Source organism: Phascolarctos cinereus, unplaced genomic scaffold, assembly GCF_003287225.1.
Source record: "Phascolarctos cinereus isolate Bilbo 61053 unplaced genomic scaffold, phaCin_HiC Scaffold_7;HRSCAF=346, whole genome shotgun sequence".
Classification (NCBI taxonomy): domain Eukaryota; kingdom Metazoa; phylum Chordata; class Mammalia; order Diprotodontia; family Phascolarctidae; genus Phascolarctos; species Phascolarctos cinereus.
In genome coordinates this window covers 19134200-19200405 of record NW_027556180.1, presented here as the reverse complement: position 1 = coordinate 19200405, position 66206 = coordinate 19134200, and the positions used below count along the sequence as shown (strand labels likewise).

General features: G+C 43.9%; 1 protein-coding gene across 7 annotated transcripts; it reads right to left on the bottom strand.

Annotated features, from left to right (window-relative positions):
• Positions 1 to 5480: 5480 nt before the first annotated feature.
• Positions 5481 to 55434, bottom strand: MLF1 (myeloid leukemia factor 1). 7 transcript variants are annotated; one of them, XM_020988873.2, is made up of 8 exons: positions 55240 to 55432; positions 25702 to 25840; positions 19416 to 19496; positions 15934 to 16017; positions 14562 to 14690; positions 11510 to 11669; positions 7162 to 7300; positions 5481 to 5602 (listed from the first exon to the last, which is right to left on the bottom strand). In XM_020988873.2, the coding sequence occupies exons 1-8, from the start codon at positions 55284 to 55286 to the stop codon at positions 5497 to 5499; spliced, it is 885 nt and encodes a 294-aa protein (XP_020844532.1). In that variant the 5' UTR covers positions 55287 to 55432; the 3' UTR covers positions 5481 to 5496. The 7 variants fall into 7 exon arrangements, with proteins under 7 accessions (XP_020844532.1, XP_078003322.1, XP_020844536.1 ...); XM_078147196.1 differs by lacking the exon at positions 55240 to 55432 and adding an exon at positions 54095 to 54113; XM_078147197.1 differs by lacking the exon at positions 5481 to 5602 and adding an exon at positions 6317 to 6401.
• Between the last annotated feature and the right edge of the window lie 10772 nt (positions 55435 to 66206).

Here is a 66206-nt window from a genome sequence, read left to right as displayed (position 1 = left end):
AACACGAAATCCACAGTACTGTAAATACTTTCTTCCTTTTTGTGGCCACACCAAATAGTCAGTCGGTTAATATCAAACTTGCAGCCCACAGTGGATGCAGACATTACAGCAGGAAGTTTTTCTAACACCTTTGTTTTCTCACCAAGAGCCATCACTGACTTTGCACACTTGGACTTAGAGCCCCAAGGACTTGTACGATGCTACAACACCAAAACTTGAGTTTTAAAGGCAAACAATGAAAATATGCAACAAATGCACGAGGAACTCTTTACGACAGCAAGATAAACAATAGGTTACCAGCAGCTCCACAAACCTGTCCACATCACGCCTCTCCTCTACTGGGCATAGCTGCAGATGTGCATGGGTGCTAACACAAAAGTGAAAATGAGGCTACTAACCAAATCATAGGAATGCTTCAGAAACTTCAACTGGGGAATGTTGAGCATTGACTGTCCTCAGTTTTCCTGGGTAAGCTATTCTTGGCTTAAGTCTCTATCTTTTGCCTTTCTCCGCTTTCCAAGGCGGAAGCTGCTAAATTGTGTGTGATCTGCAGCTGCCTGTGATTCCTTGTACTTGAATCCTTTCTTACTGTCGCTTGCAGCATTTTTCTCGACCTGGAATCTCTAGGTTTTGGCTAAGGTGTTACTGGGAGTTTTCTTTTTGGGATTTCTTTTAAGAGATGACCAGTATATTCTTTCTAGTTTTAATTTGCCCTCTGGTTCTAAGACACTGGGGCAATTTTCTTTCTGCTGCCCTGCCCGGTTTCAATTCCATCAAATGGGATGCCCCCTTGCTGGGTCCCCCTCTAATGTCCTGTAACCCCCTCCAGCTTTCCTGCCTCCTTTTATGTGTCACATTGAAGGCGGGGACTGGTCTTTTTATTAATTGTATCCCCAGCACTTAACACAGTGTTTGGAACTTTGCAGGTGCTTAACGAATGTTTATTGGATTGGCTTGGATTTAGAACCCCCTTTTTCTTCCGGTTTTGTGTCTTGGCCATTCCCGTCACCATAATAGAGCTTTGTGGTAGGATTATTGTTTTTTATTCATTTTTTTCAATTAACTTCCTAAATTTGTTATTTGTGATAGGGCCAGGCTCTGAGCACTTATGGAAAGAATGTCTGGGATGTGCTCAGTCGTTTGTTCTTTTGGGTCACCCGGGCGGTTTCTCCTTGTGCTGAGTACTGAATTCAAGGATCTCAGGGGACAGATCAGGTTAGGAATCCACAAGCTTTCATGGTGCCAGGGCCAAGTGTCCTCACTGCCTTCCTGGTCTGAGCTCCCACGAGGGTTTGTATCAGACAACACAACTGTGAGCTCACCGCAGTGGAGTTCCAGTAGATGGCTACCGGCTAGCTAGGAGACTCTGTAGGCTCCCTGCCCTTTTATTCAGACGGCAGGGCTTGGGGTTGGATCTGAGACCCTGCCTCTGCTCTTGGGGGCAGAGCCACACAGAGGACTTCTCACTCCCACTCCTGGGGCAGTACTCAGCCTCAGCCGCTCTCTGAACCCTCCTTGCCCTGACCCACCATCCCTAGGGGACGTCCCTTCCTCAGGCCACGCTGAATCTGAGACCCAGCTGATTTCCCAGTCCCCCTAGCTGCTAATGCCTTCCACCTTGAGAGTCCCATCAACTTTAAATATACCATTTGTCCCACTGATTGACTAGACTGTGAGCTCCTTGAGGGTGGACTTCTTGTCTTTGTTTAGCTAGTGCTTAGCACGGTACCCAGCACTTTGCTTGTAGACTGACTAATCTAGTAGCCAGACCTGAACACAGCACACCACGTACAGATTGCTCAGGGCAGAATACAATCCTGGAGCTGTCACAGCCCTCTCTATGGGCACTATACTTCCACTAATGTCATTAAATACTATGTAGCGCAGCGTTTTGCATTCAGGAGGAGCTTAATAAGTGCTTGTTGAGTTGAACTGAATGTCACCTTGTTGACCCACATTGGGTATTTTTCCTACTAAAACCTGTGGAGCTTTGGTTGCCACAGAACTCATTATTCCCACACGCTTTTCCACCCAGCCCTGCACACGAGCGCAAGTGGGGGACCTAATTTTACATTCCTCTACATTACACGCTGCCCTGTCAGACTCGACCCATCATTCTAGCACACAGGTTCAGCGGGAGGTACACATCTCTAAATGCTGTCTTGGGTGATTACTCCTGCCATCAGGGGAAATCCGGTGGGTGGAAGAGTGGAACAGTTACCAAGATCTCTCTCATTCCTCCCACAAGAAATCTCCCGTTTGTGGCTGTGATGTTGCCCGTCTTGAACGAGGGGGCTGCTCATGGCAGGAACCAAGGCCAAAGAACTTCTTTTATGGGACCTTAATCCATTTCCCCTCCCCAGCCTGGCTCCCCAAAAACCTGACGCATATTACCCGGTGGACTTAGCAAGGCTGATAGTCCTGGGAGATTTCTCTGTTGTATCCCTCCAAGTAATGGGACTTTTAACACTGCTGGCAGTGCCTTTGTATACCCAGGATGTCCTACATAACCCTTCCTCATTTCCACCCCTTGGAATCATGAGCTTTAACTGAGGCTCAGCTGGAAGGCTATGAAATAAGGTCTTCCATGACCCTCCCCCCTCCCCCCAATTGGATTTCCTTTATGAATTTACAGTACAACTTTAGTAACAGAAATCACTAAAATATTAATAAAATAGTGAATCTAGAGTTTTAGAACGATTAAAGTCCTACAGGACATGGTTGATGCCCTAATGGTAAAATCAGTAATATTTCTTTTAGCTAGAAATGTTAAGGGTAAGGTCAAAGCTAGCCCTCTGAACAAACTCTATGTAAATAACCATTTTAGCACATATTGGGGCTACTTGAAGGAAGCTATGACTGTGTGTCACTGTGACTAGTCCTCGTACTTGTTCATTGAGCTCATTCAAGTCCACACACACACACACACACACACACACACACACACCCTTGCCCCCTCCCCTCGAGTCTGGTTATGGGTAAACATTGCCTGCACAAATGATGTTTGACTGAGGGACACTGGTGCTGGCTAGGCAGGTTTTGTTCAGAGTATAGAGATGACATTTGATACCTTTAAAAACTCCTGAGTAACTAGTGACAAGGGAGGAGGGGAAAGAAAGCAATTCTGGTTCCTAAGGAGGACAGAGCTGGTCTTCATGTAAAGGAAAAATGTGAATCATGAAACCAAACCGCTTCCTTCTGGAATGACCACAAAGCTTTGTCTCTTAACCCGTACTTCTGAATCCACCTGGCTCTACCTGGGGAAAGGGCAATGCCATCTGAATCCCACTGTGGGACTTCTGCGTGTCAAGGTCAAGAATCACAGAGCTAAAGGAGTGCAGGACCAAGAGGACAACCAACGTTTGTAGCCACGGTTATACCAGGGTATCTCCTTTTATAACAGGAAGAGGAAAATCTTCAAGGTAGCAGGCAACCTCAGCCTGCAAGGGTGTCCGAGTTCAAGCTGTCTGGGAAAAAAAGGGCACAATCCTGCACTCATCAATACCCCTTGGGTTCGGCCAGGAAGCAGCCACCACACACTCGGTACTTGTGGCATAGAAGCTCCTTGAGGGGCTCAAATAGAATGGTGCGAAGTAAATGAAGGGAAGCATCAAACTGGCTGGCTGAAAGCTACAGACAACCTCTTCTCCGGATCCTTTATCCTAAGGCCAACACGAAGCTGCTCAGTTTTTCAAGAGGTCTAGGACTCCAGGACCACTAGTGAAGGTGTTTACATTCCAAGCACAGAATGCCACCAAAGTTTCTTTCCGTGTGTGTGTGTGTGTGTGTGTGTGTGTGTGTGTGTGTGTGTGTGTGTGTACCATCTGAGTAAGAAAAGTATCCCCTAATCCAAATTTGGGTTGCAAATTGAACAAATTATCAGGAAAATGTTTGCTATCTACACATACAGAATTAATTGCTGAGTCTCACAGCTATGGGAAATGGAGGAGTATCCTTCCCTGACTTACAATTGTGTGGCACATGGAGAAAAATCATTTTTGCCCTATGAAACAAAGAGTACACCCTAACGGAATGGGCTAAATTCACCTTTGGACGTGTACAACAACTTAGGTTACCGAGACAGTATACCAAATCGGGAGAAACATAGCAGGAGGAAGACTTTCTAACGATTTTCGTTAACAAATGGCAAAATGCTTTCAGGAGTAAAATGAAGTAACATGTAAAACATTAAACTTGATATTTGTATGGGATTTGTAGCTTGATGATTTCAAAATGTGGAAATGCCCACCAGACTGCCGACCACATAAGACAGCTAAAAACAGATGACTGCAGCATACGGAGGGCAGGTCTCACCCCCTACTCCCCCATCCCTGTCATTGTCACTATGAGAAGCATAGCGGTTATTTACCTTGAGGACCCCTGTTTCTAACCCTAATACCAAGACAGTAAATGAGGCTGAATGCTGCTTCTGCCCCTCCACAGAAAAGCATTCCCAGTGTTTCTGAAGAAATAACAAACATGTGTTGGGAGGGGGAGGGGGGGGTTAAGGAAATCCTTGAGTTTTATAAGAAAAAAAGAGATCTGTATCTGTAATCTCTAGTGTAGAACTTATGTTTCATGTGGTATAAATTAAAGAGGGCACAGAAGTATAATAATCCAGCACCTCTATGCATCTTATAGCTGATGATTTTCAGACAATTTATTAGTCAAGTTTTTAGAATGTCAACCATGTTTACTTTCTATATGTTACAAAATGGCGGTGGTGGTGGTGGGGTCTATCTAGTGAGAAATATGTACTCACGGGTTACAATCTGAAAGAGGAAAACTCCTGCTCTGTGGGACAATCTAACATAACAGCTTAAGGAGAACAAGAAAAAGGTCTATGTGGAATTGATGACACAAACAAATGAGGCCTTATAATATGTCAACCCATGCCCACTCACAATCAGAGACATATACTACTTCTCTTGAAGAATCAACTACTTGACTATGATCACATCAAGACCGAGAACTATCAAGAAAGTGACTACAATGAAAGCGAACAATGGTCCTCAGGTCAGGGGCAGGCTACCGACGTCATGCCACTAGTCTGCGTTCAACCAAAGCGCTATCAAACAACTCCAGGACTGACAGCCACTGAAAAAAACACTGTATTTCAAAAGACCTTATTTTCATATAAATTTTATTTGTAGATCATAAAACCAGACACATTAGCCAAACCTGCTTAACACGGCCATAGGAAAGTTAGAAAAGCAAAACTAGCATTTTCTATCTTTAATGTTTTTTAGAGGATGCATGCTTTTGCGCAAACAAACTTAAAAGTGCTTTTCGTGTCAACAATTTCCCTTCATTGGTGAAAACTGGGCACTTATCTTATGTAGCTACCGCGGAGCAAGAGCCCCCAAACCCTGGTCGGGGGTAATAAAGCCAGGCAGATAATGAGGAGGAACAAGACTGGTCTTGTACTAGACAGCACCATCCCCTTTGTTCAGTCAAAATGAACAAAATGAAAACTCAGATCAAATGCACAGAAATTTATTTTTTGCTGGATTTGACAGATGATCCCTTTATATGGAGATTTTCCTCAAAAGCCCTTGGTCTTCTCTGGCTTTCAATGGATGATCTTTGGCGAGGTCTCTCCCTGGGTAATACAGACACACACAGAGAAGCAGATGTGTTACTACAGCCCTGAAATGGTGCCATCCTTAGTAAGTCAACCCAAGTGTCACAGAATCCACCATGACATCATTCTTTATCTTTTAACAGCCTTAATTTAGCTTTGGACATTCTGACCCGAGTTTGTGTCACTCCACATTAAATCAGAAGAAGCAGTCGCTGTTTTAAAAGAGTGCACTGACACCTTACCACTCTATAATTGCCCTGAGCACCTTTCAGTCCCTGCTCTTTGTTTTTGTCTTGCAAAGGGCCACTATTAGGATTTCAGCTTCACACTTCATCCAAAAAGTCAGCACCTTCTGCTGGTGTTCCAGAATCTCCCATGAAAGGTCTACATTGCTACGTCTTAGTCACTGAGATTTTCAAAGCAGGCCAGGGACACTGCCGTCCTACTTAGCAATAGGGTGTATGTGTTCAAGTGTTTCCACTGAAAACATCCCTATTTTAAAACACTGGTGACCTCACCGTGCAGAGCTTTCTCCACCAACCTCATCTCCACCCACCCCCATTAAGGAGAATCTTCACAAATTGCTATGACCAAAAAAGAGGGCTCTCCGTCACCTGGGGGCCAGCCTTCTGGTGACAGTCTGCCTTCAGCTGCTAGGAAGGGAAACTAAGCCCTTAAATAGCTGCTTAAAAAGGTGCTAGCATAGGAGACCCGCGGCCAGTGAAGGCTGTTCTTTACTTTGTGGCCTTCTGCTGGATCCAGCGATGGTTCTGTGAAGCCTTCCACCTTCTGCAGCATTCCTCCCAACTCCTACAGCCTAAAACAGATTTCTGTGTAAGGCCTGGTGCGGCTTCCCAGAGTCGGAGCGTAAATTCACAAGGACTAGGCGTTCTCTTTCCGTTCTTTTTGTTTTTAAAACCAAGTCGAAGTGTAAGGTCTAGTCCTTGGTAAAAATAGGTTTAAAAATTAAAGAAAGAAAAAAGATACCCAAAATGTGGCATAAAATGGGACATCACACCTATGTCTCCTTTTCGTTTTGTCCTCAAAGTGATTCCAAATAATTTAAAAAAATTTAGAATCCAATATTGAAAGCTTTCCCTCTTCCTTCTCCCCATCCCTTCTCCACACGGGACTCTTTTCCCCTCTGTCCTACACCGTGAGAGAAGAGCATGCAGATGCAAATCCAAACAGATTCAGGAGTTCAGCAACTACATGAGTGCAGCATTTTTCATCAGCAACTTTGTCTTATTTCCACACCCTGAAGCACAAAATAGCATATACTCTTTACTTCTTTGAGACATTCAGTCAGTCAGTCAGTAAACATTTATTAAGTACCTATTAGTGCCACACACTGCTAAGCACACTGACAGCCAGTATCATCTAATTCTAAGCCACAAATTGTTATTCAAAGCATGCGCTCTTGCACGTGCGTGCGCACACACACACAGACATCCACCAACACAGGCCTAGCATGGGTACTGCAGCCTGTCACAACAGCCTCACATCTCTGCCACAGCATAAGCACTGTCTATGTTAAAGAGACATGTGATGCAGTCAGATTGGACATTGTTTGTTACCTTCTAGAAATGTCTTCATAGTTTACTGAACTGTCAGAGTGACCATTTCTCAATCTGGAGCTTTCCAAGTTTCTCTTTCCTGACTCAATGAGCTTGAGAATCTGGTTCTGCCATTCATCGTTGAAGTCACGGGCATCAGCTTTAGGAGACACAGGACAGACATGGTCAGGCCTCCAGGGGAGGGACACCTGCCACTGATCCTAGGCTGGCTCTGACCTCTCCTTCCTGCTGCACTCCCTAGGAGGGGCCTTAGCATTTAGGTGTGGTCCTTCTTTCCACTGCGCCCTCATTAAGATGTTATCCCTCTTCCTTAAATGTCCTTTTTATGTCTTAAATGTGTAGGGGAAAGGTGCCTATTTACACGTCACATCAGTTGATACCAGATGCTGAAAGGAATGTCCTACCACGTTGTGGCTTCCATCTGAGGGAAGCAACTGGGCACAGTCATTCAACTACTAAAATCATTATACTCTATTACTTCTCCTTACCAGAAATTTCATTTTCTAGAATCCCAATATTTATCTCTACTTTGACTTAAGATTTGGTTTCTGATTCAAAGTCTACCCAGAGAGAGCACGGACGACTGACTGTCTTGAAACTGAACCGTTAATAATGAATATCTATGTGACAAATCTAAAAACAGAAAATACCAATTTTGCACAGTATCCTGAAACGCCCCCCAAAATTACACTTCCACTCTCATTAAGAACTAATGATGGAGTAGATTCCGGGAAGCCGGCACAGGAGGTCTGAAGACTTCAGGCTGTCCAAATTTCCTCCACAAAAAAAGCTGGAACATCACTTCAGAGTGATTGTAGAGCAGCAGAAATGAACAAGGTGGGGGGTAAAGCAGATTTCCTCCTAAGACAACCTAAGCCACCTCCCAGGGTAGAGGTCTGGCCTGAGGGAAGTGCAAACATCTCCAGCCCCAGTCTGTGGAACCAACAAACAGCCTCAGCCTCTGGAACTTTCACCTCCAGGACAGGGTGGGGGTCGGAGGGCCGAGCAGGAGAAGGCCCGACTAGATGCATCCCAGGCTGAGGCCGCATACAGCACATGCCCAGTGAGGGCTAGCAGAGAGGCGGGTACCCTGTTGACTGCGGGCACTTTCAGCAAAGCAGTGTCCCTGGTTTCAGTTTCAGGGCAGAAAGGACAGTTGAAGTTCGAGGCCCCCAGAGGGACCAGAAGAAGCAAAAGCATCTGTGGGACAGCGTGGCGGCCCTGGCTGTGGCCTCGGGGTAGAGAGGAGAGTCCAAGGTTGGACACCCCCCCCCTCGCCCCCCAACAAAGCTCAGAAAATAACAGTACGAAGGACCTGAGGCTTGGGGCATCACTCCCCACACCTTGGTACTGGAACTTGATTATAATAATAGCTGCTAAAAATAAAAATAAAAATGAGCAAGCAAAGGAGAAAGAACCCAACCATAGACAGCTACTATGGGGATAGAGAAGATGTGGGTTCATATTCAGAGGAAGATAGCAGAGCTAAAAAAGCAATCCTTTTTTCAATGAGAAACATCAGAAGGGCCATAAGTTCAAAAGGAGTTCTTGGAAGAACTTAAAAAGAACTTTAAAAATGAATTAAGAGAGGTTGAGGAAAAATTAGGGAAAAAATAAAAGCAATCCAAGAAAATTATGAAGAGAAAGTCAACCAACTGGAAAAAGAGAATCAAAAACTTGAAGAGGAAAATCATTCTTTGAAAACTAGAATTAGGCAAGGGGAAGCGAATGATGTCATAAGACACCAAGAAATAACAAAACAAAATCTAAAGAATGAAAAAATAGAAGAGAATGTGAAACATCTCATCAGAAAAGCTGATCTGGAGAACAGACAGAGGAGAGACAACGTTAAGAACAGCTGGACTACCTGAAAGTTACGATAAAAAAAAAGAATCTGGATACAGTACTACAAGAAATCAACAAGGAAAACTGCCCTGAAATTCTAGAACAAGAAGGTGAAGCAGAAATGGAAGGAAAAAATCCACCAATCACCACCTCAAAGAGATTCCAGGAGGAAAACTTACAGGAATATCACAGCCAAGCTTCAAAGCTCCCAGGTCAAAGAGAAAATATTGCAAACAACAAGAAAAAGATGACGTGAACATCAAGGAGCTATACACTCAGGATTACACAAGATCCAGCAGTTTTTATGTTGAAGGACTGTAGGTCTTGGAACACGATATTTTACAGAGCAAAAGAGCAGGGTTTATGACCAAAGCTAATTTACCCAGCAAAGGTAAGTATATAATCCTGAATGAAAAAAATGGACATTTAAAACAAATTGAAAGACTTTCAGGTATCTGTGACAAAAAGAGCAGAACTTAATGGAAAATGTGACATACAAGATCCAGGAGAAATATAAGGTAAACATTAAAGACCAGTCATAAGGGACTCAATAAAGTAAAATTATTTACTTCTTTTTTTTTGGGGGGGGGGCTAGGCAATGGGGTTAAGTGACTTGCCCAGGGTCACACAGCTAGAAAGTGTTTGTGTCTGAGGCCAGATTTGAACTCAGGTCCTCCTGACTCCAGGGCCAGTGTTCTATCCACTGTGCCACCTAGCGGCCCCCTATTTACTTCTTATAAATAAAAAGGCTAACAGTACTCTTTTGACTGTCATCATTATTTGGGTAGTTTGAAACAAAGGCTTGGGTTGAGATGTATAAGATGGAGTGATTCTAAAAAATCAAACTGCGTAGGGAGAGATAAAAAGGAGTAATTATCTCATACAAATGAGGCATGAAAGAAAGAACTGACACAGAAGGAGCAGGTGGAGGTGGAGACCTGGTAGTGCCGGAACCATACATGCTTTCATCAGAAATGGGTCAAAGAGAGAACAACATTTACAGCTAGAAGGGTAGAAAAGCCTTCTAAACTTAGAAAGAAATAAGAAAGAGGACAGGATAAGGGAGGGACTTTTAGAAGGGTGTGTGGACTAAGAATTAGGAGGGAGAGGGGATAAGGCAGAAACTCTTAGAAAGACGGGTAGATTAAGATAGAGGGTTAGGGGAGAGGTGTAGAGATTGAGAAACAGAAGGGAAAGGTAGAAGGCAGAAGTAAATTAGATGAGTGAGGTGGGATAGGGTAAATAGAGTGAGAAGAACAGTGAGGAAAAACAGGATGGAGGGAAATACACAACAAGTAATCATAGCTTAGAATGTGAATGGGGTGAATTTACCCATAAAATGGAAACAGATAACAGAATGGATTAAAAATCTGAATTCAACAATGTCACTTTCAGGAAACAATAAAAATGAGAGTTACATAGAGAGGTAAAATAAAGGCTGTAGTAGAATTTATTATGTAAAAAATGCAGAGGTAGTAATCATGATCTCAAAATTAAAGCTAATTAAAAGGGAAAAACAGAGAAATCATACTATGTGTATATACTGATATCTATCATTCTAGTTAATACTAACATGCTCATATTATTCAATACTGCTTAGTTCTCATTTCTCAAATGATAAATGGCCAAGGTATATGAATGGGCAGTTTTTCGATGAAGAAATCAAAATTACACTCATATGAATAAATGCTCTAAGTCATTATTGATTAGAGAAATACAAATTAGAACAACTTTGAGATACCATCTTATACCTATGAGATTGGCTAACATGACAGAGGCCCTTGCTGTGTGTACATGATTGTGATGGAATACTACTGTGATATAAGAAATGAGGAGATGGTTGATTTAGAAAAACAGGGAAAGATTTAGACCTATGAAAGAAAATGCTATCTACCTCCAGAGAAAGAAATGACAAATAGAAATACGCATTGCATGGTCTTACATCTATGTATATGTGTGTCTATGTTTATAGATATGTATGTACATGCATATAGATTTGCATTTGATTGTAGCCTTCTGGGTGGGTGGGTGGGTGGAATAAAGTAAAAAGTACATGGCAGAGAATAATAAGGAATCTAGAAGGAAGCACAGAAAAGCTGGGTGGGTAGCTTTGAAAACAACGTCTAGTAATCCTTTATACTGAATCTTCTCTTGTGTTCTGCTGAGTACGTGGAAAGGTTTTTTTTTTCCTTTTCTCATTTTGTATTCAGTTTAAAATAAATAAAATTTTTAAAAAATTAATGATAATTTCTCCCCCCTCTTTCTAGTGTTGTTGTATGGAAACGCTTTATGAAATTTAAAGTGTCACGTAAACGTTCAACCCCTTATTGAGGATGTGAAGGATTCCATCTCCTGAGTGTAAAAGAAGTCACGTATGTTGAAGTGCACAGCACGTATTCTGACAGACAGTATGTCTGCTGGGATTGTCTGTCTGACAAGGGGCAGGTCTAGAAATGGCTGATACGCAAGGTATAGGCGCCTCCTGCAGGCCAGCTCCACTTACATTCACGCATGTTGATGAACTCTTGGTTCAACTCCTGGTCGCCAGTTTTGTTGTTTTTTAGCCCTTTTATGACATGAGCGCGGTCATAAATGTGATGACCCACAGCCATCTTCTCGATTCCACTGTCAGAATCTTTCAATGATTTCCTGGTTTCCTTAATCTAAATAATTAGAGAAAATAACAAATTAAAGCCCAATTTACTGATGACTGTTACGTTCTCTTTGACAGCAGACTCTTTGACAGCAGACTGACTAGGGGAGAAGCTCCCATTCCCAAGATCATAGCTTCAGACCCTGACGTCCTTTCTGGCTTACTGAGTCCATACCCGTTTTATTTTAGGGATAGTCAGGGGAGGCCCAGGGTTTAAGTGACTTGCCTAAGAGTTCACACAGGTCATTTAGTCCATATTTATAATGTGGACTAAAGGCTTGACATGGCAAATCTTCATAATCTGAGAAAAGTCACAAGCGTCAGAGACACCCGCCTTCAAGCTGCTGCAAGTGTGGTGTCCTGGGCAGAGACAACCCTCAAGACCGGGTGAGCTGGGTTCAAGTCCTGCTTGTGAGACCTTCACTCCAGCTGTCACTGCTCCAGGCAGTTCACTCAGACTGTGCTGTCCAGAGTGGCTAACAGACGTCAGTGGAGAGAGTTTCCTCATTCGGGAATCCTCCCCTCCCCGCCCCCGAAGTACCACAGCAAGGATCGATAAATACACTTGGAACCTGGAAACCTATGGTGTTGTTCAATTTTCAAGAAACATATGGAAGGAAAGACGGACATCCTGTGAGTGTGTCTTAGGATACAGGATCCAAGACTAGAGATAGGAAGGTATTCAGAGGCCCCGCCTGACCCAACCCTCTCATTTTACAGAGAGGGAAACTGAGACCCAGAGAGACAAAGGACTCGCCCACGAGCTAGGATTCACGCTCTGGTCCTCTGACTCCAACTCTGACACTCTCTCTGTACTCTGAGGCCAAGATCCAAACGACAGTCCCTGGGGGCACTAGTAACTAGCTGTTACTACTAGCAACAGCTACCATTTACTCTGGGCACTGAAGTTTGCAGATGACTACCATATGTAGTCTCATTTATCTCACTAGAATTTCATAGCAACTCCGCGAGGCAGGAACCACAGGAATTATTTTCCTCATGATACAGATGAGGCTCAGGAAGGTGAAGTCATTTGTTCGCGGTCACAAAACTAGCCGAAATTCAAGGGTGCTTCCATGACACCACCCTGAGACTACATCGGGATTACCAAGGGCTGCCCAAAAGTATGGTGAGGAGGAGGGCTGAGGGTAGGGGAACAGCAGTGATGTTGGCGATGCAGGAACAGAGGAGGTCAGGGCACCCCTGCCCAAGGGGCACACTAGGGTGGGATTCTTTTCAGTTATTCTGACAGTCTTAAGAAAAAATACTCTACATCATTACTGATTAGAGAAATGCAAACTGAAACAACTTTAAGATATCATCTCACACCTATCAGACTGGCTAAAATGATAGAAGGGGAAAAGGACAAACGCTGTAGGGGATGTGGAAAAACTGGGATGCCAATCCACTGTTGTTGAAACTGTGAACTGATCCAACCATTCTGCAGAGCAATGTGGAATTATACCCAAAGAAATATAAAACTGTATACCCTCTGACCCAGTAATACTACTATTAGGTCTGTTTCCCAAGGTGATCAGAGGAAAAAGAAAAAAAAAACTTGTATGTTCTAAAATGTTTATAGCAGCTGTCTTTGTGATGGCAAAGAACTAGAAATTGAGGGGATGCCCATCAATTGGGGACTGGCTGAACAAGTTGTGGTATATGACTGTGATGGAATACACTGTAAAGAAATGATGAGCTGACTGATTTTAGAAAAACATGGAAAGACCTACATGAAATAATAAAAAGTGAAGTGAGCAGAACTAGGAGAACATTGTATACAGTAACAGCAATACTATTCGAAGAATAACTGTGAACGACCAAGTTATTCCGAATACTTTAAATACTCAAATCAACGATAAAGGACCTATGAAGGAAGATGCTCTCCACCTTCAGGGAAAGAACTGATAAATAGAAATATACATTGTTTTTATGGTTTTACATATACTTACAAATCCGCATCAAAAGCTGCCCTTCCTTAGTGCGGGGTTCAGGAGGAAGGGAAGGAGACAGTTTGGAACTTAAAATGTAACAAAATTAAATTAAAAAAGATAGGAAGGCCCTATGCAAAAATAAAGTGATCTAGAAAAGTCTACTATCAATAAAGAAGGTAGAGAAGGAAGTCTAGAGATTGCTTCTGAACCAGAGGCAGCCTGCTTGGGGGGATCTTAAGGATGATTTTCCTTCTCGATGAAAGGTTGTCAATGAAAAACTAGTGAAGTCTCGGTGACTTCCTAGGTGAGGAGAAAGAAGGGCTTTGGCCAGCTACATTCCTTGACCTCATTTGCACTGAAGACTTCGGTTTAGGAATCAGAAATCTTTCTGGTTTGGTTTTCCATCTGTCAAATGAAGCCAATGCTCTGGTGTTAAGGAGGCAGAAGAGCTCTAAGACAAATGTGCACAGAGGCAGAGCAGAGAGCTATGAAAATGAATTGACAGGCAGAGACATCACAAGGTTCTTCTCCATAGTTCTGGGCCCAGACACTTCCATGGAGCAGAACATTCAATACTTGAAGGAAATGGCTGTTTTCCTGTGGCATTTTGTCACGGGACAGCTGCCTGTTTATCGGGTGGAAAGGCTCTGGGTAGGAAAGGTAGGCTGGGGGTGGTTAAGGCAATGCACTAGACAAGGTAACTTTCTAGGCCTCCTTCGTTTTTTTCTGAATTATGGCAGCAGACACACAGCCTTGATTAAAACAAACAAACACTTTGGGATACAGGACGGTTCTCTGAGAGGGAGACCAAGGCAGAGAGGGTATTGGAGAAATAATAATTATGGGGAAAAAGCCATACAAATTTATTTTTAAAAAGAATTAATTTTTAAATAAGAAAACATTTTTTAAAAGCCATCAAAACAGCAGTAAGCTGTTCCTGCTTTTATAACTTGTTTCCAAATACTCACCCCCCCAGGAGCTCTTCGGGTCTGAGAAGAAGCTTGGAAAACCTTTGGAGGCTCATTACCTATTTTGGAGAAGGTCATAATGGAAGAAGAACAAAAGGAGTGTCCTTCTGGGTCGACTGACATATCACTCTACAGAGAGAAACACAAAAAAGACGAGGTTCAGAGATGCACCCTTAACATCTCTGAATCGCTGTAACGTGACAGAGAATCAAATAAATGACAAGAAGTTAATCAGAAAATCGGTTAAGGATGTTCTACAACCCCCATGGTGTAACAATGGCACTTACTAACAAACTAGCCTCTTCTCCACCCTTGCTGAAGCATTCACTAACCCCATTAGAAATCTGCAGAAGCAACACTAAGCCAGACTAGTGTAAATGCCAGTTAGCACGGCCAAACTAGCAGAGCCTCTGATTTGAGCCCACAGGTCCTCCCAAGCTATGCCAGGACCCAGCCGAGTCCCTCTCCAAGTTCTCTTCTATTCAGGAGAAGTCTGCAGGGGGGTTGCTTTTGCCCAGGATGCCTAGGAGCCTCTGGAACAGAAGAGAATCCCTCTGAGAAACATTTAAGAGGGACTTGGCCCCCAGGCCCCCTGGCTCTTCAAAGTCAGCCTGGAACACGATCCCTGGGGAAGCAATGGGCCTCTGTGGTTTCCCTCAGAATGTGAGTGAGAAATTGGGGTGCCCCAGGGCATGCTGCTGCTGCCCCATTCTGGCCCCTGGATGCCTCTCCATCATGCAGGCTCCCCTCACCAGGAGTGAATCAGACACAGGACACATTGGACACATCTTCCCATTGCCCTAAGTACTGCCCTGCAGGAGCAGTCATTTGGTATTTACCTTTACAAGCTGGCCTAATGGAACAAAACGTGCCCAAACTAAACCAACTGGATGACCATGAAATCCCTGAGGTGGAGCCCTCTTTTAGGCTAGAACAGACTTTTGTCTTTGGTTTTAAGTCTGTGACTGTTAACTTTAGGTAACCGTCTGTTTTCCTTCATAGAATTCCTGTTATATCTAGTAAGGCTTCAGCATTCTTTTTAGGTCAGTCACAATTTGGCATTAGAGTGAAAGTTATGAGGGCAGAAACCATTTCCTTGGTGAAGTGACTACATTTTTATGGTGTCCTTTACAGGGTTCTACGAAGTATTATTTGAAGACGTTTTAGAACCTTTTTAAAAATTACTATTCTTTCTATACCCCCTTCATTTCCAAATATACTTGTCACCTACAAGGCCTATAACAAACGAGAAGAAAGAAGCCACTCAGTCGCCCATGGAGTCTGACAGTGGATGCCATGTTCTGCACCATAGCTCCCACCACTTTGACGACATTATCGTAACATAAAGTATCAATTAATTTTTAATACTTACAAAACGTCTTTGTAAATCTTGCATATTGTGTCGCATGTGTGACATCATTCTGTCCATTGCCTGAAAAGGGCTGACATCTGTATTCTACAGGATATTAGGAAGTGAGTTATTAACTAGGAGAATAATACAGGAGAAACAAGCCAACATTCCCAAAACACAAGTCAAAGAAAGTCATCAGGTTTATGCAAATCAAGTCACATGCACATGGGCCAAGCAGGCAAATTTGGAATTACACAATCAGAATAAAATTGTCTCCAAAAACAGGGGCAAACTCAATACCCAATAAGGGGAGAAGTGATTCTCAATCCATATTTTTTTAAAAAAAGAAACAACTGCTGGGTGCGTGACACAGCCAGGCCTCTCTCCAGCGGTAGGGTGGATCAGGCAGGGCTTTTCAGCCACTTCACCCTCCCAATCCTCAGTATCTCACTAACAACCCCCTTCAATCTGACTAGAGACACCTACTCCAGCTGCCAACAGCACTGCTTAGACCTCCCCTACAATCGGGTACCTCTGTGACGGCCTCTTCCAATTCTCCACCATTTTACCAGGTTGTCCTCTCTCCCTCCAGCCCGAGGACACGTTCTGGGGCTGCATAGGTGCTGCAAGGCCTGACGTGCTCAATCACTGCTTTCCAAACTTCCTCATCCCAGGTGCCTCAGTCACTCCCTCATCTCAGACCAGGCTAGTCAAGGGCCCGCCCTGCCTGGCACAGCTGAAGCATCTCTCAGGGACCCGCACCTTTCCTTGGCCAGCCCAGGTTCCTTTAAGAAACAGCTGTCCCTGAAGCCTTCATAAGCATGATGACTCACTCTTGCCACCCCACTGGTGATCATGACCTCTTCTTTTAGCCTGCCCTGTCTGCCTTTTGTCCACAGCTGAGGGCACTGGTCTGAACAAATTTCCCTAACCTGCCAGATTCTTCAAAGATTCAATGATAACTCTAGTTAGTGATGCCTTCTTGTTCTTCAATGTTTGAAAGTTATTTCCAAAAGGCATAGTGATGTGATGTCCTATGTCTGAATATTCGGAAACAAGAGAGGGAGGAGAAATGGGAATGCGTGAGGGAAGTGGGAGGGAAGCAGGCAATCCCATGGGGCAAGGGGCAAGGTAGGGGCTGGCCCCCCACGCTCTCTTGTCTCCTTGCTGGGCCTGAGGCTGTACCTTGATCTTCCTCCATTCCTCCCTCTCCACAGGCCCACCTCCTCCGGGGACACGCTTCTCACTCTTGTATCTACAACCTCCCTGCCGGCCCACGTCTTTACCAGGAGCAATCTTGAGGTCTTTCCCGGCCTTGATGCCACCTATCCATCCATGCCCTTTGAACCACTTGCAATATGGTGCCTACTGTTCCCACCAGCAGGCATAAGTCAAACCGTTCTCTTGAAGGCCACCAATGGTCCTATCACCAGTCCAACAGCCTCTGATCAGAGAATCGAATCACGCCAGTGTGAAAGCCCAGAATCCTCTCAGTTTTACACAGGGATTTAACTGAGAACAAGAGAGGAGAGATAACTTGTCCATGCTCACCAAGCAGTAAGCAGCAAAACCAGGATTTGAACTCAGAAGTCTTCTATCCAACAGCATTATTTTATCCTCTCCCAACTGAGTAAATCTCAGGTCCAGTGCACTGGAAGCCAGTATCAGCTATCATAATCAGGAAGAACTGAATTCAAATCCTGCCTTGCTAGTTGTGAGACCTCGTCCGTGTCATTTAACTTCTCTGTGCCTCAGTTTCCTCATCTCTAAAAGAGGCTGGACTTGATGGTTTCTGAGGTCTATGACCATCCTTTCAACTCTAAACTTTTGCCCCTGTGAACTCCTGGCAGTGCAGTGACAGGCCCTGCTGACCTTTGCCCCCCTTCGGGTGTGGTCACCCCTTCCTGATTCTATTCCTATTTCCTCCACTGGCTCCCTCTCCCCTCTCCCACATGGACTGGCTGTTCAGAGCTCTGCTCTTAGATCTCTCCTGGTCAGTCTTCTCTGTGGACAACTCCCACATCTACCTCCGGTTTCCAGCCTCTCTCCAAAATCCCAATGCCATGGTTCCAATTCCCTGCTGAACATCAAGTGAACACCTCCCTGGAACCTCAGACTCCTTCTGTCCCAAATCAGCCATCATCTTCCTAATTTCTGTTAAACACCCTCCTCACTCGTCACTCAGACTTTCACAGGCCTTCTTGCCTCCCTGCCCCCTCCACATCTCCCAATAGCCAGTGCTTCTTCTCTCGGGCTCTATCCTACACAGGGCTGGGAGATTGATTTTCCTAAAGCACAACCCTCTGACCTTGTCACTGCCCTCCTGGAACACTTCTAGCAACCTCCTCCACTCACAGGACACAGTTCAAGGTTCTTTGCAATAGGGTCCCAAACTCATTCCGAGATTCTTCTAGACATTCTCTATGCTTCAGACGGAGCTGCCCCTTCTGTCATTTACTGAACTGAGCTTTCCTCCATGTCCTTCCTCTCTCACCTGTAACTCTTCGAATCTTCCCCACACTTGGGATCTCTCCCTCCTTTGAACTCGCAATTGCTGTGGATTTTCCTCAGTCACATCATCCCAAGATATTGCCCGTTGTGGACAGCTCATTCCCTCCTCTAGACAGTTCTCTGAAGCTCTCTCTGTCCTCTGTGGTACCTACCACAATGCTGTACAATGTTTCAATAAATATTTGCTGAATTCAATCAAATTCGAGCTTGCATCTCAAACCCACAACAGATGTTCTTTAAAGAGCTTATGAGGAAAAAATACTTAGGACAAAGAACAAACTAAATGAAAAAAAAATGGTAAAGCCTCATTTCAGTGAAGTTCTTCGAGCAAAGGCAGCTTGGTGGAAACGAGAGGCTGCCTTCTCAAACAGCACCCCAATTTAAACCTCAAATAGGTATCTTCACTGCTTAATTATCAGCTCCCCAAAATGGCACGCCCCCATAAGACATTTTTCCACTAGAGACACTATCCCACAATCACACCTTAAGCCAAATGAGAACAGAATAGAGACCACAAGATTCCTTTTTAATTTGGCTACAGTAACAAATAAATCATGGCCCACAAAGTCACAGGGAGAGGAGTCAGAACCGCACTTAATACTTAATTATCCATATATGTGTATAGATACATATATCTGTATGTAGATAATCTACAGCAAGTTTAAAACATTAGGTGAGGCATTCACTTTCTTCCTCCCCAAAACTTCTTTAGCCAGATCCTAGAATTTTCTCAGGATATTCAAATTAAGTTTAATACTTACCCAATACAGACAGAATGAAGCTAAATCTGCCTAGAAATGCCCTAAAACTTTAGCTAAATATCTTATTTGGCTAAAATTTAAATACAAATTGAGATTAAATCAATGCATATATTTCCAAAAAGCAATTATGAAGTTAATGGAAACATATACCAAAAAATCAGTCTGCTTGCGTTAAAAAACAAAAATTAAAAACCAACCACCCGCAAAAGCTCTGCATTCCATAATACAAACCATTGCACCAAAGCCACCAAAAGGCACAAGGGAAGAAGGACTGCCAAAGGTGCCAAAAGGAGCCAGGGCGCAGCTCCTCGCCTGGAAGACAAACATCCAGTTACTCTCCTGAGGGCACCGAGTCATGACAAGGCAAAGCACAGTCACAAGGTGCCGAGCTGGAGCAACTGCACAGACTTTCAATTTTTAAGAACTGGGTGTTTGTTCATGTTTTGTTATCTGTTTACGGTCACAGTCAGACCAGTAGTTATAGAGCAAGAAAAATAGTTTTCTTCAAGCAAACAGGAAGACCATTTATCACTGTGAGCATGACTGAGCTAGTGGCCACTAAAGACATAGGAAAGACCGGATTAAGGGAGAGATTTTTAAAGTGAAGCTTCATATTTCATACCAAAGCTAATTAAAAACATAAGGTACAATGATTAAAATGCTATCTTCTTTCCTTTCTACCCAGGAGACCAGTTCATCTAGTCTGCTACAAATGTTGATTTAAAACAAAAGTCATTTTTCTCAAGGTGACTATATTCCAAAAGGTTAGGGTTGTACCTAATGGCTTCCTAAGTATGCGTTTTAGGTAAAATAAGAAATTAACGTAGACCAGCAATGAAATATATACTTGACTTCTAAAATATTTATAGGTCATCTGGGAGAGGTGAAATCCATTTGGCCCCACAAGTTGTTCGAAAGGTCACTGAAAGGAGATTCCAAGTCTTTAATTATATAGGGATGGGAATTGGGCCTAAGATATCAGAAATATAAGGAACTATGGAATGAAACCACTCTCTCTACCCACGTAGGCCTACACTTTTGCTGCAGCTTAGCGCTCTAGAAAGTTGCCTGCAGCACTGCCCTGAAAGGTGGGGGCGAGGGCGATGGCAAGGGTCCCACATATGAGAGGCAAGATGGACCCAGGTCTTCCCCTCTGAGGCCAAGCTCTTTAGTCATGATGTCATCTTGCCTTCTTTTTCACTACACAGAAGAATCTTTAAAAACAGATAAATATAGGGGCAGCTAAGTGGCACAGTGGATAGAGTACTAGCCCTGGAGTTAGGAGGACCTGCGTTCAAATCCAGCCTCAGACACTTGACACTTACTAGCTGTGTGACCCTGGGCGAGTCATTTAACTCCACTGCCTAGCCAAAAACAAAAACAGAGAAATACTTTGGGCATCTGCAGGATTCTAGCTTCAGAGCTGGAAGACGCCGTGAAGCTCATCCAGGGGGAGGGACTGGCCTTCCAACCCAAGGCTTCCAACACTGTTTAAACAGATACTTTTAACAACATCAAAGTCACTTCCTACAAGTTCCAAACACCAGAAACAAATGTCTACTGAAAAAGTGTACAGCCCCAGCCCACCTTCCCACTGTCTGCTGAGAGATAATGTAGGAGTCATGTATTCACTATGAAATTAAAACACAAAAATAGACAGAATTGTACAGAATCAGATGCAGTATATTAATATAAATGACACGAGGATTTTAAAAGCATGATTTCTGAGAATGTTATAATTTTTGCAATATATTAGTCTGATACATTGTTCATATAATAGCAAAATCACATTAACAACTGATAGTTACATAATACTTTGCAGTTGATAAAGCGCATGCATGCAGGCGCACACACACACGTAGAAATATATTACAGTCTCACTCGATCCTTCTTACAACTCCATGCTGTAGGTATCACTGTGCCCATTTTCCAGATGAGCAGACAGTTTCAGAGAAGTGAAATGATTCACCCTCAGTCACAAAGCTCACATTCAAAAGCAGGACCTGAACTTGTCTCACCTAGTTCCAAGTCCAGGACTTTTTTCCACTACAGATCATGCTGCTTCCAACTCAGGAACACCAAAGGTCATTAGATTTACCAGCAAATACACAGTACTAGGGACAGTGGGGTGCAGTTCAAAGCACCCCAGAAGGCATCAAGAAGGTCCTCGGTTCAAATCTGGTCCTACCACTGATGCTGGCTGGTAGTTCACCCACAGGGAGGAATGAGGACATACTGACAGAAGGAGCTGAAATGGCTGAAAAATTTGGGAGCTCTGACCATAATGTAACTCTACCAGTGCCTATGATAATTCTTATCTGATTGACCTATGACTCAGTACATTCAAAGCACCTCCCCCCCTCCCCGAGGGGTTTGTAAAAACCTCCATCTCCCTTTTCTGGCAACAGGCAAAGCGCAGAGAGGTTGGGAGAGCCTGGGGCAGCAGTGGTGGGATTCCCTTCGATCAGGCCTTCCAGTGAAGGCTGGAGGCACCACTTTTTTGGGGGGTTGGAGGCACTAGACGCAATTCTAGGACAGCCATGATTGAGATTAAACCAGAATAACATAGATTTAGAGCATGAAGGGAGACCACCTGGTCCCACATTCCCCCAGAGACTTGTGGGGAGTGCCAGGGGCTTGTTGAGAGATCACACAAGTACTATGCAGCACAAACAGTCATTCCCGTTCATGACAGCCAGAACAGGGAACACCGCTGTTCCAGAATTCACGTCTTCCTTCCTTCCCAATGGCATGCGCCAGTCTCCTGGAGCTCTATTCCTCACCCCAGGGCCAGTCTTAGCCTTTCTTTTCCTTCCACAGAAATTTTGTGTGCTTGCCTTTCCATGTTGAGCCATTATGTTTCTATGTCCATAACACATTAGTTGGAAAAGCCCTTGGGAAAACTCACGGACCTCTCCAGTATTTTTCAACACTGACCCTCTTTATAACTGTGATGCTAAAGTCATAGTATGCTATCATTTAATTCTGCCAGAAAAAATGTCATAAAAACCCCTCTGATTCATTCTTTTTCATTCTAAGAATTAGCTGCAACTACAATCTAAATTTTACTGAAGATGAAAAACTTATTTTCCGATTTTTGGTTTCCTTTTTCAGAGAAAGACCTAAAAGAACCTTTTTTCATTATTTACTAATACATGGTAGTCTCCATTTTAAGTGAATTCACTTTAAAGGAACAAGGGACTTGTTATATTTCATCATATACCTTCTGCTATGGAAGCACATTCATTAGGTATCAGTGTCAAATGTTTACCATTCAGAGTAACTTCAATGAAATCTGGGATGCAGCCGGGGACAACATAAAATACAGCTGTGGAAAAGAGAACCAGACCTCAGGAGTCAGGAGGCTTCAGTTCCAGTCCAGGCTCTCCTACTAACTAGCTCTGTGACTTTTGGCAATTTACTTCATCTCTCTTGGCCTCAGTTTCCCCATCTGTAAAATCAGGGGCCTCGAGGACTCCCTCATTTCCTGGAGCCCTTATTTCTTGGATAATTTCATGACCTTTGCTCTTTGTCTACACAGTTATGGCACTCAGCACAATCAGTACTGATCTTGGCCACTCAAGGCAACAGGAACCTTTCAGCACTACTACGTGCCAACATCTTCTTTGACATGGACAACGCTGCACCTCCCCAGACTAACTTCTCATCTAAATGAAAGGACAAAGTTCAAGTGGGATATTTTCCCCAAATGGCATCGATTCTGCCCCAGCCATGGGCATGTGCTGCAGCGGACCCTGGGTCCCAAAGGCTGCTCCAGCAGAGGGCAGGCTCAGGCAGTCTGAGGCTCGGCCTGGAGCCAGACTCAATGGTGCACCATTCCCGCCCTCCCGACACTCAGCCGTGCCGAGTCGGGGTACAGAGAGCTCGTCCCCACAAGGCAGTGTACTGTTCTCAGTCATAACACCTCCTGAAGACAGCCCACCAAGGAGTGAAGGGACTGTGAAAGCTCTACCGGGAGGAGAGGTGAGACGCAGTGCGGTGGACGCTGGACCTCCGACTCCAACTCCAACACGTGCTAGCTGGGTGGCTCCGGGGAAGTCAATGAACCTTTCTGTGCCCGTTTTCTCATCTGTAAAATAAGGCTAAGAGCACCTGCGGTACCCCTCACAGGGCTCATGTGAGGCTCAAAAGTGAGAAGGCCTGGAAAGGGCTTTATAAACCCTAAAGCATTACAGAAAGGTCAGTACAACTGGAATGAGGAGGAGTGGTGCCGCTCTCCTTAGCTAATGCTGAGTCTAAGTGTTAAGTGGTGATGCTACAGGGCAACTGCAATCATTACTGATGAACGGTAACAAATAAAATGTAAACTTTTGTCTAGGGCTAGAAAAAGGTATTTTGTAAAATTACTTGGTAATTTCACTTTTCCAGACTTTGCCACCATGCCTCAGCTGCCCAAGGGCCCCTTCTTCCATTGGTAGGCTCTTCCTGGAACCACCCTTCCTGCATCTTTTACCTGCTCCCAAGCCTAGCGCCACCTCTCCCAGCCCCCGCTCCCCTTTCAAGTGCTGTCTTCACCCATAGAATGTAAGCTCCTGGAGGGTAAGGACCTTTTTTTGTGTTTGTACGCACAGTGCTCAGCACATAGTAAGCATTTAATAAATGCCTGTTGAATCACACACACGTATGCAAATAGCATCCACCTTAATGGGAAAATAAAATGCATTCCACCTGTCTTGTGTTCTATTTCTGCCAATAGTTACAAAGAGAGTATCTAAAATCATGGACTTGTATGAGTCGCATGTGCCAGTGATACCAAGTGATAACTGACAGTACGATTTTTGAAATTTCCACCTAATGCACAGCTTTGATTTCAGTTCCAAATGGGGACCACTCTCAAGCTACAAAAAGTCGGAAATAGATTGGGGATCACATTTCAGCTGCGAAACCACAAACTTCTCTGAGAAAAACTCTCCAAGGAGTCACCCCAGTAAATCCCTGAACATGCTTGTTGACTAGAATGCACTGCTTTTAATTTAGAAAGATAAGCATACAAGGCGTTCCAAAAGTCTCTGAGTGGTTTTGAGCTTTAATAGCTTAAAGAGCTACTTAGATTAAGCTTTAACAACCTAAAACTGCCCCAAGAATTTTGGAACACCCTGTGTAAGCAACAATCCCGACTTTATCATAACAACTGAAAACCTGAGGATGGAAGCTAGTTGTAGAAACTTCTGTCACTTTGGTAATGTGGCAATCCTCAGAATGCACCCTAAGGAGGCCTTGCAGGATGCTCAGTGAACAGCTGGAGAGCAGAGGAATTGATTTCTGCTTTTATTCATGGCTGGTCTTTCTTCCACCTCCACTGGGGTTTGTGTTGACCCCAACAGGATCCTTAGAGTCTTTTTCAAGTTTCTATACTTAAAAAGTAGACAAATTGTAAAATACTTTGCTTATGTTGAGAGCGGTACTGACAGCAAATGCTTAAAGCTCTGTAGCTCCCACCAGTCCACTGGAGTGAGAGTCTGGGGCTCTAGCTTACATCAATTTTGTCATTATGAAGTTATTTTTTTCCAGCATCAATAAGCATTTTTTCAGATAAATAAAGGTAGCCTTCAGGAACAGATAGTCTGAATTTTCTCGCATTTCTACCCCTGATGTCCCCTCTAAAGCTGAGAAAGTTGCTTAGGCATACAGGACAAGTCACAGTACTACTAGCAACCATCATTTACCTGCTAAACTCTCATTCCTGCAAACTAAACAACAAAAATAGGTGACCCAGCAGCAGACGGCAACAAAGGCACTGCACTCTAGGCATGTTCCTATTTCTCCATCTTTTGGCATTTCTTTGCTATTTAGAGTAGAAGATTCTCCTGAGTGGGAATTACTGATGCTTATGAGAAACAGTGAATGGGGAGGGGAAGGTTCTACCCAGGTACCAAAAGATAACACAACCATTCAAGGTTTACTTTTCTTTCTCTGGCTGTAGGGGTCTGGAGGGGGACAAAGGAGGTAACTGAGCTCATTCCTCCACTCTCCCCAGAAGACAAGAAGGGCCAGTGGGCAGTCAACAGCCCACAGCTGCGTCTGCTCTGGCAAGGATTAAAAAAAAACAAAAACAAAAACACATTCTACTTAGTATCTTTTGTTAACAGCCCCAGACACTATTTCACAACGGGAGAGGAAGAAAATTATATGTAACAAACATGTTTCTTGATTATTTTCTTAAAATATAATGTGAGAAGATAAATGTTTACTGACTAATATGAATGATATATGAGTAAATATGATAGCAAAAGCTTTTGGCAAAGTGTATGGATAAACTATAGCTCTATAAATATGAGAATTGAGTACAAGCAAACCTTATTATATCATGATACAAAAGTTATCACATTACAGAATTTTATACATGCCTTGAGTTAAATACCATCCCAGAAAACACGGCAACTTCAACGCTAGCAGTTCTGACCCAAAAGCAATTAAATACGTTATGATATTTTATATTCTTTCCTGCAAATCCCCACCATTTTCTTATTAAGAATCTTTAAAACAAAGAACCTACAGAACAAGAAACTTTATCATCATCATCATCATCCTCACGACGGCCTCGCCCACCAGCGACGCTGAGGAGCTGTCCGAAAGGCTGAGTCAAACTTTTCATCATTTGACGCATGTTTTCATTGTGAGAAGAAAAGGAGTCTCTGTGAAAAACAGAAGGTAGAAAAAGTCATTAATGATGTATGTCAAGCACCAAGTAGATACGTAAAGACTCTATCTGAGTTGATGTATACCTAAAAAAGAAAGAGTAAACGTTAAATAAAACTGACCCATCCTACGATATAAAGAATTCTCCATAATACCTCACTTGGGTGTTCATTCAACAAATGTTTCTTAAAGCAATTATCACGTTAAAGGCATTCTAGTAGACAAAAATGAAACCATTCTTGCACCTACAGAACACACATTCTATTGAGAAGGAACAATACATATACAGATGATTACACACCAAATCATTTCCAAAAAGGAAGAGCTTTGTGGTAGCAGAGAACTGAAAACGAAACAGACGCCTATTCACCGATGGGGGAATGTCTAAACAAACTGTGGTACGTGAATGCAACAGAACGGTACTGTGCTAGAAGAAAAAATGTGCATGAGTATAGAGAAGCATGGAAGCTTACGTGACATGACGAGAACCAAGAAAATCACGCACACGAGGAATACGACAATGCAAATGGAAAGAAGCACCACCACCACCAAACAATCACAACTGCATGGAGCAAAACTCCGAACACAAGCTCAGCCCCGAGAAGAGACGTGCAGAGACCTGCCACTGCCGCTCGTTTGTAGAGATCAGGATCCTCAAGTGTGGGGTGCTGCACATGACACAGACGGGCTAGTGAACTGGGTAAATTTTTTTCTTATTTCTCTTTTTAAAAAGTTCTTTGGTATAAGAATGGCTGAGAAGGGGAAGGGCAAGGAATACAGATGGAAATACAGGCAATATAAAAACAAAAGATGCTAATAAAGGCCTCTTTCTTGTTAGAGATGACAACTAAACTGTCCTCTGAAGGCAGCTAAGACCCGACACACAGTAGGCACTTTCAATATACGCTGGAATGATTGATTAGATGAGGCAGAGGTGAGTGTGAGTGTTTTACAGCAGATGTAGGAGAAAGGTGCAAAAGCAATTCTGGTGAAAATGGCACATTGTGGATGGATATTGGCCAGCAGGCAAACTTGGAAAGACAATTGAGAAGGATGATAATATGAAAACATGTAAGAGCTCTACTTCTCTGGCTGAAGATTTTGCATTTTATCTTGAGGCAATAAATGAGGATTTCCAGAAGATTTCTGAGGAGAGTGGCTCAGTCAGATCCTTCTGTGGAATGTCAGTTTGGCAGCTGTGTGGAAGACTGATTGAGAGGGAAGTGAATGACGGCAGGAAGTCCAATTCGGAGGCTTGTGGAATTGTCCAAGTAAAAGGCGACAGGGGCCAGCAGCACACGTGTGGGGGGTGGGGTAGGGTGCCACCCAGCACCACCTCCATGACCGTGTCTCCTCAGTCCCAGATGCAGGCAACCCAGGACAGTGAGGCCAAGAACCTTGGGAATGGCCAGACTTCCAGGCCAGGGCCCTCTGCCCCTCCCGTGCAGATACTGCCAAGCCATGCAAGGCGCTGGAGACCCAGAAAGGAAAGCTTCTGCCTCTTAAGTCTTTGGCTCAGTCCGACGGCTCAACATCAGAAAATGATACGATGTCGCTGCAGTCTTGTGTCAGCTCTGTCCCTTCACTCTAAGGTCCATAGGACCTTTCCATCTGACCTGCAGCTAGCTGAGAGCTCCCCGTTACACCAAGGGCTCCTTGGGAGCTGGGGCTCTCACCTGATGTTTCTCTTCGTACCCTCAGTGCTTTGCTCCCAGTAAGCTTAATTCACTCACTCACTCACTTATTCATGTAAAGCAACAAGACTTGGCAACTGAAAGAATGCACAGAGCTGAGGAAAAGGAAAACTCCAAGATCACTCAAAGGCGGCAAGTCCACTGGTAACTTCCTCAGACACAAGCAAGTTTGGAGGGAAGTATAAATTCTGTCTCAGGCAGGCCAAGTGTAAAGTGTCTACAAGACATTCAGGCGAGGGTGTTTAGCAGCCATTTGGTAATGCAGGGTTGAATACAGGAGATAAATGAGGGCAGGATGAATGATTTTGAGAGTCACCTGCATAAAAAAAATGACAGCTGAACCACTAGAAATGTGAGAAAAAGAAAAGAGCCCAGGAAAGACTTGATGGCTGGGGACAGACAGAATGACATGCCATAATGGTATACTGAGAGGGCCCAGGCAGGCAGGAAGCACTGGATGAAGAGCTGCTTTTCTATCTGGTAGTTATCAAAATCACTTCCACAAATCACTACAATTATCCAGGCAAGCCCACTCATTTAGCAAGCTCTGAGTGGTGACCTCATATAAAATCCATGGCTGATGATGCTCTGGTATGACTCAGAAACTGACTCTGAAGGCAATTAAAGAGGAACGCTAAAAATGTTTGGGGAAACGGCACCCATCAATGAAGCATCCTATATGTCTCTGTGTATAGGTGTATATATATGTATACATATGTGTGTATGTCTACAGCTTTCCAAGTTGATTACTCCAAAATAAACAATATTAATTTAATTCTACTATTGTAAGTCACATTTGCAAAAGGTTCATTATCATGTAAAACAGCACTCATCCTTAGAGCTGGATGACCTGAGTGCTTGAACCTCGGTTCTCACAGCTCCAGAAGTGGACAAGAAAGCCCATTTCCCCCAAACCCTTCTATCATTGACCACTTGTCTTTTATCATCTTTGCCAGTTTCCCAAGTCTGACTGAAAACTCAGGTGTTTAAATTTATTGACTAGTGATTCTGAAACCTTGTATCTGATTCTTTTTATTCAACAATTACCCAATGCCAAAGCCACTGTGTGAGGCACGATAGAAGATAGAGTAACATAAAAGCTTACGAACCAAAAAGGGCCAGGCAACACGAGCTCAAATCACAGACCACAACCATGGAATGGTATTCAGAGCGTCATACAAGTAACCGAGTGATAAAGGCACTCCTAGGAGGAAAATAAAAGCAGTACTGCCTTCAGCACGTGAGGAAGACATTCAAGGAAGGCTTCCTGGAAAGGTGGTATTTGAGAGGTGGTTCTTAAGATCACAAGATCATACACTCTCTATAGCCTACAGTATTCATGACATCTTGCCCCACACAGGCTAGTCAGGATTGAAAATAATAAAATAAAGGTTTTAAAAAGTTTACAGAGTAATTTATATTTAGCCTTTCATGTGAAATGCACAACTCTGTGCAGTGGGTAATAATAATACCATTTTACAGATAAGCTGAGGGTCACAAAAGTCAAACATTATTTTACTTTGCCTTTTTTCAACTAACAAGTATGAATTCTCCCTCCCACCTACTACCACAGGAGGGAAAAAAGCAATACAAACCATTATAACAAATTGTTATTTGTTAACATTGTTAAGTAAAACAAATTCTCAAATTGATCATGCACAAAAAATTTGTGTTTCTTTCTGCATCTTGATTCTACCACTTCTCCAGAGTCTTACATCACTAATTATCTTTGGATACCTCAAATTGGTACCCATACTCACCCAATCCCAACTTCCCTCTGTCGTCAAAGTTGTCTTTACCATATTGTTATGGTATACGTTGTTCTCCTAGCTCTCTTCACTTCATTGGACATCAGTTCAATCATTCCTTTCACTATTTCTTACATTATATTCATATATATATATATAAATATACATAATTTGTTCAGTCATTCTCCAGTTGATGGGCACACCCCCTCTCCCCCCAGTTTCTAGCTTTCTGTCACCACAAAAAGAGCTGCTAGGAAACTGGGAAAAAATATTTGCAGCAAGTTTCTCTGATAAAGGTCTCATTTCTAAAATATGTAGGGAAATGAGTCACTTACAAAAATAAGATATGTGATACACAGTCAAAAGATAATAGGCAGTTTTCATAGCTATACATAGTATGAAAAATGCCCTAAAAGATTAACAACTAGAGAAATGCACATCAAAACAATTTTAAGGTACCACCTTACACTCATCAGATTTGGCTGAGATGACAGAAAAGGAAAATGACAAATGTTGGAGGGGATATGGGAAAATAGGTATACTAATGCATTGTTGGTGGAGCTGTAAACTAATCTTACCATTCTAGAAAGCCATTTGCAACTGTGCCCCTAAAGCTACTAAACTGTACATGTCCTCTGATCCAGTAATGCCACTAACAGGTTTATATTCCAAAGAGACCAAAAAAAAAAAAGGACTATAAGTACAAATATATTTGTATCAGCTCTTTTTGTGGTGACAAAGAATTGGAAACTGAGGAGACGCCTACCAATTGGGGACTGATTGAACACATTATGGCATATGAATGTGATGGAATACTACTATGTTGTAAGAAATGAAGAGGATGGTTTCAGAAAAAATCCGGTAAGATTTGTATAAACTTATTTACAGTGAAGTGAACAAAAGCAGGAAAATAATTTATATAGTAATATTAATATTATAAAGATAATCAACTATGAAAGACTTAGTAACTCTGAGTAACACAATGGCCTACCACACTTTCAAAGGACTCGATTTCAAAGGAGCTATCCACCTCCAAAGAGAAAACTGATGGACTCAGAGTATAGACTGAAGTATATTTTTATCTTTTTCTTTTCTTTTTGGGGGAAAGGGATTAGAGGGAATATGGCTGATGTAGAAATTTGTTTTGTAAGACTACACATATTTGTAATTGGTTTTATTTTTCTTGTTTTCTCAATGAGTGGGAGAGGGGAAGGAAAGGGAAAGAATTTGGAACTGAAAATAAAATAAAATTGAATTTAAAAAAAAGGCAAAGGATTCAAGGAGCCACTACAAATTAGTGCAGGGGTTGCTTTCTTGTTCTGATGATTGTTTTGACTTAAGAAAGTAATGGAAAAAATGTTAGTGATGTAGATTAAACTTTTTTTTTAAAGTTGCTATATGTAAATATTTTTGTACATATGGATCCTTTTCCACTTTCTTTGATCTCTTTGGAGTATAGTCCCAGTGGTGGTATAGCTGGTTCAAACAGTATACACAACTTAGTGACTTTTTTGAAGACAGATCCAAATTGCTTTCCAGAACGGTTGGATTATTTATTTCATAGTTCCATCAATAGTATATTAATGGGCCTATTTTCCCACAGCTCCCCCAACATTTGTCACTTTCTTTTTTTTTTGTCACTTTTGTCAATCTGATGGATATGAAGCAGAACCTTAAGAGTACTTTTTAATTTGTACTACTCAAAACAGTGATTTGGAGCACTTTTTTCTTGTGGCTATTGATAGCTTTAATTTTTTCCTCTGAAAACTGCCCATTCATCTATTTTAACCATGCATCAAATGAAGAATGGCTCTTATTCTTATAAATTTGAATTGGTTCCTTATAGAACCTACCATTGAGACTCTGATCAGAGAAACTTGCTGAAAAAATTTTTTCCAGTTATCTGCCTCACTTCTAATGTTAGTTGTTATTGGTTTTATTTTTATAAATACTTTAATTTTATGTAGTGAAAATTGTCCATCCACATTCTTTGTTTAGTCATGACTTCTTCCTGTATAGAATATAAGACATTACAGCCCTTCCATCTTGGCTGGTTCTCTCTACCACAACCTCTGTGCCAGTGGGACAGCCTTCAGGAACCCCAAACCACCTGCAGGCCACGAGTAGGCAGCTAGGTATGTTTTACACACATATTCCATATTCCTATTCACTTCTCACTAGGCTACAGTCCAGAAAACCCTTCTTCTTCATCTTGGAAGATGACTTCAGCCTTGGAATTCGGCCCTTGTGGTCCCTCTTTCAGATGGATGGCTCCTTCCAGAATCTCCATTTAAAGAGAGCTGATAGGCAAGCCTTCTTTTCATTTCTTATCTGGCTGCAATCCAGACTCTTCCCATCACGGCAAAGAAAATGCCGAGCACCAGGAGGCCCTCTTCCATTTGGACTCTGTGCAACATATAATCCACAACAGTGGTGAACACCTTTGGTAAGCACGCGTTTCTAGTTTTGTTTGGTGTGTGTGTATGTCAAAACTTTCATCATCAGAGAGGCGTTAAAGTTATCTCTGAAGTTGCATTTATCATAGAATCTCGTGAGGCCTTATTAACACATATGTTCTTGTTGGAAGAAAACATTTAAGACTATTACTGGTAAGTTTTCTCTGCACCTTTCAAATATGTGATTGTAAAGATGTGATTGGTAGTAGACATTCACTTGCAAAAGTTCTCCTTGTTCCTTTCATTTTTATTGATATACCCCCCAGTATACATATAGGTCATTTTTGGAAATACTGTATAAAAATGAGAAAGTATATAGGCTGGGGGCTGTGTGCTCTCAACTACCTTTTTTGGGTAGCAATATCACCTATGATTTTCCCCCCATTCTTTTGGTAAAAAATAAAGTTTGTAGATATCCTTTGGTGCTTTTGAGAGCTGGTGTACTTAACTTTGTCATGAATCCCTCTGGCAATTAAACCTATGGAGCATCCCTTCTCAGAATCATATTTTTAAATGACAAAAAGAAATACCCAATTTCAGTTAGAGGTTAATGAAAATAAAGCAATTCTTTTTCTATCCAAGTTCAAGGACCTCCTGTGACTTATGCACAGACTTGGGAGTCTATGAACTGCAAGTTAAAAAAACACCAAGATGGAGGCTTGTCCTGCCTGAAATGTCTGGGTATGCCTAGTCTGTTCAAACAGCAATTGCCAGATTTATCTTCTTCCAGACTCTGAGATGCAATGGAAAAGTGATAACCTGAAGATGGCCTGCACTAGATGGGCTACTCTTTCTGTTTCTAGGTATATGGGAAATGCACCCCATTCTACCCTGTTGCTGATGGGGGAGAAAGATCACTCATGAAACATTAACCAATGTTTTCCATTGTGTGTTAATTTGTTGTCTTCCTGACAGTTTCATTTACAAAGGCCCTTGGGAAGACAGCATTCGCCTGGGTCTCAAGCCAAGCTTTCTGGAGACTTCCTTTTCTCTTCCACTGATTTTTGTTGTTTTAGAAGATGATTCTCCTGGCTAACATGCCATCCTCTTCCCCTGTAGCATTCCACTCATGAGTCTGTATGCTAAAGCATTCCTGCCCTTGGTGGTTGCCTCTCTACCCTTTTGGCAAAGAGACCAAATGTTTCTCGATTAAGGGACTTTGGAGGCTTTTCTGACCTCCTTGTTCTTGTTTTTGTTTTGTTTTGTTTTGTTTTTTTGGTGAGGCAAACAGGGTTAGGTGACTCACCCAGGGTCACACAGCTAATGGCAAGTGTCTGAGGCTGGACTTGAACTCAGGTCCGCCTGACTCCAGGGCTGGTGCTCTATCCACTGCGCTACCTAGCTACCCCCTCTCCTTGTTCTAACAACTCTTTTACACCAGTTACACTATGGAAGGAAATGATAATTAAAGCTAAAACCTTTGTCTTTTCTACTTCCCACTTTTCTGGATCAATGGTTCACTGGAAGTGATCAGATTGAAGCAATGGCACTTAGTTTCATCTTCTTGGTTTTTTCCTTATTTGAATTCTGATTTTGCCTTTACTCTGTATCTGACCTTCTTACAAGAGGTAATGGATTCTTGATGCCCACTATCAGGAACCACTCATTTCTAGTCATTTTTTTTGCACTGTTGTTCAGTGTTCACTCGCCACATTCAGCCTCTTTCGACTTTTGGAACAAGGTATTCACAATCTGGAGGCAACCAGGCTTCTGGATCAATCTGTCAGCCTCTGGCCTTTCATTTCTGCAAAGTCACTTCGTATGAAAGTATTAAAGATGAAAGGTCTTTTCAAGGACTTCATTTCTCTCCATGGTGCTGAATCCCAGGGCTGGCACTTAACTTGGAGTCACAGGACCTGAGATTAAATCCCAGCTCTGTCTACCACTTCACTATCTGTGTGACCCTGGCAAGTGACTGACCTCTGAGCCTCAGCTCCCTATCAGCCAAATGAGGGGGCAGCACAGATAACCTCTATGAAACCCTGAGCACCAGAGTCAAGGCCCTATGACACCGAAAGAAATGCTGGCATAGAAACTGCAAGAATCTTCACATGCCAATCTCTTCTCTTTCCCAGTGGACCTCATATCCTAGTCCAGTCATGGGTGTCTAAGGTCAGATTAACAAAAGTGAGGCCCACTCGTCAACCCCGAGGTACCGGGAGGTGCCCAGATCTGACAACACATGTGAACATAGAGAGGATTCACCTCACGTCCTCCTTTCTTTCCTCCCAGGGGTCCTCTGCAGTTCCTGGGCAGTCTTCATAAGGGTGATGTTGCTTAAACCTGCTTCGTCATTCATTTTTATGTTTTAGGGATAGTAACTCAGTTACCTCCCCAACTCCCAAGAAAATGAGGCCTAAGACCTAAGTCACAATGTGGATCATAAAATACAGTGAGTACAAAGCACCAACTGAGTTCTTCACACATTCCAGGCCAGTAGATCCCAGGGATGTCGTATAAAGAGTCCACCCCTGTGTTTTACTTCAGAGGAGATATCGCTTTAGACAAGAAGGTGATAGATGGGTAGAATGGTAATAGATAAGCAGATACAGAACAGGTTAAATAATTATAACCTTAAGTGTGTTGAGTCATAGCTCCACGATACCCTGCCCTCAGGATGGCTCAAGTAGAGCACCCCATGGCTCTATCCTTGGGCCTATCTTGTTCAGTTTTTTACCAGTAACTCAGAAGAAGATAGAATGCTCATCATATGACAGATGGTACAATGATGCTGACAAGTAATACCATAGGTTTGACAAATGCATGCTGAATTTAAATGGAACGGCTGCCTGGGTCAAAATAAATAAATAACGGAGGTAAATGTGAAGTCTGTTGTTTGGTCCAAAAAATCAACTGCGTAAGATATTTAGGGCAAGAGCAAGGGTAATCTTCTTGGCAATGGTTAAAGTGAAAAAGTCTAGGATGGCTGCCTGGGGCAAAACAAAGCAAAAAAAATTAAAAGCAATAAATGTAAAGCCCTGTATTAAATATAGGATGTGGGGGAGATGCTTCTTTGCAGCAATTAATGTGAAAAAGTGTGCTATTAACTACTAGCATGACTTTAGTGAGAGGTAAGTTTCCTCACATGTAAAATAAGGGGCTGAAGACCAAATGGCTTTTCCAACCCCAAATCGAAGACCTGATGAGCTACGAAAGCTTTCATTTCCCTTTCCAAAGAGGGCCCGTGAGTCACCTTTCCATTTGGCTGTATCTTACTTGTATTTTCTGGTTTAGTTTAGGAGAAGATAAACATTGATGTTACTCAGCTCGGCCGAGAGCGTCTCATCAACGAGTTAGTCACTGGACAAAAATGTCACACTGAGAAAACCCAGAGTGAAGCTCATGTGTATGTACAGCAGTGCTTGTGCTTGGTCTGCTCGCTTTCACCAGCTCCCTAATGACTCTGCCAAAGTGGAAAGGGATGGCACAGTACTGGGGGCTGTTTTGTTTGCTTGTGTCAGGGGCTGCCGTGACCAAAGAACTGATCACTTCCCAGCTAATCAGCTGGCGATGAGCTATGTGGGGCCTCAGATAACTGATAAATTCATTGCTGAGAGTGTACTACTCTTCCAGCATGGTATGAAAATGCAAGGGCTCTTTCCAAACACAGGATCACCTCTGAGCTGGGATGAGTCACTGGTGTAGGGCCTGCGTGGAAAGATAAGAAGATTAATTTGGATAACCTAGAACTGGATGGGATCAGGTCCTTTTTGTTTCCCTCATTAAAAGAATGCAGAATCAAGGAAGTGATTAGAAAAAGAAACCCAAAGGAGAAAAGAAAAAGGAAATGTGCTCTTCCAATCAAAAAGATCAGGCAGGAAAGCAAGCAGAATGAAATACAATATTGTGGCACTTCTGACTGAGAGGTGCCCCTCAAGTGGCCCTGCTTGGCCTCTAGCTCATCCTGCCCCTTTAATGGTGACTTCAGCCTGCAAGTGGTGCCACAAAACACAAATGACATCATGGTTACCTATATTGAAGAACTGGTCATTTTCAGTACTGACTACAAAAGTGAAACAATTCTGCCCCCCAATCATAAAATGATGAGATTACAAGTGACTAGAGCTTTGGGAGGATACAAATTTGCATCAGAGACAAGGAGACTGAGGCCCTGAGACTTTAAGTGCCAAAAGTCACAAAAGGAATGGAATTTAAGGCTCCTGAGTCTATATCTAGAAGGAGGGAGGAGTGTGAGTGTGAGTGTGTGTGTGTGTGTGTGTGTGTGTGTGTGTGTGTGTACACACACACATATATTCCATTCATTCATTCGACAAGCATTTATTAAGTATCTAAATGCCAGGAAAAGATAAAAATGAAACAGCTCCTACCCTCAAATTCTACTCCACCCTACATTCTACTGAGGGGTAAAAGTGGATCATAAAAAAGTAAACATAAAAAAGATTCAAAGTAGATACAAAGTAATTTTAGAGGAGCAGGAAGTGGGGAGATCAGGAGGGGCTTCCTGGAAGAGGCAGTAAGTGAGGCACATTCTGAGAGAAGCTCTGATTCCAGAAGTTGGAGGAGCCAAGGAGGTATAATCAATGTATGGCAGTGCAGCCCTACAGAGGCATGAAGACAAGAGGTATTCTACCATCTCCCATATTTCTACCTACAACCTCACAATTTCACCACTCCACATCTGATGGCAACCACAGCCATAGCGTTAGGGCCTAGGGAGGCAAGGAAAAGTGGAGCAACAGAGAAGGGAGAAAATCTAGACCAGCTGTGGGAGACTGGAGCTCCTTTCTCAATGAACGGTCCTTTCACAGGAGTGCTAACAGTCAGGGTCCCACAGACTAAAAGCCTACAGGAGAAGTCAATCCAGGAAGGATGGGAGATGTTCAAGAATGAAATTCTGACAACACAAAAAGAAATCATTTTAAAATCATTTTTCTATTTTGAACTTTACAAACACCAAATAAAATGAGAACTTCCATATACACAGCAGAAGAGAAAAAACACATGAAACTATATTTCATACATCCAGTTCTCTTTCCCCTTTAAGTACATGTGAACTCAGCCCATAACTTGCAAAGCCATCCTGCTGCCTTTTAGTCCTTCCTTCTGTTGTCTTCCGTGCATTTCACAAAATACCCAATATATCTTTTTTCTTTCTTTCTTATTTTTTCAACAACCCATCTCTCCCAACTTCCCCTTAAACTGAAAAGCAAACCGAGCCAATAAATAAGCATCGTCAGGCATAAACAAACTCCCCCCTTGGCCATGTCTGAAAACACACGCCACGTCTCTCTCAGGGGGGTGGGTTCTCTGGAATCATGGTTTGGTCACTGAAATAATCTGAGTTTTTAAGTCTTTCAAAATTGTTTGTCTTAATGATGTTATTATTGTATAAAAATTGTTCTCTGGGTTCTACTCACTTGACTCTAAGGTAGGAAGACCTAGTATCCCTCTCCCCCTTCCCCTGCAAAAAAGCGGGGGAGAGCAAATGTCTTGATTTTCAAAAATGGGGAACAGACCGTCTACAAACTATAGGCCAGTGAGCTTGACTTCGTTTCTGGGGAAAGTTCTAAAACAGATTTAAGAGATAGCTTCCAAGCACGGGGGAAGCAGTGATGACAAAGAGCCAGCATGACCTCACCAAGAATAGGTTGTATAAGACTAACCTCATTTCCTTTTTTGAAAGAACCGGTAAGCTGGTAAATGAAAGGAATGCCGTAGATATAACTTACCCAGTGCCACTCTTAAGAAGATGCTGGGAGAGACAGAAGCTAGGTAACAACACAATCAGACGGGCTGCTTTACAACTAGTCGGATGGCTGGAGTCAAGAAAGTTGTCAATAGTGGTTTCGCTGTCCAGGTAACCAAGCCTGCAGAATGCTATCCCAGGGATCTGGCCCTGGTCCTTTGATGGTTACAGTTTTATCAATGTCTTGGATAAATGCAGAGATGGCATGCTTAGCAAATCTACACACAACAAGAGCTGGGAAGGGCAGCTAACACCCCGGATCACAGAGTGTCAGGATCCAAAAAAGATCTTGACAGATTAGATAGTATTATGCTAAATCTTATTACATGAAATTCAGTAAGGATCCGTGAAGGTTAAGTCTTATACTTGGTCACAAAGACTTTACTTTGCAGAAGAGAGGGGGAGCCAGGGTTAAACAACAGTTACTCTGAAAAAGACTGGGGGGCTTTAAAAGGCAAAGCTGGCCTTAGTACAGACACCTGATGGACCTTCATCCACTGCCACTCAAGACTCCCAAGCTCAGGGGATCCACCAGCCCCAACCTTCCCTGGCAGCGAGGACGATATGTGCACGCCACCATGTCCAGCTGACACTGACACCTTTCTATGGTTACCAGAGCCGTTCCCACGACTTTTCAGATATTCCTAAGAAGTGGCTCAGCAGCCACAACTAGTACCTGTGGGTATGGTTCATCCAGGCCAGGCTTGATTGAATTAAGGGAAAACTAGGCGCTGTTACTATTTCCTTGCTTCTCTTGGGTATGAACTCCATGCTAGTCATTTTTTTCTGTCCTTTCCAGTGTAAAGGTTATTCTTTCTGGCAGGTAAAACAAGCCAAATTTTCAAGGACTGATGCTAAGGGGTATTGATGAGTCAGCAATGTGGTGTGGTAGCCAAAAAAGCTAACCCAGTTGTGAACTGTATTAAAAACGGCGTCATTCCAGAAACTGGTAGATCACAGGCACGCTCACTCTGCCCTAGTCATCTGGAATGCTACATTCAGTTCTAGAGTCTGCGGTTCAAGACTGACATTGACAACCGAGAGAGAATCCACTGGAGGCTGACCAGGACAGGAATGGTTCCTGAGTCCATGTGATAGGAATCATGGTTCAAAGTAATGGAGATGTTTAGACTAAAAAAGATGACTCCAAGGGCAGATTGCCACTGTCTTCAAATATTCAAAGAGCTTTCATGTCAAGAAGGGACTGGGCTTGCTCAGTCTGGACCCAGAGAGCAGAATCAGGAGCAAAAGGTAGAAGCTGTAAAGACGCTAGTTAGGCTTAATGTCAAGAAAAAACAACCTCCCAATGAGAGCTCTCCCAGCGTAGAAGGGCTGCCTTGGGGGATGCCAGCTCCCCTTCCTTGAAAAGCTTCCAGCACAAGCTGCATGACCAAATGCTCATCAGGTAGATCACACACAGATGACACCAGAGGCCCCTTCCAACTCCCAATTCAGTGTGCCGAATAGAGCAAATTCACACTCTGAGAAGACTGAGTCAAATACTTGTATTTAAGAAGACTTGCATTCGAATTCTGCCTCTTGAAGCTTCCTAGCTACTTGAGAAGTTCCTTGGGCAACTTTAAGACTGACCTACTAAATTATCCATTAAATTTTAGTCACAGAGAGGCCCTGATGTGGACCTTTTCTTTTCCTCACAGTCCAGTTCAAGCTTTCTTGGCTCCTCTGAGTAGAGCAGCTCTCTCTGTGTGAGCAATTCTGATGCAACTTTTTCTACTATTTTCAGTTCAGGGAATCACTGATGCGCTAAATAGAGATTTAGAGTTAAGGAGAAAGTGTCTTTCTCTTATCTTCAATAGCACACTCCAAAAGTCATACTTAAGCAAAAATATATGAAAAGGCATTAAGTTATGCTGACATTTATGGAAAATTGGGAGGAAAAGGTAAAACAGTCATGTCACAGAATTACTAACCTTCAAGAGCTGGACGGGACCGTGGAGGCTAGAACAACAATCATTTTTACATTCCTAATAAATGTGCATCTCTACTTTGGTTCAAGACTTCTGATCAGGAAGACTCCATCAGCTCCTGAGGCAGCCAACACATTTGGTAGGAACCTCTCGGGATTCAATTCAATGAGCATTATTCAGTTTCTATACCATGTGGGCACTGGTGATAAAAAACAGTCCCTGCCCTCAAACTTACATCCTAATGAGGGGGAGATGCAACATCAAACACATAATTCAACACAATATATTTTGAGAGGAGATGGATCTTAATTATTCAAGGGATCTTCCAGAATTTAAGTACAGAAACACTGGTCACCAGTAGGCTGGCCACTTGGTGATGAATTCACTGGTCACGGCAACCAACTAAACAAAGAAAAATACAAAAAGGCCTTAGTCCTACCAGGCACCTTTTTGTTTCTGCATTGACGGTTGCAGTGGAAGAAAGGGACCAGGGAATAAAAGGACTAAGAATCATATAGACTGTAGACACTCTAATAAATACTAACTTAGCCCATTAGTGCTCGGTATTGTATATGAGTTCTTTGTCCAACGATCAGTTGAAGAAATAGAATTGTATCACTCTTAAAAGTTGATTGAATGCAAGAATGGCTCACAGGTTCTCCTTGAATAGGTAAATACAGGAGCTGGTGGAGTTGACTTTATCATGCAGCCAGAAGCAATAAGAAACATTTAATGGACCATTATGTTATCCCATTACTATAATGTTCATGGCAAATATTTGAAAAAAGATCACAGAGGAAAAATTGTAACTTACATGCTAACATCTGTTGCAGACAATGAAGAGGAAAAGAAATTCTATTAAGAACCTGATAAAACCTGCTTCCAATTAAATCAATATATACTTTGATATTCAGTTACTTCAATGCACAAGTAGGCCTAAGGTAAGATCTGTGAAAATTGTATGTTGAAAATAAGACTCAGGAGTAAGATATGACATTAGCCAGAGACTCGCAGACTTTCTTCAAGAAAAGAATGGGGAAGTGAGGACCAAACTGGGAGTCTCAAACAAATGCACTGATTTTATTTTAACAAACAAGAGTCATTTTCAAGCAACCTGTGCTTACTCAGGACTACGGACTTCTGTTAAAGAAAAGTTCCAAATGAATCCAAAGCTCAGAGAATACAAACGAAATAAAAGCTATGGGGTGTTACTAAAACAAATGCAATATGTGCTGTATTTAAATGAGCTGTCAATGCTCTCAAAATGAGAAATTAATAGAGGAAAGGACATTTGCAGCCATTTTAATAATTCTGTATAGAATATTTAACCGATGTAAAATGTAAATCAAATTCCACTGGGAGAAGAAACTCCAAGGAGCCTATAAAAACTGCTTCAGCCCACAAAATCTCCATTTACCTCATGCTATGTGGAATATAAGATGGCGGTCAAAGGCAACACCAGTTTAGAATTTAAACTTGTTTGAAACTTTTGCTGAAAGGCTACGAGCAGCAGTACAGGCACCTCACAAAACAGAGAAAGAGCACAAAGCACAGCTCTGAGTAACGTATGATAAGAGACCCAGCTATGCACAGTCATCTCTATGAAGTTCAAAATGCTTAATAATACACGCTCATGTTTTGGAGGCGATCAAGGTTAAGTGACTTTCCCAGGGTCACACAGCTAGTAAGTATCTGAGGTCATTTTTGAACTTCAGTCCTCCTGACTGGAGAGCTGGTGCTCTACCCACTGTGCCACCTAGCCGCCCCCAAACACACTAATTTTTAACATTTTATACCCTACATTTAAATATGGAAGTGGGAAAACAGCAATAACCATCCTTAAGTATAACAAAGGTTTATAAACACCTACTCTATTATAATGGCAAGATTAGTAAAGCTTGTCTCCTAGAGTTCTCACTGAAAAAAAGGGAAGCTCACTTCTAATAACATAAGGCTTATCTAATTTGGAACTATACCCCAAAAGTTCATAAAAGCTATGTATATCCAGTTATACTGAACTTAAAATGAACTTAAAATTCAGAGTGAGAGAGAGAGAGAGAGAGAGAGAGAGAGAGAGAAATACCTTGGGACATGACCAATGTGGAAAATTTGTTTTGGTGATCTATCCATGTACGTATTTTCAAGACTTGGTTTTTCTTTTTTTTTTTTCCCCCCCTTTAAATCTATTCAATGGGGGGGGGAGGTTTAGTGGGCAGGATGGAGTATAAAGGTAAAAATAAAAGAAATTGTTGAAATGAATTATGAGTAGCAGCGTTACCAAAGATAACACATTTTGAGAATGCACCCCAAAACAAGCCCAACCAACACATTAAATATTATGGTTATTTTCATAAATCATAAAGATTTCTATATATAATTTCATGTTTAAGATTATTTTTTATGTCAATAAAATTATAAACAAACTCTTAAAAAATTTGAGGCTTGTCTAATTGAGTTACTCACAGCACAATTTGATGAATTTTTGTATTTAGACAATCTGAGATGATTTCCCAGCTGTATTAGTAAGCTGTAATTTATGGCATTAAATTTTGACATAGTTTGAAAATTCTTTAAGACATGGCATAAAAAAATTCTCTTATTCAGTTTTCAGAAGATCACTTTGATTCAAGCACAGCTGATCCTAATTGAAAATCTCCAACCTCACCAAAGGATTCAGATTAATTTTATTAGGAACTTATAAAGGAATGCTTGAGCCAGCTAGATGGCTCAATGGATAGAGCCTGGGCCTGGAGTCAGGAAGACCAGAGTTCAAATCCAGCCTCAGACACTGACTAGCTGTGTCACCCCGCGAAAGTCACTTAACCTCTGTTTGCCTTAATCCGTTGAAGAAGAGTCAGGAAGAGTAGGACAAGACTGAACAACCAAAAACCACCACCACCAAGGGTCTCTATGGGGGGTCGTGGAGAGCCGGACACAACTGAACAAGGCCTATGTGTGCCAGCACACTCAGTCGCCCTACTTCTGGGCACCCTTCAGAAGGGGGATAACATCTCAGTCTGGCATTCTACCCAATGTATCTTTAGCACCCATCTCTCAACAAGCTCCAGGAACCCTAAATCCAAGTCACTTGTTCTGAAGGCAGTGCTGCTGCTGCTGCTGCTGAGTCTTCCACAACAGACAAAGCTCATTTCACGTCCGTCTGTCCCAGACAGAACGCCTCTTGACCCATTACTTCTCAGTCACAAGTGATAGTAAAAAAACAAAAGGTAAAAATGGAAACAGGAGAATGATCCGTTCTATACAAAAAGGTAATTGGGGGGCAGAGGTCCAGAAATAAAAGGCCATCCACAGGAGGCCTAAGTATTTTTTAAAACACTGGGTTGGGTTATTTGCTTATTTTTGTAACTTTGCAAAAGAAACCCCTCTAGCATCGAAGTCCCATTTGAGGATCTGATTTACGTTTTTGACAGAAATGAAGTTTAACCTCTAGACAAACTGATTTTCTCCTGCTTAATTCAAAGTACTGAGAAACAAACAAGAGAGGTTTACAGAAATTCAAATCAACTTTCCTTCTCATCAACCCTTACATTTCCTCTCCAGGGCATGGCTGTGTCAGTTGGCACACATCTCCTGGAGAATGGCACAGTGCTTCGGATGGCTGGTTGGCTCCCACTCCTGTAGGACAGAGGTCACAGGAGGAGCCGTCGCTCTGTAACGTCCTAGAAGAGACTTTTGCCCTTTTGCCCTCACCATCAATCACAAGGAGGCCTTAATGGTTATCCTGGAGCAAGCCAAACGGCAACCACAGGCTGTCCAGCAGACCTGAAGGGAGGGTAGCACGCTTAGCATTGCGCTTGGCACATACTATTAACTGACTGATAAGGGCTGAGTGCCCCAGAGACAGCCCAGCCAGAGCAATGGGAGAGGGGTTCAAGAGTATGTGTACCCAGCCCTGGAGGGACACTGACAAAGCAGATGCAGACACAGGCACACACACCCCAGGGAGGGGGAAGATCTGTGGGAGTTTCTGAACCCAATCTTCTAAAGGGGTGTTAAAATTTTCTCCTCAGGGGTTCAAGAATCAGACAAAGGAGAGTTCTTGGGCAGTACCTTCACTTAGAACCTAGCCTTCTCACAAGACTGTTCATATGGGCAGCGCCCACCTTGGCAGGCACTGCTGTAAGAACCCCAAGATTGCCCTTCTATATGAGGGCAAGGTTGTCAGGGCAAAGTAACTACACTGTAGAAAGAAGAGGGTTTCCTATGGGCTCCCCGGCGCGGAACGACTAGTAACGGTCTAAAGATGTGATGGGGGATCAAAGGCTACGGACTTTGTAGCTCTCCCATTTATCTGGACGATTGTGTTTGGTCTGATTAGCAAGGGGGCTGCCTCCTCAGCTAGTGTGCTTCCCACCAGGGCTGATACCTCTCTCGCAAACCCAAGTTCGTTTGCTTTCTAAGAGGTAAGTCTAAACCGTGGGGTGCTACCAGGTGTGGAGGATGTGAAGACCCAGGGGAGAGTAGAACTCGATGGAAGGGAAGACATGCGTTGCTGATTTCTTGTGCGGGAGGAGGGGAGAAGGTCCTGGGAGATCTTTTTGTGTTTTGCTAGATATCTTACGGCCTGTTCTGAGTCCTTTCATGTGTGTGTGTGTTTTGGGTTTTTTTTTTTTTGGTGGGGTAGAATAATAAATAGACATATGTATACACACATATATACATATACATACACACTGTTGCCTTGAATGCTTATGTTTGGAGGCCATTTTTGTCCATCTGTGGAGACACAGATGATCTACACTCAAAGATTTTACCACATTTAACTTGGGGAGGGGGGAGGCCAAAGAGAGTTATGATTTTCTTGGTATAGCAAAGATTTGTCCATGCAAATTCAGAGGCTTGAGTCAATGGAGACAGGAACAATTTTTTTTTTAAATACCCAGTAGAATTAAAATTCTAAACAGGATTCTGAATCCTATTTAGAATTAAATATCTAAATGTTGCATTTCAAGTGTGTTAAAAAGAAATCATAAAATTCCACGGTTATAGTACCATGTATGTGACTACAGTGCCAGCCTCATCACAGCTGGTTCTCACTCACTCCATCTGATCTAGAAATAGTTTTCTGTCATCCAAAGTAGCTCCAAATCTGTCCTGCTCAGATGAAGGCCAGCTTTAGCTCAGGTCCAAATGTGATAAACACCTCTAGAGTTGACAGCATGTTGGCAAGGGCTTATTTTCACAAGGTGAAGGGGAAAAACCCTAAGGACCCACTGAAATAGCTTTTCTGAGTATAAGGTGACCCTTAAAACTCCAGGACTCCATTCTTCCAAAGCCTCACCTCACCCCCAAAGGTTTACCTTTACAATCATATAGTCTTTCATTAGTAAACAGGCTATTATTTCACAAGGGGACGAAAATAAAATAGAGCAATGGCTGCTAAGTGAGGACTTACCATGGCCCCAGTGTATCTTTCTCACACACAACTATTCCTCTGACCAAACCTTCCCTGATCACGGTCACCCCTGGAAAAAAAAAACTTGCTTGCCCCTCGACTTTCTCAGATCACTTTCTCCTTTGAACTTTTTTCTGCCCTGTTTTTTGTAGGATCTTGCCTTCCCTAAGGCGAGGTGTGTTCAACCATCTCATCCTTGCCTCACCAGCCTCTAATACATGTATTTCACATACAGTCACAAGCCCACTTAAAACACTTGTGGAACTGAATAGCAGTCACTGATAATGCAGTTTTCTGCTACTTCAAAAAATTCCCATCACTTGTGACCGACTGATGTGGGAGGACAGATCCCCACATAACAGGGAGTTCCCAACATTCCTCCCCCCTCAGAGAACCCCTCTGAAATCTCCAGGCTGGTCCTCGCCTGCTGGCTCTCAGGGTGGACAGAGGGAACTTTGACAAGGGCTCCTTCCTACCTGGACAACATTATTGGTTCAGTGACTTTGCTTCTCTGCCCGGACAAAACATTAACAAAACAAAGACCAACATGATGCTACTATAGTGTACGGAAACAACGACAGGCCTTGGAAGTAAAGAAGGAGAGAAACAAAGGCTTCCAGACTACACTAGCTGAAAGCAGCCTTACGCTTGCACATCAGCAACGCTTTCTGCTGGACATTCGAAGTGCCAAGGCCTCACTGTAACAGGCAGAAAGCAACTTGTGACTGATGGGACAGTGGTCAGGCCAAGACCAAAATTCATACCAAGCTGGAAAATATGAATTATAAAAAGGGGTCGCGTACAATTAAAACAATTCTAACCTGATCAAGTGGCGTAGCAGAGAGAGCACCGTGCCCAGAGTCAGCAAGGCTGATCTTTCAAAGCCGGTCTCAAACACTTCCTAGCTATGTGACTCTGGCCAAGTCACTTAACCCTGTTTGCCTCAGTTTCCTCATCTGTCTAATGAGCTGGAGAAGGAAACGGAAAACCATTCTAGTATCTTTGCCAAGAAAACCCCAAATGGGGTCGCAGAGTCAGACAGGACTGAAATGACTGAACAACAACAAAAACAGGAAGTGGATGACACCAATGACAAAATTTTATACAGTAGTTTAATCAATAATATAAATTAACAATACAAATCAACAATCAGACTAAAAGGGCCTAAAAATCCCATAGTCAGCAAACTGTCGACAAGTAGAGAAGCAGGTAGATACGTCAAAGGGAACACCACTACTCTGGAGTACACATTTGCAAACATCTAAGAAGGATGGCAGAAGAGTACACATCTAGTATGGCCTCACAAGGTCATAGCTGGATTTACGTAGCTATGTGAGATCCCTCAGATGAGGAAACTGAGGCTTGAAAGCTGAACTGATTTGCTTAAGGTCCCGGAGCAGTGAGTAGCAGGGCCACACTGCAAAACCCAGATCCAGCCTTCTTCTAAAGAGCAAAAAATGATGAAAGGAACAAACAGCAGAAAGAATGGATAGTAAAAACCCTACCAAGGACAAAATGGTGAGGATGTGTGTCTGCAGAAAGGCAGCCGAGGGCTACCCCAAGAGGAAAGGCGACCTATGGGCCCGTGCAGAAAGTCACCACCCAAAGGTGGAATGGGCTGATCACCAAGGTCAGCTCCAGGGTTCCCACAGAATCCAGGAAGTCCTCGAAGCCATACTGGGCAGACTTATGGGAGGATGGGGGTAGGGGCTGCCCGGGATAAGGAGGTACGGATAGACTGCAGTTTATGGGATGAGTAAGTCCAGCAGCGGTGGGGGATATGCAGGATTGGGGGCTGCCATGTTCAACGACTATTTTTACCTCTGAGGGACTAAGAATCCAAACCATATTTAAGACCAAAGAATTTACATTTTTAAAAAATCAGTTCCTTAAATTATTCTGAAACTTAGATAATTGAATAGTGGTTGTAAATAAATGAAATGAGTGACGCATCTTCTGAATGGCTGACACCGAGACAGGACCTGTCGTATTCATGGGTCCCAAAATGGCGGACCAAGATACATGAGACTATTTTGGGAGCACTGGGATTCAAGGAGAGACCCCTTATAAAACTGTGAATGTGGCCCAGAAGTTAAATTCATGCCCTTAGCATGACCCATGCTAATGTAATTTACTGGAAAACTTTTATTGTTGGAGTAGGTATCCCTAAGATTCTTTTCCGATCAGTACTGGGTTACTAACTAGGCAGACTTTCATCAACTGCAGTGTCTCTACACCAAACTTTGAAGGTGCCAAACCACGTCAACCACCCTCTCCAACAAACTTTCGGGGGGCGCTCTGTTTTCTCTAGGATTCAATATAAACCCTCATTTAAAACCCTTCACGCTACCTTTCTGGTCTTGTTCTACGTTACATCCCTCATCCTCCCTTCTTTACTCTTCATCCGTGTCCCATCATTTCCTGGCTTTGCCCACAGTCCTGGATGCCTGGAATGCGCCCCACCCCAACCTAGTCTCCTTTAGGATTCAGTTGATGCTGTACAGACTATAAAGCATTAAGAGAGAAAAAGAAAAAAACACTGCATATAAAGAAACAGTAGCGAGGTGTGTGGCCTACAAACTCTTCTAGGGCTTTGAGTCTGTCAGGACGATTTCCCTGAATGCTTATCAAACACTCTACTTCCATGCCGCAAACAGAAGGTGTCTCCTGTGACCACTGCTCAGGTGAGCCCCTCCTAGGGCTCCACAGATCACAAACATCTGGGCACTCGAATGTGGCCAGCTCACCCCACAGTGGCATCCCTGGCCTTTGATGCCCTTTCCAAGTGCCCTCGCGCTCCTGGGGAGTTTCTGGGGTCAGATCCCATGTGAAAACCAAGTGCCCAGAGCTTGTATTTTATGAGCTTCCTAAGTTCTCCTAAATGATCCCTTCACTCTTTCAGAGCTTAACTTTCTTGTCTGACTCAAATAAAGCCTTAACATCTCACAATCAAGGTTTTCCAGATTCAACAGTGTCCAGCCTCCTCCAGAAATACCCACCCCAGTGATGCAAAGGCCCAACACCACATGCCATACCTCACACAGAGGCTCCTTACATAGTCATCTCCCAAACGGCTCTTCAATTTCTATTCAGTTGATCTACAGCAGATAATCATTCCTGGAGTGACAGTCCAGAGGCAGCCAGGAAGCAGAGCAGATAGCATAGCGGACTTGGAAGTCAGGAAGACCAGAGTTCAAATCCCACCTCAGACACTTACTAGTTGTGTGATCCTGGGCAAATTACTTCACCTCTACCTACCTCAGTTTCCTCATTTGTAAAATAAAGATAATAATAAGCACCTTCCTTCCAGGGTTGTTGTGAAATCCAAGGAGATAATATGTGTTTTCCACCAAGTGCTTGCTCTGTAAATGTTAGCTATAATTATCATTATTTTAAAGTGTGCATTTAACGGTAAGAACATTAAAGCAGATGAAACAAAATGACTGACGATCTCACCAAGGCTCTTCTCATCCCCACAGAAGTGCCTCAGACCCTGAGAGGAAGAGTTCAAATCAAGACAAAGGAACGAGGGCTCCAGGAAGAGCCTGGGCCCGGTCCATGCAGCCGCTTCCCTTGTCTACTGACACTCCCTCCAAGTGCTGCTGGTTCAGTATCTTTTTTTTTAAAGAATGTTTTCATTTTTCTCAGTTAGATGTAAAGACAGTTTTTAACATTCTTTTCTATAATTCTGAGTTCCACATTCTCTCCCTCTCTTTTCTCCCTCCCCTCTCATTGAGAAGGCAAGCATTGTGATACAGATCACATGTGTGCAGTCATGGAAAACATATTTCTCTTAGCCATGTTGCAAAAGAGAATACAGACCAAAAAATAAAGCCCCAGAAAAATAAAGTTTAAGAAGTGCGCCTCCATCTGCATTCAGACTCCCTCAGTTCTTTCTCTGGAAGTGGACAGAATTTTTCATCATGAGTCTTGTGGAACTGTCTTGCTGATAACAACTAAGTTATTCACAGCTGGTCACCGCACAATGTTCTCCTGGTTCTGCTCACTTCACTTGGCATCAGTTCATGTAAGTCTTCCCACTCATCGTTTCTTATAACATCGTTTCCATAACAATCATACACCACAACTTGTACTTTTCCTTTGATTTCTTTGGGATACAGACCTAGCAGTGATATTACTGGGGCAAAGGGTATGCACAGTTTTAGAGCCCTTTGGACATACTTCCAAATTGCTCTCCAGAATGGTTGCATCAGTTCACAACTCCACCAAAAGTGCATTAGTGTTACAATTTTCCCACAACCCCTCCAACATTTATCATTTCCCTGTTTTGTTATGTTAACCAATCTTATAGATGCAAGGTGGTACCTCAAAGTTGTTTTAATTTGCATTTCTCTAATTAATAGTGAAAGTATTTTTTCATATAATTATAGATATCTCAGGAGCAGCTAAGTGGCACAGTAGATAGAGCACTGAGCCTAGCATCAGAAGAACCTGAGCTCAAATCTGGCCTTACTCAGACACTGAGTAGCTGTGTGACTCTTGAGCAAGTCACTTCATCCTGTTTGCCTTAGTTTCCTCATGTGTAAAATGAGCTGGAGGAAAAAATGGCAAACTACTTCAGTATCTTTGCCAAGAAAACCCCAAATGAGGTCATGAAGAGTCTTTGTCCTTTGACCATTGGTAAATGCTTGCACTCTCATAGATTTGACTCAGGTTTTCGATATACTTGAGAAATGAGGCCTTTCTCAGAGACACTGGCCACGAAAAGTTTCCCCCCAGTCTCCTGCTTCCTTCTAATCTTGGCTGTATTGGTTTTGTTTGTGCAAACTTTTTTAATTTAATGGAATCAGAATTATCCATTTTACATCCTGTAATGCTCTCTATCTCGTCTGGTCCAAAATCCTTCCCTTATTCATAGATCGGAGGTAAAGTAATCGATGCTCCCCCAATGTGCTTACAATATCACCCTTTATTTCTAACTCTTGTGGCCATTTTGACCTTGTCCTGTTACACCGTGTGAAATGTTGGTCTACACCTAGTTTATGCCAAACTGCTTTCCAGTTTTCCCAGCAATTTCTGTCAAATGGTGAATTCTTTTCCCAAAAGCTTGGATCTTTGCATTTATCAAACACTGGATTATTATGGCTATTTACTACTGCGCATTATGTACCTAACCCATTCCACTAACCCACTACTCTATTTCTTAGAGTACACACAAACACACTGTTTTGATGATGGCCACTTTGTAATACAGTTTGAGATCTGTTACTGCTAGGTCACCTTTATTCACATTTTTTTTTTCGTTTATTCCCTTGATATTCCTGATCTTTTGTATTTCCAGATGAATTTTGTTATTTTTTCTAGCTCTATAAAATATATTTTTTGGTAGTTTGATTGATATGGCACTGAATAAATAAATTAATTTAGGCAGAATATAATTTTAATTATATTAGGCTCAGGCTATGAATGAAAAATTAATATTTCTCCAATTGTTTAAATCTGACAATGTGTGAAAACTGTTTTGTAATTGAGTTCATTTCTGACCCAGTGAGTAAGGCACAGTAATTCTCCGTCAAGACCCAGAAAAAGAAAAATGGAGGCAGTCTGAAAGGAAAGCTGATGGTAGGAGGGGAATAAAAAAGCCAGACAACCTTGCCTGGAAAGAAGAATGGAGATGAGCCGATGTAACAGTAAAGGCCGTAGCCAATGGATGCAGACCACTGAGAATCAGGTTTATTTCATTCTTCACTAAATCCATTCCTTATTCCTTTCAACTTAAAGGGTAAATTTTTTAAAACAGAAAAGCCACATAATTTGAGATTATTTTCAGTTCAACTTTAGGACAGAAAAAAAATCACTCATTTTTACCTGCTTTCCGGCCAAATATGTAAATGGCACGAGGGCTGTCTGCTTATTTTGCACACACAGCAGACACCCAATCTGTGTGCACTTGAGCACGTGCACGCGCACATACACCACCCTAACCCAGATTGCTTGCTGGAAAACAACAAAATTGGGCATAAAAAGTCTGACTTCAGGATCTGTCTGAAGCATTCAGGAAGATACTCACTGGGGCCCTGGAGGGAGTTCAACGAGTGACTCCCCAGAACAGCTGCTGGGAGAAAGAGACTCTTATGATGCTTCTCTTATTGCAAACATTAATCCCATTTCATGGAAGCCAAGCCACTCTTGGTGGTGGTGGGTGGGCTATTTTTAGTTTTTGGAAATTAATCTAATCTAAGATCTTTCCTCACATGGGAAGTGATAAAAGGTGACTTGCACTATTAGGACCACTTATTTTCCCCCTAAAAATTCACCACTCAACTTCGACACTACTCATTTGTTTCTCATGCCATTCAAAAAGGGCGATTCCTGTGGCTACAGCATCATCACAACCATGCCTCCCTCAGTGCGGCATGTGAGGCCCCAATTGTTTCGTGCTACATGTAAGCATGGAGGGCTGAGGGAGGGAAGAAGGCTGAAAACAATGAATACACTTCTCTTCTTGCCCAAAATGGCTCCCTGACAAATGGCCATTGTGAACCACCCACCCATAGGATGGCTGGTCTCAGCAGAGGACCCTGAGTTCTCCCCGTCAGACTTCTCACGGTACCTCAGAAATGCCTGGGAAAACGATGCTAACCGTTCTCTAAGGAGCACCTGAAGGGCCTTTTCCAAATGAGTCGGGCCATGCCATCGACTACCCAATTTTTAAGAATCTTTTTAAAGTCAGTATATGCAGTATCTGGAAATGGACCTCATTTCCCCAGGTTGTTCTGAAAGAGTTTGGAACTAAAACTACTATAGGAGGGGTGGGAGGGAATAAAACTACTGTGTGCCCAAACATTGTGCTAAGTAAGGGCTTCACAAATATCTCATTTTGTTTACATATACCCACAAGCCAGACATCAAAATAGGTCAAATACATGTGCATAACATATAGAATCGATAAGTTTATATTTCAGATAGAAAAAAGTTCATTGTTCAGTCATTTTAGTCATGTCTGACTCTTTGTGACCTCAGCGGGGTTTTCTTGGCCAAGATAGTGGAGAAGTTTGCCATTTGCACCTCCGTCTCATTTTCCAGATGAGGAAACTAAGGCAAACAGGGTGAAGTGACTTGCCCAGGGTCATGCAGCTATCTGAACTCAGGAAGATGAGTCTTACTCCAGGCCCAGCACTCTATCCACTGTGCCTACCTAGCTGTCCTACTAGAAACAAATGGTTTTTTCTAAAAGAGAAATTATTTTATATATAATATGGATTTCCCAGACCTACTCAAGCTACCTTCATCACACAGCATGAGGAATGTGACAGAACATTTCCTCACAAGTGATGCATATACTCCGAACACTACAACTTTACGTACACGTATGGATGGATGGATGTACATCCAGACAGATGCCTGAGAACTCGAGAGACAGCAGCAAGCAGCTGATTAAGGTCTCCGTTAATTTATCTAATAAGATGATTTTGTTTTCATGTTCTCTACTCTTATGATGCAGCATCCGTGAGTCTTATCCATCAATCCCCCTCCCGTGTCAGAATCAGTGCCAGCCTTCCTCACAGAGGAATCTCCATCTCAATTCAAACAGCTACTAAAAGGTCAAAGCAGAACCCCGGAACATTGGTGTCTCCCCAACCTGCTACAGACTGTCATTGGTGGTTGCAAACACAGGCTTCCATGAGACTTGCCAAGTTCCTGTTCCCGAGTCTTTCATCTCTACCAGGTGAACCCCAGTCAGAGGGAGCATCAGGTCGCCTCTGCAGCCTGGCCTCTGCACTGCTCAGCGGGCTCACGGCTCTTGTTCCTGGGGTACCTCGTTTCTGCCCGTCCTAAAGTCTCTCGTACGTGTGGCAGCAATCCCATCTAGTGCCTTCAAAAGCATACGGTCCTTTACAAAATCTTTTTCCTTTGAGGCAGATACTAAAAGTACATTAAGTTGATTAATATTTCTTCTAAAAAATACCTTCTTCAAAAGGTCAGCCAGCCTGTTTCTCTCTCTCTACCCATGGACGGAACAAGTGATTTGCCTTCATAAAAGGAAGTAACTGCACACCATTAAGAACCAGCATTTTAGTGTTCGTTTTAGTCAAAATCCTCTCATACCTGCTAATGAATTTCAACAATGTCTAAAATTCTAAGACAAATTTGTATTAAGTCCTCTTTTCAACTGACTTTTGATACGTGAAGAAAGAGGTATCCATTAAGAAAAAAGTGCACCCTAAATATAAAATCAAATTAGGCCTGAGACAGAAAAACCTTTTAAAATGTTCATTCAATGAGAAAGCAATCACTGATGAAGTATTAGCCGTCAGATAACTTCATTATTGGGCTTTACAAAAGTGGTACTCAGAAGTCAGAAAATAAAAATAAAGTGACCTAGTCTGCATTATTAAAAACTGGCAGTATAATCGAATCCACACAGTTACTGCTCTGTCTTATGGGGAGCTTCCCTGGTAGCAATTTACCTGCGGTTTTTGCCTGCCTAAAATTTCCAGCTTCCTCCTTGGAGGTTTTTGGAAAGCACAGAGAATGGAGGACTACTTCTGTCTGGTACAGCAGAGGGACGACTGATTACCTTTTATGGAACCTTGGCTGGACTAACTGGTCACCAAGGCTCCTTCTGATTCTCAAATTCTGGGGTGCTATCATGTCTGATTAGTTCTAACTCCGAAAAAGCAATTTATCCAAGTGTCAAACGCAAGGTAATCTTTCACTTACTTGGGAAGTTTTTTTTTTTTCTACCACCACTTATAATTTCTTTCCAGGTCTCTTTCATGCTATTAAAAACACCCAAACAATTTACTATGTCGCTGTTGACAACAGAGGAAGAAGCACCAAACACATCTTGGCAAACAGGGTTAATTAAATGACCAGCTCTGGCTAATAGATTATACTGGGGTATCCATTCATCTTAGCCTATCAAAGGCCCATTTGCAGAGCCTGCCTAGCTCCCCTCAGACATTCAGTCACTTTTCAGACCTTCCCCACAGTCCTAACACAGCCAGTCAGTTGGGAGATAAGAGCTGAATACTCCCTTTTCAACAGCAGGGAGAATACTACGTTATGTAATTGGCAGGCATGTGAATGAACTGCCTTCCCACTCTCCACATAGGACTCTTTTCACAGAATCATGGAATTTCAAAATTGGAGGGCACCTGAATTTGTGCCGATTCACACACTCTATATTTAAGGGAGATCAAATAGTAGCCTACAAGGTTACTCCCAATATAGAGAAGCACAAAGTATGTACTCGGCGTAATTATCACTAAACGTGGCTTGAGCACAATAATTGTGGCGATCTCCTGAAATTCCTTTGTATGGTTTTAAATGTTACCTCTGATGTTAATGGCTGTGCACACGAGAGAAAAGATGAACACCCCGGAACCCTTGAGGAATGCGGCTCGTTAACTGGTTCATGAAGGTCCCGTGCAGCCCACCCTTGGCAGCCAGGCCCGAGTTCTAACGCCGCTTCAGCCGGCTCACTGAGAGTGGGCACTGCTCCCCAAGACCAGCTCTATGCGCGGCGCTCCCCGGCCCGGACGTGATCAAGAGCTCCTGAGCTCACCTTCCCTAATGACCCAGGTAGTCGCTTCGGTGCCCGAAGGCCCTTAAAAACAAGCTATCTCGGGCGGCGGCCAGGCCCAGAGCTCTCCGCGCGCCCTATCCCGGGACCCTGTGGCCCGTCCTGATCGCAGCTCAAAGATGAACCTGTCGGTCCGGAGATCCCCTGGACGCTCCTGGAGAGGATTCCAACGCCAGGGCGCGCCTGCGGGCGGTGGTCCCAGGGGCTGTGATCTGAGGGCAGGCTGGGGAAGGGGCTGCCCTCCGAGTGACCCCTGGGCGGGGAGGTCACCCCCACTGGGGGAGGGGCAGGGCACACAGGCCCGGGTCAGCGGGGCTCTCCGAGGGGGCCCCTCAGTCGGCCGGCTGCCCGCGGCGGCGGGGCTCCCTCTGTCTCCTTCACCGTCCTGGAGCTTCGTGGGTGCAGCGCGAGACTCCCGGAGGGCGGTTACTAAGTCCTTGGGGACAAGCACTCGCCCGCCGGCCCGAGGGCCTAACCGCGGCCCTGAGCGGAGGCCCGGGGTGCGGATTCAGCGGGGCCGAGGGGCGGCGGGGACATTAAGGAATGGCTTCGGCCTCCGGGCGCTGGCAGGCCCTCGGAGGGGGCGGGGCTCCGGGAGCTTCGAATTCAAATCTAGCCTTAGACCCTCCCCCCCGGGGAAACTGAGGCTGGCCACACTTTGGCTCCTCCCCAACTGTGGAGCAAACACTCGGCGCTTAATAAGCGCTCCACTAACTAGCCCCGGTAGGGGAGAGGGTCCGGGGCTTAGAGAAGGAGAATTTCCTGAAGCCCCCGTCCCGTCCCCAGGGGCCAGGCGGGGTCACTCGGGGCGGATCAGGGCGACAAGACCCCCCCACCCCCCGGACCAAGTCCCTCCTGTGACGGGGTAAACCGAGGCACGCCCCTCCTCCACTCACGAGAAGAAGGGGTCTTCCTCAAAGCTGCTCCGCGAAGAGCCGAACATCGTGGCGTGGCTCCTGGGCGCGGGGGGGACTCACGCAGACTAGAACCTCGCTGGACCCCGGCAGCTGACCCGCAGCTCGCCCTCCGGTCTGGCCCTAACTGAGTCGCTCGGCCTCCCCCCGGCCAGGGCACCGCCGGGGCAGGGGCGGGGCCGCGCGCACGCGACACAGGCTGCGGCTCCCGATTGGCTGCCGCGGAGCGAGCCCCGCCCCCGACGCCATGGCAACGCGGGCAACACAAACCGCGGCGGGGCGGGGCCGGAGGCGGCCCCCGGCGGAGCGCCGCGTGCTGAATGCTCCAGGGGGCCTCGCGGGTTCCTCCTTCGTCCGTTGGGCTAGATAATAATAATAACAAGGGCTCATGTTCTTACCCCGCTTACTGTGTGTGGGGCGCTGTGCGAAGCGCTTCACGGTGATGACCTCATTTGGTCCCCACAATGCTCTATTATCCTCATTTTACAGAGGAGGAAACTGAGGCAGGCAGACGAAAGTGACCAGCCCAGGGCCACATAGGCGGGGGTTGAACCCAAGGCTCCCTGGCTTCTACGCCAAGCTCTGTCCTAGATAACCTCGGCTAAGGAGCCCACGGAGGGTCAGGGAGAAGTCCCTTGGTCGAGGTCACCTCACTGGTCAGTGATGGAGCTCGCACTCGGACCCCAGAGTTTTCTGACTCCCCATGAAGCCCCCCGGGCTCTTCAGTAATCGCTGCCTGGCATCAGAGGGCGAGTCTGGGTCCGGGGTCAAGGCAGTGGCGGAGTTGGCCATGACTGCCTTAGCACGTGGGCATGATAGATGCCTGGGGGCACAGGGGGACAAGCAGCTCTTCATTTGGGTCTGGGGGCTGCCAGGGCCAGAGGGGAGACTGTCTGTCTTGGGGGGGGGATCCATGGAGTGAAGGAAGGGGCTACTCAGAGATGGAGCCTGAATGCTGGCCCCCAACAATGGGCACCTCCTGTCTGCCCCGGCTGCAGGAGGGGGCTGCAGGCATGGGCCCTGGGCATCTGCCAGGGACAAGGCCTGATTTGGAGGTGCTCACCGGGGTATTTTTAGAGCCTGAAATCCAAGCCCTTAAACCCCGTCCCCCTCCTCGGCCATGTGCCCTCCCAGCCGGCCTCTTCCTCCTGAGACTGGCTCAGTTTAGCTCTGGTCCCCAAGGTAGAGCCAGGTTTCACTGTCCCAGTTTAAGAGAGCCTTGGGACAAAACAATCCTTCCCTTCTCTGCCCAGGTCCTAGCAAGGAAACTCTGAGGACACGTCCACATTTAATTAACTGCTGGAGTCATGGTGTAAACAAGGCTGCCCCCACTAAAGATTTTTTTACAGAAAATGAATATTTCCTCATCAAACATCATTGAGGACAAGATGGTACTTTTTTAAAAAAAAAAGCCTTAAAATGAGAGGCTTTATTGAGACAATGTCCCCAATCAGTAATAATTGGCAACATTTGCACAAAGTTTGTGTTGAAGGGGATGAGTATTAAGTGCCAGGCACTGTGCTAGGCACTTTTTACAAATATTACCTCCCTGAAAGACAGGTGCTGTCATTATTCCTATTTTATAGCTGAGGAAACAGAGGCTGAAAAAGGGTCAGTGACTTACCTACATTTGAATTCAAGTGTTCCAGGATGACAAGCTCTAACCCCTGCTCCACCTAGGTACCTCAAGACATTTTTGAGAAAGTCAATTTTGAAAAACGAGAGAAAGTTAATGTGTTTTTTTCTCTTTTATCCAAGGGAATACTTGGATCTCTCTTTGTAAAACACCTCCCAGTACTGGGTACCCTAGTATTCACACAAGGCTACAGATTCTCATTATCTTAATATAGTGGAGCTGACAATGTTCACTTTCTTGGTATTTTTAGAGTTCAATGGTGTTCAATTTTCTTATAACTCTTAGTTTTCTTCATGTTTTTGAGCAACCTGTGGCTGATCCTTGCAGGGAGGCCCAGGGAGGGAGCTCACCTTACAAAGGAGTGGCCTGGGGCCTTTCTGAGGTGGTCACTTGCCCAGGGTCAAGCAAGCCAGTAGGAATCATAGGTGGGACTTGAACCCAGGTCTTTCTGACTCTAAGGCCAACTCAGTATCTGCAGGCCCAAGTTACTGGAATGTTTTTACTTCTCATTCCTGGCCTCTCACCACTGCCATCTTGTAAACGGCAAAAGTCTCTGTAACTGTGAGCTCTTCTTATCATAAACTGGGGGGCTTGGGGAGGGGGTGCTGTGAGCCTGTGGTTTTTATCTGTTAATGTGCGGAGTTCCTAGGAGCTCCAAGGGGCAGAGCCAATTGAGAAATGTTCAGTGTGAGTATTTATTTATTCTTCAGAAATCTGCAAATGCTACAACCCAAAGCTTGGTTTATTGGTCTGAGAAAGTGAAGAGAATATGTTAATGATGTACGTCAGACATCAGTGCGTGTCCTGGGCACATTTTGGCAGAGCTGGTGGTTAAACACTGACCTGTCCACCCGGAGACTTCTCCCCACCCACCCCTCAGGCTAGGTCAGCTCCTGCTCTGGAGAAGAGCCAGACCAAGAGAGATGCCTTGGCTGGTGGATGCTCCCCAGACAGCCTCCAGGACTCCTCTTCACCACAGGATCAGGGACCAGAATCAGTTACAGAATGTTTCTGCAGGCTCCAGATCCCTAGGCCCTTCCATCACAGATCCTGTCTTTTCAGACACAGGAGTAGAAATTGGATCAAATGTGCACACTCCTCAGCCCCCTTAGGCGGTAATGACGAGGATAACAGCCAGCGTTTACACGGTACTTCTAGGTTTACGAAACACTTTATACATACACTATTATTCACACATGCATATACACACATATATGAATCAAACGACACTATATCTGCATATATGATTCTTACACAGAGCAATGCAGGTGCTGTTATTTCACCAGTTTTACAGGTGAGGAAACTGAGGTGGAGGCAGGTTCAGCACATTGACCAGTATCCCACAGCTAACTGACATCAGAGACAGAATTTGAACTCAGGTCTTCCCCATTCCAAATCTAGCGTTCTCTCCACTTTGCCACCTGGCTCCCCACATTGGTTAAGGTCATTAGCTCTTTTCAAAGTTTTATTTGGGATTTTTTCCTAAATGCAAAGTTTGTAACTCCAATCTGGATTCCTCACTGAATCATAAACTTTGTTGTCTGGACCAGATCAAAATGTAATTGGGAAGTATTTAACAAAATAAATAAAAATACAACAGAACGCAGATGATGTTAATCTGTGCTTTTCCACATCAACCTTGTGGCTGGCGGTTAGGTAGCCCCAGTTTCTATCTGAGTTTGACCCCACTGGTTTAGACCATGGATCAAATAACCAAGGCAGTATCACTAACTCAGTGGAAGATAAAGTATCTGGGAGGAAACAGACGGCTTCCAGAGGGCTAAATTTGTGGAGCTAATCACGAAGGAATCGCAAAGGCTGAATCCTCCAGCGGCTGCGGGGCGCCACACTTCACAGTCATCCCGGCATCACTGGCAAGAACGCGGACATTGGGAGTCAGGACTCTTCTGCAGGAACAGCTGAGGATCACAATTTCTCCAAAGGCAGTCCAGCCTACTGTCTCTCCCTTAGTCAGTCAACAAGCTTACTAGGGACTTGCCCGCACCAGCCACGGCACTAACTAAGCACTGAGAATACAGAGCAGACGGACCCAGCCTGAAAGGAGCTGGTCAGTTCTGGGCACGTGGCATGGTTCGCCCGGGGAGCCTGGCCAAGATCCCACTGCCCGTCATAGGCTGGGCAGTGCCCATTCTCCATTTCTCCTGGGGGGGGGGATGTTTCCCTGTGTGCACAGGGCAAATTCTTTTGAGTAGCTGTGGATCTTATTAAAGAGAAGTGCAAGTGACCCAAAGGGCATTGGAGACATACCTGGGTGGCCTATCTAGCCTTGGGGAAGTAGAGCTAGGCTTGGAGTCAGAAAGACCCGAGTTCAAATCCAGCCTTAGATACTTCCTAGCTGTGTGATCTTGGGCAAATCACTTAATTTCTGTCTGCCTCAGTTTCCCCAACTGCAAAATGGGAGTATTACTTTTACCTACCTCTCATGGTTTTTGTGAGGATGAAATGAGGGCTTAGCACAGTGCCTGGCACATTTGTTGTTGTTTACTTGTTTTCAGTTATGTATGACTCTCGACGACCCTATTTGGGGTTTTCAAGGCAAAGATTCTGCAGTGGTCTGCCATTTCCTTCTCCAGCTCATTTTACACAGGAGGAAACTGAGGCAAACAGGGGGATGTGACTTGCCCAGGGTCACAAGCTAGTAAGTGTCTCAGGCCAGATTTGAACTTGAGGAGTCTTCCTGGCATTCAACCCACTATGCCGCCCAGCTGCCCTTGTCTGGCACGTAGTAGACACTTAATAAATGATTATTCCCTCCATCTCCTTCTAAATCTAATCCAACTCTTATGAATCTGTGACTTATTTGAACTAAAGCGGACGGGGGTGTGGAACCTAGATAACAAAAGACGCAGTGACCACGGTGACAAAAACACTGACCTCTGAAGAGCTGAGAAGATGTACCTCCTCATGGATGTGCAATACTGCAAACCCTAAGGCAGTCTGTGCGGTGGATGGTTTTGCTAAATTCTGCACCACCACCCCCCGGCTCTTAGAGAATTATTACAACACTTGGCTTGCTGGAAATGAAGGCGATGTTCAGAAATTAAATTTCTTTTAAAAATCCCTTTTGCTGGAGTACACCCCTGTAAAGTCTTCCCCCAGTGCCTTCCTGTGTCATGTAGGTGACCCAGAGACCTCACAGGCTGGGCCAGGGAAACACCAGCCCTGTCAGCTGCTTGAGGGCCCACCCTTCCAGGAGAAAAAGTGATCCTATAGAGGCTAGAATGTCTTCCGTTCTCTAAAGAAAAGAAAGGAAAAGGAGAAGGAAAATTAAAAGGAAAAGGAAAAGGAAAGGGAAAGGGAAGGGAGGGAAAGGGAAGGGAAGGGAAGGAAAGGGAGGGGAGGGGAGGGGAGAGAAGGAAGGGAAGGGAAGGGAAGGGAAGGGAAGGGAAGGGAAGGGAAGGGAAGGGAAGGGAAGGGAAGGGAAGGGAAGGGAAGGGAAGGGAAGGGAGGGGAAGGGAAAGGAAGGGAGGGGAAGGGAAGGCAAGGGAGGAGAAGGGAAGGGAAGGGAGGGGAAGGGAAGGGAAGGGAGGGGAAGGGAAGGGGAGGGAAGGGAAGGGAGGGGAGGGGACGGGGAGGGGAGGGGAAAGGAAAGGAAGGGAAGGGAAGGGAAGGGGGGGAAGGGAGGGGAAGGGGAGGGAAGGGAACTAATCTTTAAAAAACCAAATCATGGAGTCTGAATGCAGACAGAAGCATGCTATTTGCTCCCCTTTTCCCTTGTTGTTTTGTTTTGTTGCTTCATTCTCGTGGTTCCTCTCATTGGTTCTAATTGTTCTTTACACTATGACTAATGTGGAGATTAGCTTAACATGAATGTATATGTAGAGCCTATATCAGATGGTATGCTATCTTGAAGGAGGAGAAAGAAGTGGGAGGGGGAGAAAATTTAAAACTCAAAATCACTGAACCCCAATTGCCTAAAAGCAAAAAAAAAGGGAATAATTATGCACCTACTGACCTCCCAGGATTCTTGTGAGGATGAAAAGTGCTTTGCAAACCTTGAAGTCCTGTATTCACGTCAATCCCTATGGTTCGGTACCATGAGGGAGGAAGGATGGCCAGCTCAAATGCGGGGGTGAGGACTGCAACAGAATTTTTTTTTAGGCAGTTGGGGTTAAGTGACTTGCCCAGGGTCACACAGCTAGTGTCAAGTGTTTGGTCTGAGGTCACATTTGAACTCAGGTCCCCCTGACTTCGGGGCCGGTGCTCGATCCACGGCACCACCTAGCTGCCCCTTAAACCAACAGAATCTTGGGAAGAGCCCTTCTGCACAGTTCACAGGGTTCAGGCAGACAGAGACGGGAAGCAGACAAGATGAGAGAGTCAGGGTTGGGAGGGAAGGAGGGTCATGATCACGCAACCATTGAATCAGCTGAAGCTGGGCTAGTCTACATTGTGCTGGGTCAGTAAACAACCCAAATGATGATAGCTAGCATTTTTATAGCGCTTTAAAGTCTACAAAATGCTTCACAAAAATGATCTGTTTTAGTCCTTACAACAGCCCTGGGAGGAAGATGCTATTTTTATTCCCATTTTATAGATGAGGAAACTGGGGCAGACTGAGGTCAAATGACTTGCCCAGAGCCACACAGTTAGCGTCTGAGACAGGACTTGAATTCAGGTCTTCCTTCCACTAGGCTCAGCCCTCTCTCCATTGAACTGTCTAGCTGATTTAGAACTGAAAGGGACTTTAAAAGTCAGCAGTCCAATCCCTTAATTTTACAAATTAGGAACCCAAGATCTGGGGGAATTAAGTGACTTGCCCAAGGTCACACGAAAAGTAAGTATCAGAACCAGGATTCAAACCCACTTCCTCGGACTCCCAACCTGGCATCCTTCGACATGCGACAACCTGCTGCCTGATGGGTCTTCCCACGCCTCCCCAAATTCTTCACTTTCGTCCTTTCTTACAAGTCAGCGACATTTCATCTCATTCAGGTACTGCAACTAATTTAGTCATCTCCTAACGAATGGCATTCACTTTGTTTCTAGTTCTTTGCTTTGGGTGTACATGGAAACTTTCGCTCTGTTTTTGATCTCCTTGCGATACATTCCCATTTCAGGGTCAAAGGGTATAGACAACTAAAATTAAAATTTAAAAATTTAAAAACAGTTTAAAAAGAAGCATAATTCCCCTCTGCTGTTCAGGAGAACTGAACCGATCTACAACTCAGCTTATGGTTATAGAGGTTTAAAAAAAAAGAAAAGAAACAGGCAGCGTTTCATCAATTAAAAAAAAAACACAGGTAAGAGTGTAGGCATTTTCCACATTTCTCATCTGTAAATATGTATGACTTAGAAATGCTTACTGAAGTTATTTTGGAAGAAATGGGCATTTTGTTAAGTGGTGCATGTGGACTCCAGTGAGAAAGAACTGTCTGATGGGGACATTTCCATAAATAAACATGGCCAGGAAGGCCCCCAAACTGGCCAGGTCCAGTGGAAGGTCGCCAGCAGCTTTAGAATTCTCTTTCAAAAAACGTCGAGTATTAAAATGAAAAGGAATCAGTGGCTATCATTTCAAAGACACAGAGTATTAATGATGATGTAACAAAGTGGATTGTGTTGAGTTTTTTTTTTTTCTCCTAAAGGAAAAGTTCCAATGAGCAGCATTGTCTGTCCATTGTCTCTTTGTTGGGTGATAAAACTGTACGGAGTCCTACCCAGGGCCATTTACAAGGGAAGCTGGTGAAATCCCAGGTAGGAGAAGAAATGGTCGATTTCGAAAAACAAATTAACGTCCAGCTGTTCCTGAGTCCTTTTTGTTGTCTTTGAGACTCAGGTTTTGTTGTTTTGGGTCTCCCTGTGGACGATGGTTCTGCAAGGAAGCATTCCCTACTGAGTCAGCTGCTTTGATGTCAACTCCTGGCAACATCTCTTCAGTGCATGGGGTAGAAGAAACCTTTTGTGGCTCCAATAAATGAGGAATTTTAGGATCACAGAGCTGAAGACAGCTCAAGTCCCAAAGTTTAAAGCAGTCTCTGGTAAATACCACCGCCGCTGCCGGCCATTCTTGAGACCTAATGAGGTCATGTGTAGAGAAGATCCGAGGCATTTTGAAATCTTCCAGAAGGCTCCCCGAGTTTGTATCCCACTGTGAAAATGATCAGAGAGAGCCTTGCTCTAAGGACAAGGTGATTGCTTTGGAAAACATGAAGAAAGTGGCAAATCTCTGCCCTTTTCTCAAAATAAACCTAGATGTTTTTGAGACTTGAAATGTTAAGAACACCTTGTATCTTGAAGGATTTTTTTTTTCTTAATTTGAAAAAAGTGGGCAAGGGAAATGTTAATCATAAAGACCATCCCAGTAGTCTGTTAGCCCCACTGATGGTGCAAATTTGGGGGAAGAAGAACATAAAGAGGAAAGGAACTGGGAATTAATTCAATCATGTTCAACTTGATACAATTCAGTTCACTACTTTGTGCAAGGCTCTGTTCCAGGCACTGGAGGACACAAAGAGAAGTAACTACAAAGTAATCTGAGGAGGGAGAGAGAACAGCTTGGGAGGTCAATGCAACAGTCAATCAACAAACATTGTTATTAACCTTCTACTAAGGGCCAGGCTGATCTGAACTCATCAGTTGCATGGTAGATTGCTGGGGCTCACACTAATCGTCTGTGTAATTAGTCCAGGTTCAGCGGTGGAATGAACTGAGGCATTCTCATGTCATTGCCCAGTTAATTAAAGACATTTCACTTAGATTTGGCACAGAAAGGCTATTCAACAAAGATGCTCCAGCCAGCACTCGGCTTGGGTAGGCATGGCCCATCTCATCTTCACCTAGAAATGCTTCTCCGGTCAGCAGGGACTTAGCTTGCTGACATGTGCCAAGTCCGAAGGGCCCTGACTCCCATATTCGTAGCACTGGGAAGCTATGTCATTCCCACCAGAGGATACCAGTTAAGAGAGGGGGAGCTTGGCTCTCTGGGCCAGTCAAATTCCAGGGACGTTTCACGTAGCTCTCCTCTATGTTTTCCAGTAAGTTCACCATAGGGAGTCCACCTAACGTGTTGGGAACCTTATTCTAATGCATGAATACTGACAGAGCAAATGAACTGTCCATGCATTTTCTCTAGCTCCTGCTAAGTAACCAGCCTTTTTTCCAGACATATTTTTCTCTGATGATGTATTTTGTGCTTTTTCTCCTGTGAAAATCCTCACTTATAATGTGTTGCAGCCGAGTAATGCCCAGTGTACATTTCTCCATTGCTTTCTGGGTGACTCAGAGGTTCCATTCCTTGAGGACTGAAGTACCTTCCATGACTCAGTTACATTTCAATTCTACTGCTGGCTTCTGTGGAAGAAGGATCAGGAGGAGAGGAAAGGCTAGGAACCAAAGCTGAGGGAGAAAGGAACATGGCAAAGATGATTTGGAGGAGTTTGCTCTTGAAAAGGTCACATGTTGACCTTGGGGAGAAAAGCTTGGTGGTGGAGATTGTGGAGAGGTGGAAGGAGTACAGTGTCCGGGTTCAGATTCGACTTCAGATTCAATGAGAGAATGTCCAGGGGAAGGAGTGGGCAAGGAGGCAGGACTGCCAGGCAGGGAGAAGCTGGAACCAGTTCATGAGTGATCAGTTTTCAGCACTCTAAACTCAAAGGGCTTTCTGTGACACCATGTATTTACACAGTCTTACTGGTTTGAACCTTTGCTTCAGCTATTATCAATGGAGAAATTAGTTTGGCCATGAGACATCTGTAGGGGGATTCATAGGGAATTTTATAAACAAAGTGATCCTGCGACATGTTAGATATGACCAGACTGCAGTACTGAAACTGTGACCCAGCTCTGCCATAGGAGCAGCGATGCTCACACCATGATTCATGATGACCTCCTTTGGGAAGAAAAATCTCTGGATGAGAACTGAGATATGGGTGAGCAGCAAACTCTCTCTTCTCACACCAGAAAACCAAGCCCAACTTTGAGATACTCTGTGGGGCTACATTCATCGAAACCAATATGATTCATGGGCAGCTAAACGGTGCAATGCAGAAAGCTCAGGGCCTGGAGTCAAATTTGGCCTCAGACACTTACTGGCTGTGTGACCCAGGGCAAATCACTTAACCCAGTCTGCCTCAGTTTCCCCATCTGTAAATAAGCTGGAGAAAGAAATGGCAAACCACTCCGGTATCTTTGCCAAGGAAACCCAAAATGGGGTCACAGAGTCAGACACAACTGTAACTCATGAGCCTTCGATGATAGTTTACTTTTATTAGTCATTCCAAAGACACAGTCAGTTCAAAGGGAAGACATTTAAGGAAATAGCATTAGAAAATGCAACAGAAAGGCTAGCAACAGAAAACCGGCAATCGAGCATTTTTTCCTATGCCTGGACTACCTCTACTACAAATACACACACCATTGGTCAGAAAACTGGACGTGCCGAAGGTACACTGATGGAAGGGTTTTCTCTCAGGGTCACTCCCTACCTCACAGTATTTCTCCCTCTGGGCATGGTCTCTACTGGTCCTGCATGTCCTGTAGTCTCTAGCAGGAGGCCCTCTGACATTCTTTGCTACCATGTGGTCCCACTGACTTCTGCTGGGCGATGCTGCATGGGTCTCATGGTCACTGCCAGACATTGGTCCCATCCACTGGACTCCTCCATGATTGTGAAGCTCTTCTCTGCTTCTAGCTTCAAATACAAGCCTTAGTAGAGATGGTACTTCTCTCCCATAGGAGAGAAAGCAGCATGACCACCCCTCTTTTTAGATTAGAGCCCAGAGCCTTACATTTTAGCTCTTTAAGGAAGCAGGCCTTTCACACACTCAGAGTCAGAGAGGAAAAACAGCCACAACAACAGCCCTTTTTGGATTTGCTCTCTGCTACGAAATAGAGATCTGTCAGTTCCAAGAGCCTTGCTGGGGTCAGATTTTTTTTCCCTCTACAAGGAGAATTTAATAGGGACAAGCTCTTTTGGACACAGAACAGCCATCTAGCTAAGTAAAAACGCCCCTTTCTACTCACCAGGGGCAAAGTCTCTGTCTTAGTATCTGACTTAGGGTTAGAAAGTATTTTTTGTAGCTTTTGCTTCATTCCCTTATGGAGATGCCTTGTCCGTAAACCCATTTCAAGAGGTTCTGTGTAAACATGCTCAACAAGATTGATGCAGGTTTTCCTCCAGCCACCTTTATTTCCATTTCCATTACTGTAGTCCTGGTAAGTATTGTTTTCCTGGTTACAGTCTCTGGCAGTCCACATGTCTTCCCATGCATCTCAGTTCTTCCTATTTTCACTTCTTACAACACAATAAGACCAGCTCCATTATACTCATGTTCCACAATTTGTTTAGCCA

Excerpts from the sequence above, each read along its gene's own strand:
- MLF1 (XM_020988873.2), bottom strand. The coding sequence starts at position 55,286 with ATGTTCGGCTCTTCGCGGAGCAGCTTTGAGGAAGACCCCTTCTTCTC. Across the intron at positions 25,841-55,239 it reads GAGGAAGACCCCTTCTTCTC|AGACTCCTTTTCTTCTCACA; the intron begins GTGAGTGGAGGA and ends TGTTTTTCACAG. Across the intron at positions 11,670-14,561 it reads CCCGAAGAGCTCCTGGGGGG|ATTAAGGAAACCAGGAAATC; the intron begins GTGAGTATTTGG and ends CTAATTATTTAG.